The 67792-nt window shown below is 44.8% G+C and overlaps 1 pseudogene; it reads left to right on the top strand.

The window, feature by feature from the left end:
* Nucleotides 1–9326: 9326 nt before the first annotated feature.
* LOC100140332 (uncharacterized) lies at nt 9327–54895 on the top strand (annotated as a pseudogene).
* The last annotated feature ends 12897 nt before the right edge of the window (nt 54896–67792 follow it).

The raw sequence follows: 67792 nt of genomic DNA, 5'->3' as shown, positions 1-67792 counted from the left end.
TGACAAGAAGGGCACCCACATCCATGGGCAGAGGGGTTAGGAGGACATAGATGCTGCTAATATGAAATTAGAAAGCCTTAGTTCCCAACTGAGGCAGTGATACTGCAGTAAAGATTGCTTTAATTCATTATAATTGTAAATGGTATTTTCCTCTAAATATGTACATAACTTTCCAAGGCCACTGCAAAAATTAATGAATAATTTTATGAGGCAAGCAGAACCACTTGATGTAGGATTCAGTCCCTTAATAAGGTGACTCCAAATGCTTCCTTATACTGGTAATAACATGAACACTGTGTCTTTGTGAAAGCACCATATAGGTTAAACTTGTACGTCTTGCAATGCATATCTAACAGGGACAGTTCACACAGTCACCCTAATGGCCTCTGATGACTCTCACCTCCTTATGCATGTCCTTGGTGTCAAGCCTCCTCTGTTAAGCCTGGGCTTGGCCCCTGGGACATCCACAGACACGGCAAACGAGGGGTGTTTGACGAGCACTTGCGCCTCGCTCCTTGTCTTCTTGAAATGCTGTGAAGAACGTGAAAAAATCTGGTCCAACCTCCTCAAAAATGAAAGCCTAAGGCAGAGAAAGGCTTGTCATCCCAGCTATAGCAGTTCCCCAGCCAACCCACCCGCTGAATGCCGCCGTATGACTGAGCCCAGGCAAGTCTAGCCAAAATGACCCAGCCATCCGAAGATTGTGAGAAATAAATGGTGGCTGCTTTAAGCCACTGAGTGTTGGCAGCAATAGATAAACTGCTAGATGACACAGGAGGAGAAGGGGGTGACAGAGGACATGGCATCGGATGGCATCACCGACCCAATGGACATGAGTTAGCCAGCTCCGGGAGTCGGTGAAATCAGGGAAGCCTGGCGTGCTGCAGTCCATGGAGCCGCAGAGTTGGATGTGACTTAGTTACGGAGCAGCAGCAGACATATCACACGCAGCCATTTCCACAATTCCAAGGTCTTGGCAAAATTCAGCCAAGAGTCAATACTCTCACTGGTGTTTTCTGTCATGGAGCACTCAGTTGAAGTTAATATGTCTCAGCTTAACAGAGTATCACACTTCAAGTAATGCCTTCTCTCAAAGTTCTGCATTGAATGACTACTGAGCCTGGTTAAAATCCTTTTGCAGCCAACAAAACAATGAGCTGGCAAAACCAGCTTAAAAACCACTTTAAACATAGCTCCTTGGCACACAGCAGGGGTTATAGAGGTTGGGTGTTCGTATCTCCCGTTTGATTATAAACTTCTTGATGATGAGCACTTCATTCTATTTGACAGGGTTTCTCTGTAGATCATGAAACATTCAAGAAGGAAGGGAAATTAAAGATCAGCTAATCCCCTACCTCATTTTGCAGATGAAGGCACTGGGGCGCAGAGAGATTAGAGATGAGAAGAGCCTGACAAATTCTCAGGGTCCTGGAGCTAGCTTAGGGAAGAACTGAGAAGACCAAAGATCTTCAACACTGTTCACTGGACTGGATTGTTTGTTGGGTTGTTTTTCCTCTGTGACACTGGTTGCTCCCAAAAATATCCTCCCTGTGCTCAAAATAGGTTTACAACTTTCCTTTGCATTTAGGATAAAATCCAAAGCCTTCACCTGGCCCCATGAAGCCTGGTGCAGCCAGCCCTCCGGAGGCATCGTTTTGGCCCCTGCTGTCACTCGGCACGCCCTGCCCTCTCCCGTTGTCTTCCATCCTGTGTCACTCCACTCAGAGTCCAAGCCCTGAATGAAAGCCAGCTTGACCTGGCTTGGTCACATGACCTAGCTTGATCCCAGCACCAACCCAAGAAGAATGGGACTCCCATAAAGAAAGCCCCCAAAGACAATCATCATGTGTTGTCATCAAAAGAAGAGAAAGTGAACCAAAGGTGACCAAAACCAGTGGACATCCACTACATTATCTCAGGCCTCGGCTCAGCTGTTGTTTTCTCAGGAAAGCTTCTCTTACCTCCTGCATCTCTTACACTCTGTCATGACACTCCTGACATTTCACTGTGCTCATCACATTTTATGATTACATATTTGTTTGTTTGTCATGTTCTCCCCCCATGAGAGAAGGGACTGTGCTGTTTGCCCACTGCTGTATCCCTGTAACTTGACATAGAGCCTGCTGCATGATCGGCTGTCAAAATTTATTAAATGAATGAATCAGTGAATGAATAATATAGGCCTTTGACCCTTCTGACTCATTCCATATGACATTAGTTTTATAGGAATGGTGGAAAAAAAAACAAAGACAATGTGGTGGGTGTAGGTTTGTGGAAGACACACCATGCTGGGTCCTTCCGTGATCCTGTGAGGAGGACACGTATTCACACTCAGGGTTAAGGAAGAAATGATACCTTGCACATCCGAGATGGGCCGTGTTGTGCTGGACTATGCCGGTCTTTATTTTTTTAGTTGTATTTCTTTATTTTGGGCCATGCTGGGTCTTAGTTGCTATGGATGGTTTTCTCTAGTTGCATCAAGCAATGTGCGGGCTCCTTAGCACGGGGGCTCCTCTCATTTTGGGGCGTGGGCCCTGGGTGTCCGGGCCTCGGGATTTGGGGCTCACAGGCTTAGCTGTCCGCGGCATGTGGGGTCTTCCCAGACCAGGGATTGAATCCATGCCCTGTGAAATGGCAGGCGAACTCCTACCCCCTGGACCACCAGGGCAGTCCTGTGCCAGTCTTGGGGAATGAGTGCTAAAAGCCGAGAAGTAAGAAAGGGCAGGTATGGGGAAAGCAGCAGGCCTGGGTGCTCGCAGACACGAGTCCTCAAAACTAAGACTGGGCGCGCCCTGGCTGCAGCCGCTGGAGCACAGCTCAGCACCTGGTCACGAACCTGCTCCCTCGGGCCTGGCCCTGCCCAGCTGTGTCGTCTCTACAGCAGGATCCCAGGCTCATTGCTGACGGCTGCAGACCTGTGGAGAGGTTTCTGCTACTCAGAAGCAAAATGAGATCTTGTTAGAGCAATGTAAAGCTAAATGCATCCCATTTTTATATCAGTGAATATTATACTCATGATGGCTTAGGGTTTTTTTTTTTTTTAGCAAAACAGAACGTTGACAGTCTCAGTTTCCCCCTTAAATATTTTCGTAATGTTACAGGCCTATGCCATCTGAAAGCCTTGGACGTGACTGCCTTACAATATCAGAGATCTGGGTGACCCCTGCAAAGGCTCAGCAGACTCAATACACCATTAGTCGTTCAACTGCTACTGTTTGAATCACGCCTCTGCTTCCTTTTCTCTCACCTACGTGGCAGACACATTAGCAGGTTAGAATATGGAGCCTAGAGAGGCATCACTCCAGGGACTGTGTCTGTGGCTGTGGGTCGGGAAGAAACTGGGGGTGAGTCAGGACTGAGACTTTGGGCTTGGGGTTTGGTCAGTGACAGAGTATGTGTGTGTACATGTGTGTGCCCACACACATGCGTGCACGCACATAAGTGTGTGCTTGTGGCAGGGGGAGTCCTTCTTAGGTCACCAACACTGTTCACCAGAGGGAAGCTACTTGACCCTAAGAGAAGATGTTGTTTTAATCTTACAAAGGGGGTACTTCCCAGGCGGCTCAGCAGTAAAGAATCCACCGGCAATGCAGGAGCCACAAGAGATGCAGGTTCGATCCCTGGGTTGAGAAGATCCCTTGGAGGAAGGCATGGCAACTCAATCCAGTATTCTTGCCAGGATAATCCCATGGACAGAGGAGCCTGGTAGGTTAGAGTCCATGGGGTCACAAAGAGTGGGATGTGACTGAAGCGACTTAAAACCCACACATACGAAGAGGAAAACTGAGACCCAGCACGTTTGAGACCAAGCCCAGCTGAATACAGAGGTCAAACACTTACCACCTTCAACAATGCTTCCTTCTGCAGGGACTCAACTGGTGTTATAATTAAATCCAATATGAATCCCCAGAAGCTGACAATCCAGAAAGACTCTTCTGGAACTAAAAAGGGGCTGAAATTTATCTTCCCTAAGCTGCGAGAGGAAAATCTCCAACTTCTTGTGTTTTCAAGGGTAGCATAAAGTCCCAAACATTCACATTCCCACCAGGAGCAAGCCTACCCATGTCATACACTTAGCTGGAATTTGAATCCCTCAGAGAAGCCTGCTGTACAAGTATCAAGTATTACAATAAAAATGTCTTTTTTCTCACTGATAGTAATATCAGACATACATAGTTTTTTAAAATTTAAAAAAAAAAGACTTTGAGCCAAATTATACCTACTCAATTCTACAGTAAAGGAAGGCTTGCTCATTTTTATAAAGCTGTAAAATCCCATAAAAGGGAACTTTCAGGATCTCTGCTTTCATTTGCACAAAGACATTGGGCCTCCCTGGTGGCTCAGACAGTAAAGAATCTGCCTGCAAGGCAGGAGATCCGGCTGGGTCGGGGAGATCCCCTGGAAGAGGAAATGGCAACCCACTCCAGTATCTTTGCCTGGAGAATCCCCATGGACAGAGGAGCCTGGCAGGCTACATCCAGTCGCAGAGAGTCAGACGTGAGTAACTAACACACACATTGGAGCAGTAATGAAAAGTTCAACCAAGACCTTTATGCGCACTGCCTCTGATTTTTGAAGTTTAAGTCTTCAGCTAAAAAATGGAAAGGAATCCCTGCTCCACCCCACTGCCAACAACCAAAGCAAACTCTCAAGCCAGGAATGCCAGTCGATTCTCTCAACTTCATTTCTTCACAACTTTCTCCCTGCTGGCAAATGTTAAGTTTCTGTTTGAAGAGAAATGAGTTTCATTAACTTGCCTGTCTTTGTAGTCGTCTAATTCCTTTCAGGGTTTCATGGCATTTTTTAAATTTTTTACTCGGGAAAATAAGACCACAGTAACACACAACTCCCCAGAGTCCCGTTAAAGGCAGAACAGTTGAAACAGTTGGCATAGATGCAACAGAGCAGGAGCCTCTCCACTTTATATAGGTTGTATCTCACTACAGGTTTTCAATTCCAAACCGGAAAGCAATGTTTCTTAATTACCTTAACTCTCAGATTCATAACCCTTAAGATCTGCATCAGTGACACATATACCAGCTGTCCCTTTGGTCTGGCACAATTTTAACATCAAACGGTGTTTCTTGTCAACGGTGCCCTTGTCCTCAACTGAACCTCATCATTATCAGAAAACACTGACGTGGTTTCTGAAGTGTAAATCACTCAGTCATGTCCAATTCTTTGTGACCTTGTGGATTGAAGCCTTCTGTGTCCATGGAATTCTCCAGGCAAGAACACTGGAGGAGGTTGCCATTCCCTTCTTCGGGGGATCTTTCCCACCAAGGGGTTGAACCTGGGTCTCCTGCATTGCAGGTGGATTCTTTATCACCTGAGCCACCAGGGAAGCTTGTAGCCTATACTTAAATCTCTAATTACTCTGCACGTATTTCCTGAGCACTTCAAAGGTGCAGGCACTGCACTGAGTTTTGTGAATGGAGAGGCAAGCGAAAAAGACACAGTCCTTTGCCTACCTAGAAAACCTTGCAGACCAGTAGAAAAAAAAATAAACATGTAATTACAAATGATCTTAAGTGTTTTGAAGAAAAAGAACAAGGTACTATGAGAAAGTTTCATAACAGAATTTAGCTCTAAATTGAGAGGGTGGAGAGGAACTTTCTGGAAGTGACCTTAAAGCAGAGACCTGGGAGGTAAATGGGGGGTTGGGCCTGTGAGGGGCCCAGGGGCCACATGGTCCTCCTTACTCAAAGATTCTGTGTTTCTTGGATCATGACCAAGACAAGGAGTGTGACTTCTCAAAGGCTTGTTGCTTTCAGAGAGAAGTCCAGAGAGCCCCGTGTGCACACAGGCACAAACCCAGGACAGGATGCCCAGGGTCGTGCTTTGCTACTCAACCCGTATCCCCGCTCTCTCAACTCCTGACTCCCAGCAGCAGCTCGTAAAGGCTCACCTAACCATAAAGAAGGCTGAGAGCCAAAGAATTGATGGTTTCAAACTGTGGTGCTGGAAAAGACTCTTGAGAGTCCCTTGGACTGCTAAGCAATCAAACCAGTCCATCCTAAAAGAGATCAATTCTGAGTGTTCATTGGAAGGATTGATGCTGAAGCTGAAACTCCAATACTTCAGCCACCTGATGCGAAGAGCTGACTCCTTGGAAAAGACCCTGATGCTGGGAAAGACTGAAGGCAGGAGGAGAAGGGGACGACAGAGGATGAGAAGGTTGGATGGCATCACCAACTCAATGGACCTGAATTTGAGTAAGCTCTAGGAGATGGTGAAGGACAGGGAGGCCTGGTGTGCTCTAGTCCATGGGGTCGCAGAGCAACATGGGGACACGACTGAGCACCTGCACACCAAAGTGTGCATCACTTAGGCTAGCAGTCCAGATGAGTGCTGTACCTGGTTCCTGTGTGTGTGCAGCCTCCACACCTATGCTGTAAGCTCTCAGAGAGCAGGTGACTCTGCTTTATTCTCCCTGTCTGATGCTCACAATGCCTAGAAAAGAGCTGGACTCGTAGCTGCTCTTCAGAGGACACCTGCTTAATTGAATCAGGCTTCATCTCGGCATTTAGTCATATGGTAAACATCTGATATGAAAAAGGAGCCAAACTAGACAAATAAAGTATGCTTTAGAAGAGCTGAGATTAAAAGAAAATATCATGAAGAGCATAGGAATGGAAGCACTTTCTGAAGCTTCCGGAAATGTAGCTTGTAAGACTCTGTGAGGCCACAGTTCTAAGACTCAGCTGTAAGACACAAAACGGATTTGATATAACAGCAGTTTACTTGTCTGGGCGTGGGGAGGAGAGTTGGGGTGCTTTCAATGTGTGTTTATATTGAGAGTTATATCCTGATTGCAGAAATATTAAAATGTTCCCAGAAAGTATCTTATAATAATAAAATAGTACCTGTCTATGGTTTTCATGGAACTTAAAAAATTATTTTCTCTTTTTTCTGCCTCATATCCACAGCAATTTTTTTTTCTGTTCTTTTTTTTTCGTGTGTGTGTGCCTCAAATTCCTTCTGAGAAATGCTTCTTCCTCATCAGAGACAGCCTGCTGAGGTATTTGATCAAGGTATCCAGTTCTCCTCTAGCGCAGGAATGGGCTCCTAACCCAGCCGAGGACACTCAGACATTGGAATGATGATTGAGGGTCAAAAGCCTGGCCCCAGATGGAACCTACTTATTCTAGATGTGGAATGCAGATAAGACTGTCTAGAAGCTTCTGCTACAGCCATCCTCTAGAACTGCCTGGCTCCAGGCACTTTCTGTTATCTACAGCCAGGAAATGCTAAGTCATACAGTGCCCTTAACTGTTGGTGCATGTAAAACTGGCGATCTTAACCTGGGGTCCACGGGCTTGGAAATGGTCCACGGACGGGTGTCAGGAGGTCCATAGACATGATGTAATTTTTGCACATGTACTTGCACATGATGTAAATTTTGTACTAATAAATGCATTTGCAGGAGGGTGAGATGGCATACAGATAGCTTTTGTTAGATTCTCAAAGACATCCCTGGCTGAAAATATATTAGAAACTTTTGACTCCAGAATAAGGATTCTTAAGCAACATCAGTGGATGAACTTGGTTGGGGAAAAATGATAACTTTGTTTCCCCTAGCTTCCATGCATGTTCTTTTCCATTATGAATATAAGTGACAAATCACAGTAATATTAGAAATATCTGTGACTTCGCCACCAATATATTTTCATACCACTTTATAGTGTTACAGATATCTCCAAATATAATTTACACCTCTCCCTACTTTAAGATTACAGTATTATTAGACCCACACTGCTGCTGCTGCTGCTAAGTCGCTTCAGTCGTGTCCGACTCTGTGCGACCCCATGGACTGCAGCCTACCAGGCTTCTCCATCCATCGGATTCTCCATTCAAGAACACTGGAGTGGGTTAGACCCACAACTAGGTCTCCTATTCAATACGTTAATAAAGAAGCATTAAATAAAACATGATCACCAAATACTTTAATATTTTATAACAGTCTCAGTATAATTAGCTTTCCTTTGTAATCCTCTATGCTCTATTTTATCCAAATCACCATCCTGAGAGGAAGTCCAAGAGCTTCATCAGACTGCCAAGGGGTTAGTCACTGGTCATACGAAAAGGTTAATAGCCTCGCTTGGGAAAAGTTTGGTAGGACGGTAGGACTGTCTCCCGCCTTGCCTGTACTGGCTTCTACAGCGTTACCTGTGTAGCAGCCTCCCTGCAGTCCCTCTCCTTTCAACAACCTGATGTCTTGGCTACCATTCTGCAATCTCTGAATCCCTCCAAAACAGCCTGTGATCCAGAGAAACACACGAACACTTCTATGAATCATAAGACAGAAAGAAAAGCCAAAAATTAATACGAAATTTTAAAAATAGAAGGGTCTGAAATAGGTAAATCCATGGAGACAGAAAGCAGTTGAGTGGTTGGTTGCCAGGGGCTGAAAGGAGGAGGAGAGAACGGGTGACTGCTTAATGGATGCAGGGCTTCCTTCTGGGTAATGAAAACATTACAGAGCTAGGAACAGATGATGGTCGGAGAGCACAGCCCGGTGCCTGTGCTAAATGCTGTTGTATTACCCACCATAAAAGGGCTAATTTTATGTTATATGGAATTCTCTCTCAATAAAATATAAGATAAAATAATCAATAAGTACGAGGAAACTCCATTATAAAGTCACCTGGGAATTCAAGGCCCTACTTAGGGGAATAAAGAAAAAAGGTCCCAAAGTTTCAAGCTCTTTTGCCCCCTCTCCTCCCTGTCCCGCCCCCCAAGCAGCCCATGGACACTGCGACTGTAGATCACTCGTGAAATCGCTAATGTATACCCTAGGCTACACAGGAAATTCTGGTCTGCACTTATGCACATTAAAACACACCACTAAATACTCATCTGACAAGCTATATTTTAAACTTCAAACAAGGTTTTATTGTGCCTGGATGCATTTTAATATACCTACTAAATTTTCACTGGAGTGAAAAATGGCTGACAGTGATGACTGAGAAGGGAGGAGAGGGTCTCTCCCATCCTACCCACACATTCTGCTTTCGCTTTGAGAAACTAGGGATTGGCAGCCCCTACCTCCTGAGAGCTCGAGAGAGTTTTCAGGGAAGGTTTCCAGCATGATCTGATAGCCTCAAACAGGATCTGAGAGGTTACTGGAAGGCTTCCCATCCCGGTAGCTCTAGGACTTCAGCGTCTCCCACCAGGGTTCTCAGTCCTCGGTGGCCTCCGTCAGAGAAGGCTAGGATTAACCTTCCACAAGCCCCTCTCACATCCTTCATAATCCCTTTCTGCCTGGGCTTTGAAATCCTTTTCCTGTTCACCAGCTCTTCTGACTCCACACAGTCTGTGGGATAATGCCCAAGTATCTCAGGTTGAAACCGTTTACCTCAGATTGGGACTCGAACTCACAAGACCAAGACAGGAACCCAGACCAAGCCCATGGTCCTCCAACTGAGGTCACGGACCTGCTTTCAGGACCCAGTGAGGCTCAGGTTCTTACTATCTTGTGGCAGAAAGAATTCAGTGAGAGACAAAGTGAAAGGTAAGGAGTGGTTTTATTCAGAGAGAAACACACTCCACAGAATGTGTTGCAGAGGCTGTTGCAGAAGGCGAGTGCAGCCTCAGAATGTGGTGTGGTTAGTTTTCGTGTTATTGTTGTTTAGTCATTAAGTCGTGTCCGACTTTTGCGACCCCATGGGTTGTAGCCCACCAGGCTCTTCTGTCCATGGGATTTCCCAAGCAAGAATACTGGCTGCTGCTACTGCTGCTAAGTTGCTTCAGTCGTGACCGACTCTGTGCGACCCCATGGACTGCAGCCTGGAGAATACTGGAAAATACTGCAGTGGGCTGCTATTTCCTACTCCATGGGATCTTCCTGGACCAGGGATTGAACTCACTCCTCCTGGGTCTCTTGCATTGCGGGTGGATTCTTTACCACTGTGCCATATAGGGCTGGGTAATTTCATAGGTTCATGAGTGGCAAATTATTCCAACTATTTTGGGGAAGGGACGGATATGACTAGAAACTGGGCCACTGCCCACTTTTTGGTCTTTGATGGTCAGCCTTGGAACTGTCATGGCACCTCTGGTGTCAAGACATTTAGCTTGCTGATGTGTCACAACGAGTATATACTGAGGGTCAAGGTCTAGTGGAAGCTGACTTGTCTGACATTCTGGACCCATTTGATTCTAACTAGAGTACGTTGTTGGAGAAGGCAATGGCACCCTACTCTAGTACTCTTGCCTGGAAAATCCCATGGACAGAGGAGCCTGGTAGGCTGCAGTCCATGGAGTCATGAAGAGTCAGACACAACTGAGCGACTTCCCTCTCACTTTTCACTTTCATGCGTTGGAGAAGGAAATGGCAACCCACTCCAGTGTTCTTGCCTGGAGAATCCCAGGGATGGGGGAGCCCGGTGGGCTGCCGTCTATGGGGTCGCACAGAGTCAGACACGACTGAAGCGACTTAGCAGCAGCAGCAGCAGTAGTGTACGTTGTGCCCTCAGGCTTCCAAGGTTGTGCCCTGTCTCCTCTCTTCCTGTTTCGAGCCCAGAACTGTTGTTTCAGGAGGGTCCAGACAGTGCTGGTTGCTGGGTTAGGTTTCCAAACCGGTGTCTTCAGCGATGCTTGTGAACAACACGGTTTTCTCACAGTCGTTTGGAGATGCAGAGACTAGGCTTGGGTCGCACTCGTCAAGCTCTCCCCACGTCCTACCACCTCCCTTCCATCCTCCTGCTGCCATTCCTGTGCTCAGCTTCAGCCGGGCTTCCCCTCCTTGGCCCCTGACTGTGTCACAGGGGCCTCACCCAGAATGTCTCTCCCCTTTGCACCCCCTCATTCCTCAGAGTGTGGCTTCCCCTCTCCAGGAAGCTTTCTCAGCCCCTGGGGTGCTGGCCTCCTCTGAATCCACTTCTTACACCAGCACACACGGAGCATAGCAGGGGTCACCCACAGCCACGCTGGGTCTTGCCTCCCTGCCCTGCCCCACACCACGCCCAGAGCAAAATCCTCACTCAGGACAGGGCCTGTGTCTTTTTCCTCTGTCTTTACTGCATGCAGTACCTGATAGGATTGAGAGATGGATATCACTTGCTTCTCTCCATCAGCAGGAGATGGATTTTTTTTCAGACTGAAGCTTCGGGCCTGTTTCCCTGGCCCCTTTCCCTGCCCCAGGAGGACTGACAGGGCTCCGAGTTGCTCTAAGCCACCCCCCAACACAGGGGAGCCAGCTGAGCTCGGGGTTTTGTCCCCGCTGCAAGGCCTCTCCCAGATGTGGCCTGTTGCCTTTGCAGCTGGACGATGGAAAGGGCTCTTTTTCCCTTTACGTGTCCAATGGCATCGTCCCTCTCTGGCAGGGACATTGGGAGATTCACAGAAGTGAAACATGGCTGCTTATTCGGAGAAGGAGCAGGTTGGGCCCTGTGTCTCGGTGACAGCGGGCTGCCAAGGGGGTGGAATGTGTGAGGCAGGGATAGAGAGGCTCCGGGTTCAGCTGCTGGAGTTTGTCGTCTAAGGATAGACGCTCTAAGAGAAAGATAACAGGAGGATAACAGGAGGGGCTGAGCCCTGCCAAATAATAATAGAGACAAGATACTTCTCATTCTTGATGTCAAGGAGATCATTCCAACTACACATGCACAGAAAAACTCCTTGGAGGTCAAATAGTGAATGATGCCAACCCCATAAGCCTCTTTGCTGGAATCCACCTTGGCTGAGAGATGGGAACGCACACGTAAGAGGATCCTGAGGTCAGCCAAGTACAAACTCGGAACCAGACAAGGGAAGATGATCGGCCCAAGGAAATCTGGAAGAAACGCCCCATGTAAGTGATTTAAACTTCCACGAGGGCGCGACACTGAGTCTGCCTGCGTCTATACACACATACTGTGCTCTTTTTCTTCGTAACAAACACTTGACGTGTTTTACTACTTTCCGTCTTTGTGGGAGTTCATTTCTGCAAGGTCGAAAGGCCAGAGCCTGTCATTGGGCACTGGTACCTGGTGTGGTCCAGCAGTTAGGATTCAGCACTCGCACTCCCATAGCCTGACTTCAGTCTCCGGGCGAGAACCAAAATCCTGCTTCAAGACACTTGAGACCACGCAAGATCATGTGGATCATGCCGGCAAGAAGAAAGGGTTCAGTGGCATTAGGCACCCACAGGAGAGGACTGGCCTTGGGTGGGGGCTGCTGCACCCTGCAATTTCACGAGGCGGAAGACCCTATGGGGCTCCTACCACTTTCCCTCTGACCTTGTGATGGTTTCTTCTTCTTTCTTTCTGGGCTCAAATCTCCTACCATGTTCAGTTTTTTCTCTGTTTTATATTATGTGGCTTCTTCCCTTCTACGCTGTCTTGCCTTAGACGCACATGTTGGGAAGGGTAATTACGGGCGGAGTGGGTATGATGACATGTGTTTTCTGGGAAGATGGGTCCAGCTGGGAAAGGGCAAGAAAGCCCAGAATGAGTAGGCTTCACCCAGTTTCCACACAGGATTGATCGTCACGCTGGGGACACTTTGACAGGTACGGGCAGTCAGGGGTACGGTAGGAGGGGAAGGCAGCGTCTGTGCGGGAAAGGGCGTGAGACGAGGGGCAGGGGGGCAGAAGAAGCATCTGAATCGGGTCAGCCTGAGCAGTTCCCTGGGACAGGCAGCACCGGCCACGGAAACTCTGCCCTTTAAGGACAGGCTGAAGATGAGCGCTTAGAAGGGGAGCAGGTTTCGGGCGGGATCGCAGAGCGAAGGAGGAGCAGCCCGCCTACGAGCAGGCAGGAAGTCGGAATGAGTGACGTCATGCGCCCGCCCACCCCCGCCCCTGTTGGAGGGCAAAGCTCCAACCCAGCCCTTGCGGGGAGGGGCGAGGCCTGGAGGGGCGAGACGTGGGGGGGCTGGCACTAAAGAGTACAGCCGGTGCTGCGGGGGGACTAGAAGGCTGAGCAGCTTTTCCACAGAGAACTCGCTGTGAATCAGGGACACAGGAGAAGCACTGTTGTATGAGAGAAACAAGGTGTGCAGGTTTTTAAAATTATGGCAGGATACACATCACCTGCCATAAACTGATAAAATTTATCAGTTTAACTGATTTAAAGTGTACAATTCAATAGTATTCGTTACATTAACAGTGCCACGCAACCATCACTACTGTCTAGCTACAGAACATTTTCATCACCCTGAGCAGAAACCCTAGGCTTCCCATGTGGCGCTAGAGGTAAAGAACCTGCCTGCCAGTGCAGAGAGATGTAAGACACACGTGTTCGATCCCTGGGTCGGGAAGATCCCCCGGAGTAGGAAATGGCAACCCACTCCAGTGTTCTTGCCTAGAGAATCCCAGGGACAGAGGAGGCTGGCGGGCTACAGTCCCTGGGGTTGCACAGAGTCAGACATGACTGAAGTGACTTAGCACGAAACAGAAACGCCATACCCACGAATGAGTCACTGGCATTCCACCTCCCCACCAGTTCCTGGGCTGCCACTAATCCACTTCTTCTTTCTCTGGATTTGCCTGCTCTGGACATTTCATTTAAATGGAATCACACAACAGGTAACCTTTTGTGTCTAGGCTTCTTTCACTTAGCATAATGGTTTCAAGGTTCATCTGTGGAGTAGTCCGTGATGGTTAATTTCGTGTGTCAACTTGACTGGGCTATATAAGAGGTCCAGATATTTGGTGAAACATTATTTCTGGGCGTGTCTGTGAAAGTGTTTCTGGATGAGATGAACATTTGAATTGCTGAACTGAGTCATGCCCCTTTCCCTGCAGAGTATGGGTGGGCCTTATCCAATCCACTGAAGAGCTGAATAGAACAAAAAGGCTGAGCAAGGGAAATTTGCCCTCTCTCTCTCTCTCTCTGCCTGACTGATGTCAAGCAGGGAGGCTGGTCTTTGAACTTGGACTTAGACTGGAACTTACACCACTGATCGTCCAAGTTCTCCTGCCTTTGGACTTGGACTTAAAACCACACCATTTTGGTTCCACTGAGCATCGGCTTGCAGGTTGCAGATCTTGGGTCTTGTTAACCTCCATCACCGTGTGAGTTATTTCCCCATTTTGTAGGGATAACATAGCATGAATATATAACATATTAATATATTTTATATATTTATATATTTTCCCCAAACTTTTTAGTTTGGATTGGGGTATAGCCAATTAATAAAGTTGTGGTAGTTTCAGATGAACACCGAAGGGACTCAGCCATCCATACACACGTATCCATTCACTCCCAAACCCACCTCCCATCCAGGGTAGCATATAATATTGACCAGAGTTCCATGCGCTATACCATAGATCCTTGTTGGTTATTCATTTTAAATACAGCCGTGTGTACACAACCTTTTCAAAGTCACTAACTATCCCTTCCCCTTGGCAGCCGTAAGCTCATTCTCTAAGTCTGTGCGTCTGTTTCTGTTTTGTAAGTAAGTTCATTTCTATCACTTCTTTTTAGATCCTGCGTATAAGGGATGCCATACAATATTTCTCCTTCTCTGTCTGACCTAAGTATATATTGATATATTAATATATTTTATATATCTCCTACTGGTAGATGATATGTAGGTACATAGGTATACCAATATTAATATATTTAATTATATAATGTATATTTTATACATATCCTATTGGTTCCGTTTCTTTGGAGAATCCTGACTAATACATAACATGGATCAGTACTTCATTTATTTAAATGACTGACTACCATCACATTGCAAGGATATACCATGTTTTGTTTATCCACTCACCAGTGGATGGGCATTTGGGTTGTTTCCACCATGAACCAGGTTTTGAATCCTGGTTAAGTCGAGTCACTTAATCGCTCTAGGCACCTGTTTCATCACACATGATGTTTTTTATGAAGAGTAAACCGGATAAAACATGTAGAAGCCTGACATAGGGCAATCAGCAAGTTGGTTTCCTTACCCAGAATCAGAACCCAGATCGGAGTGAGTCCAAAGGCAGAGCTAGCTTGCAATGGACCTGGGTTCCTTAACTTCCCCTCAAATCAGAACCGGACCCGGAGCCAGGGCAGGGTGGACACCTCCAGGTGGAGGACAAAACAGTCTTAACTGTGAGTGTAAGAAGTCAAACCCTTCCTTGACCTCCCTCCTGCTCCCAGCAGCATCTTTGAGGACTGAAGATTCTAAATTGGGGCTCCAAATATGAGTATGGGTCTGTTTCACACCATCTCAGGCCAATAAATACTGTGAGGAAATATCTCACACTTGCACTGTTAGAAATACCACACATTTTGCCAGCATTTGAAAGATAAGGTACACACTGCCATCACACCTTATCCTAGAAATAAATACTCTTCAGGCTTATTTACAACTTTTGTTCACATTATTCCAGAGCATGCATTCACATTACATAAAACTTGAGAAAAAATAACACCCGTCATTCCCTAAATCACAGAATATCAGAAGTTTACACTTACATTCACTTTTTTTTTTTACGTGTTCTGTAACTGCAAATGCTGCTCTATAGATATCATAAAAGGCAATCTGAAAAGTTGAATTTAAATGCACTGAGCCTTGTTTGCTCCAGGTACACAGAGAAGAGCTTACCACCTACTTCACATGCACGAGTGACCAGGTCAATACCAGCCTAAGAGCTCTCAAGGCCCGTGTGACACGCCGGGGGCCGTGCACATGTCCCCTAACGGCGTGGAGCCTGCTTCCTCGCCTGGGCAGGCTATTCACTCAGCAGCACTCAGCGAGGATCACAGGGAGCCACCAGGCCAGGGTCTGGGTTACAGAAGAAAGGAAGATCTACACCTCCTGCTTTCACAGACGCAGCAAGCAGGGATTTAGCTAGCACACTCAAGGTCTTACCATGTGCCAGGGGTTGTTCTTGCATTTCATAAATGTTAACTCATAAGATCCTTCCCACATCCCTATAAGTGGATAATATTACTCATACTATTATTACCTTCATTTCACAAATGAGGAAACTAAAGCACAGGCTGGTTCAGTAACTTACCTGGCTAGTAAGAGACCACTGTGCGGGCACTATGGAAAACAGCATAGAGGTTCCTTAATAAGTGAAAAACAGAACTACCACATGATCCAGCGATTTCACTCCTGGGTATAGATTCAGAAAAAATAAAAACACTAATTCCAGAAAATTCATGCAGCATTATTTACAATAGCCAAGATATGGAAGCAACCCAAGAACCCATCAACAGATGACTGGGTTAAGAAAATGTGCTTTCTATTGTTGTTGTTGTTATTCAGTCGATAAGTTGTGTCTGACTCTTTGCAACCCCACGGACTGCAGCAAACCAGGCCTCTCTGTCCCTCACCATCTCCTGGAGTTCACCCAAATTCATGTTCGCTGAATCGGTGCTGCCATCCAACTGTTTCATCCTCTGTTGCCCTCTTCTCCTTTTGCCTTCAACCTTTCCCAGCATCAGGATCTTTTCCAATGAGTCGGCTCTTCACATCAGGTGGTCAAAATAGTGAAGATTCAGCTTCAGCATCAGTCCTTACAATGAGCATTCAGGGTTTATTTCCCTTAGGATTGACTACATATATATGTGTCTATGTATACACACATACATACATATGTATATATATACACTTTGTAAACAAAGAGAATATATATGTGTAGGAATATTACTCGGCCATATAAAAGAATGATATAATGCCATTTTCAGCAATGTGGATGGACCTAGAGAATATTATCCTTAGTGAAATAAGTCAGAGAAAGACAAATACTGTAGATATCATTTATATGTGAAATCTAAAAAATAATACAAAGGAATGTATATGCAAAACAGACTCACAAATATAGAAAACAAATGTCTGGTTACCAAAGGGGAAAGGGAAAGGCAGGGGCAAATTAGGAGCATGGGAGCAATAGATACAAACTATTATGTATAAAATAGGTAGACAATAACAGTTGATTGGATAGCACAAGGAATTATACCCCTTATCTTGTAATAACTTATAATGAAATATAATCTGGAAAAATACTGAATCACTATGCTGTGCATCTAAAAGTAACACAAAATTGTAAGAAATTAGCTAAAGCTCAATTTTAAAAAAAGAGTCCACCCTGGACTACCCACTCACCGCAGATAGTGCCATAGTGCCCCAGTGAGTATTCACATAATAGTCCTCAATGCAAATGACACAGAAACAAAGAGCTGATCTACTGATTTTACCTGAATGAGGGTAAGGAAGGCATCAGACATGACTCTGTATCTTGGCCAAAAAAATGAGTAGGGTCTCAGCCAGCAGGGACAGGGGAAAGAAACCATCAAGAGCAGAACTCTGGAGGTGGCGCACATGTGACATAGTCAGGGAATGCTAAGAAAGCCCTGGTGAAAGCAGCAAGGCCGCACAGGTGAAAATGAAGAATCGGACACAGGCCTTCTCTGAAGACCCTTCTGGTTCTCAAGCCTGTGCCCTACTTACAAACTGTATCTACGATCCTTCATTCAAGGACATGCAATGCTTGTCTATCACACTGGCCTTAAGGAAGTACATACCACCCTATCCCAGCACCCAGATTTCCTTTAATCAGTTCATATGATGTGTTGTATATTTCATCATGTGTATTTTTAACATCTGCTGTTTCCTGAGCAAACACGTAGAGCACGAACTCAGTGCCCAGAGCCTCTCCATTCCTATTGCACCGTGGGCCTCACGTCTTGCCTGCAGGCTCTGCTCTCTGCAGTCCGTGTCCTCTCTCCTACATGGCATGAATCTACCATTCTCAGTTCCTAAGCTCTTCCCACTTCCACAGCCAACCACAGCTTCCAGTGCAAAGCCTGGCCTCTTCAGCATGGTACTTAGCACTTCTCTCCACTGTCTGTGGTCTAACCTGCAACCTCGTCTCCTGCCTCTCCTCACCCCTCCATCCCCACTCCATCCTCCCCAAGGCCCGCCCACACCAAACCACCCCCATCCAAAGAGCAAACACTGCCTTCATTCCTGGCAGCCCAGATGCCTGTCACTGCTCCATCCCACAGCTCTGCTCCTAAATGCACGGCAGTGCCCGCCTGACCATCCAGTTACCTCTGAAACACTGGGGTGCATTTCCCCAAGGCTCCCCTGACCTGCTTTCTGTATGTTTACTCAGGCAACAAACGCATGCCCATCGAGCGACTATACTAAAACAAGTCATGCTAATTTATGAACATTAACGTGGTTAGGTGGTCACTACTTACAAAGAAATGTTCGGGATGTTTTTATAATGTATTACTTAATATTCTTAAGACATCATTTACCAAATACATATTGAGCTTACCAGAGGAGAATAGGGGAGGGATAAATGGGAGATCCAGACTGACATATACACACTACTGAATATAAGAAAATTAGAGATATCAAAGGAACATTTCATGCAAAGATGGGCTCGATAAAGGACAGAAATGGTATGAACCTAAGAGAAGTAGAAGATATTAAGAAGAGGTGGCAAGAATACACAGAAGAATTATACAAAAAAGATCTTCACGACCCAGATAATCACAATGGTGTGATCACTCACCTAGAGCCAGACATCCTGGAATGTGATGTCAAGTGGGCCTTAGAAAACATCACTATGAACAAAGCTAGTGGAGGTGATGGAATTCCAGTTGAGCTATTTCAAATCCTGAAAGATGATGCTGTGAAAGTGCTGCACTCAATATGCCAGCAAATTTGGAAAACAGCAGTGGCCACAGGACTGGAAAAGATCAGTTTTAATTCCAATCCCAAAGAAAGGCAATGCCAAAGAATGCTCAAACTACCGCACAATTGCACTCATTTCAGAAGCCAGCAAAGTAATGCTCAAAATCCTCCAAGCCAGGCTTCAGCAATATGTGAACCATGAACTTCCAGATGTTCAAGCTGGTTTTAGAAAAGGCAGAGGAACCAGAGATCAAATTGCCAACATCCGCTGGATCATAGAAAAAGCAAGAGAGTTCCAGAAAAACATCTATTTCTGCTTTATTGACTATGCCAAAGCCTTTGATGGTATAGATCAAATAAACTGGAAAATTCTGTAAGAGAGGGGAATACCAGACCACCTGACCTCCCTCGTGAGAAACCTATATGCAGGTCAGGAAGCAATAGTTAGAACCAGACATGAAACAACATACTGGTTCCAAATAGGAAAAGGAGTACGTCAAGGCTGTATATTGTCACCCTGCTTATTTAACTTCTATGCAGAGTACATCATGAGAAACGCTGGGCTGGAAGAAGCACAAGCTGAAATCAAGATTGCCAGGAGAAATATCAATAACCTCAGATATGCAGATGACACCACCCTTATGGCAGAAAGTGAAGAGGAACTAAATAGCCTCTTGATGAAAGTGAAAGAGGAGAGTGAAAAGTTGGCTTAAAGCTCAACATCAGAAAACGAAGATCACAGCATCCGGTCCCACCACTTCATGGGAAATAGATGGGGAAACAGTGGAAACAGTGTCAGACTTCATTTTTGGGGGCTCTAAAAATCACTACAGATGGTGACTGTAGCCATGAAATTAAAAGACGCTTACTCCTTGGAAGGAAAGTTATGACCAACCTAGATAGCATATTTAAAAGCAGAGACATTACTTTGCCAACAAAGGTCCGTCTAGTCAAGGCTATGGTTTTTCCAGTGGTCATGTATGGATGTGAGAGTTGGACTGTGAAGAAAGCTGAGCGCCAAAGAATTGATGCTTTTGAACTGTGGTGTTGGAGAAGACTCTTGAGAGTCCCTTGGACTGCAACGAGATCCAACCAGTCCATCCTAAAGGAGATCCGTCCTAGGTGTTCATTGGAAGGACTGATGCTGAAGCTGAAACTCAAATACATTGGCCACCTCATGCGAAGAGTTGATTCATTGGAAAAGACCCTGATGCTGAGAGGGATTGGGGGCAGGAATCACAGCACACCAGGTCTCCCTGACCATCACCAACTCCCAGAGTCCACCCAAACCCATGTCCTTAGAGTCAGTGATGCCATCCAACCATCTCATCCTCTGTCATCCCCTTCTCCTCCTGCCCCCAATCCCTCCCAGCATCAGGGTCTTTTCCAATGAATCAACTCTTTGTTTCCATCTTTCAGCTTCAGCATTCATCCTTCCAATGAACACCCAGCACTAATCTCCTTAGGATGGACTGGTTGGATCTCATTGCAGTCCAAGTCTTCTCCAACACCACAGTTCAAAAGCATCAATTCTTCAGCACTCAGCTTTCTTCCCAGTCCAACTCTCACATCCATACATGACCACTTGAAAAACCGTAGCCTTGACTAGATGGACTTTTATTGGCAAAGTAATGTCTCTGCTTTTGAATATGCTATCTAGGTTGCTCATAACTTTTCTTCTAAGGAGTAAGCGTCTTTTAATTTCATGGCTGCAATCACCATCTGCAGTGATTTTGGAGCCCCAAAACAATAAAGTCTGACACTGTTTCCACTGTTTCCGCATCTATTTCCCATGAAGTGATGGGACCAAATGCCATGATCTTCATTTTCTGAATGTTGAGCTTTAAGCCAATTTTTTCACTCTCCTTTTACTTTCATCAAGAGGCTCTTTAGTTCTTCACTTTCTGCCATAAGAGTGGTGTCATCTGCGTATCTGAGGTTATTGATATTTCTCCCGGCAATCTTGATTCCAGCTTGTCCTTAATCCAGCCCCGAGTTTCTCATGATGTACTGTGCATATAAGTTAAATAAGCAGGGTGACAATATACAGCCTTTTCCTGATTTATAACCAGTCTGTTGCTCCATGTCCAGTTCTAACTATTGCTTCCTGACCTGCATATAGATTTCTCAAGAAGCAGGTCAGGCAGTCTGGTATTCCCATCTCTTGAAGAATTTTCCACAGTTTGTTGTGATCCACACAGTTAAAAGCTTTGGCATAGTCAATAAATCAGAAGTAGATGATTTTTCTGGAACTCTTGTGCTTTTTTGATGATCCAATGGATGTTGGCAATTTGATCTCTGTTTCCTCTGCCTTTTCAAAATCCAGCTTGAATATCTGCAAGTGCACGGTTCATGTACTGTTGAAGCCTGGCTTGGAGAATTTTGAGCATTACTTTACTAGCATGTGAGATGAGTGCAATTGTGCAGTAGTTTGAGCATTCCTTGGCATTGCCTTTCTTTGGGATTGGAATGAAAACGGATCTATTCCAGTCCTGTGGCCACTGCTGAATTTTCCAGATTTGCTGGCATATTGAGGGCAGCACTTTTCCAGCATCATCTTTTAGGATTGAAATAGTTTAACTGGAATTCCATCACCTCCACTAGCTTTGATCATACTGATGCTTCCTAACGCCCTCTTGATTTCGCATTTCAGGATGTCTGGCCCTAGATGAGTGATCACACCATCGTGATTATCTGGGTCGTGAAGATCTTTTTTGTATAGTTCTTCTGTGTATTCTTGCCACCTCTTCTTAATCAACTATACTCCAATAAAAATTTTAAAAATTACATATTGAGCATCTCCTCTGTTCCTTGAATACACTGGGTGCTGGTGATAGAGCAGTGGGCAAAACTAGTGAGAAAACCACCATGAAGATCTTACAAAATGTTCTAGGTGGGAAAGCAGATGAACACAAGAAAAGAAATAAACATGACCTCGGGAGGCCCTAATAAGTCTTCATCAGCAGGAAACAACGAGAGGAGCTGCTTACACCATCAGAACGGCCTCTAAGATGAAGTGACATTTGCCCAGACTCCTGACTGGGTGCACAGGGGCCACTCATGAGAACTGGAATAGAGCGTCCAGGGTCCAGGGCACAGCACATGCCAAGGTCCAGATTGGGAAAGGGTTCTCTGGGTATTTGGAATAAAAAGGAGCAGAGTGGGTGTGTAAATTCGAGGGCAGGAGAGCTTGAGAAACAGCTAGGAGAGCTGTTGAAATGATTCAGTGAGAGAAAGCACGTAGAGTGCATCATGGATACTCAAAAAGTGCTATCTGTCTATCAATTGTCATCATCATACGAGTTTGTAGAGTTAGGAGATAGACCATGCAGGTCACTGCAGCCCATAGGAAATCTGAGTTTTAATCTAAAAACAACTGCAAGTCATTGATGAGGAATTTGTAGGTAAGTGACATGGTCTGATTTATTGTTTTAAAAAGATGCAGGGCTGCTCAGTGCAGAGAGATTAGAGCAGAACAAGAGTGGAAGCAGGGAGAGGAGTTAGGAGGCCTTTATAAGAATCTGGATGCAAGGTTATACAACATAAAATGTCTGAACACCCATCTCTTATTTTGATCTTTACACAATTCATAAAAATTAAACTGTATGTGCTTCTGAGTTGGCTGTCAACTTTTGACAGAAATGTTTGTATCTTCTGACATTCTTCATGTTTAAAGATGGACAGCTTTATGTTGTTCTCTCAAGAAGGCCACCGGCGTGTTTTCCAACACCAGTGACCCATTCCGAGTCTCCAGGCACCAGCTGGGGAACCCACAGGTCAATTCTGATGCTACCAACCTGGAGTTAGCGTCTGATTCCTGGTGGCTCCGTTGGTAAAGAATCTGCCTACCACACGGAAGACCCGGGTTAGATCCCTGGAGAAGGAAATGGCAACCCACTCCAGTATTCTTGCCTGGGCAATCCCACGGACAGAAGAGCCTGGCAGGCTATCATCCAGGGGATCACAAGAATTGGATGTGACTTAGCAACTAAACCACCACCACTCACAATGCAGCGAGCTCAGTTCCCCAAGGCTGCCTCACTTCAGATGTCTATCACAAGTCCTGGAGCACCTGTACTTCTGAGTGACGGGCTTTAAGGTGGGAGTTCCCACCACCCCCTAGTCGGTTTGATACTTTGCTAAAATGGCTCATAGAACTCCTAAGACACTTCACTTACGATTATCAATTTAATATAAAAGCTAGAACTCAGAAAGAGTCCAAAAGATGCCTCCCTATAGCTCGAGGTGTTTGCTCACTGAACCAGAAGCTTTCCAAACCCTGTTGTTTAGGGCTTTTTTTCCTGGAGTTTTCATCACGTAGGCCTGATGGGTTAGTAACTCAATCTTTAGCCCCTCTCCCTCCCCAGAGGCTGGGGAATGAGGCTGAAATTTCTAGACTTCTAATCAAGATTTGGTCTTTCTGGCAACACGCCCCCATCCTGAAGCTGTCCAGGGGCCCATCAAGAGTACTTCATTAAAACAAAGAACATTCCTTGCATCCTTATCACTCAGGAAATTCCAAAAGATTTAGGAGCTCTGTGTCCGGAACTGGAAATAAAGGCCACGTAGATATTTCTGATTATGCTACACCCATCATTGGACTAATCTAAGTATTTTACCTGAGAATAACACTCTTGCTCATTGAATCTAAGATAAAATGTCTTAATAGTCTGTAAATAACTGCTCAGATCTGCTAGCATGGCATGTGTCATGCCAGGCAGTCTTGGTTATTCTGTAAAATCATCAACATCCCTAGATGTTACCCTCATAGGACTGTTAGCTGCTCCCAAAGAACAGACCTGGTGATCTTTTTGTCTTTCTCTTGGCAAATACTTAGCACAGTTCCTAGTACATAATAGGTCCTCAATAAATGTTTCCCAAATGCACCAATGAATATTATGTGTTATGGACTGAATGCCTGAGTCCCCTTCCCAATTTGTATGTAAGAAAAATATTGTATGACATCCCTTGTATGTGGAATCTAAAAAGAAATGATACAAATGAACTTATCTACAACATAGAAAGAGACTCACAGACTTAGAGGATGAACTTATGGTTTCCAGGGGAAGGGATAGTTATGGAGTTTAGGATGGACATGTACACACTTCTGTATTTAAAATGAGTAACCAATAAGGACCTACTGAATAGCACAGGAAACTGTGCTCAACATCATGTGGCAGCCTGGATGGGAGCAGGGTCTGGGGGAGAATGGATACATGTCTATGTACAGCTGAGTCCCTTCCCTTTTTACCTGAAACTATCACAACATTGTGACAGTTATACCCCAATGCAAAATAAAAAGTGTTAAAATAAAGAACTCCTCACCCTGCATGTGATAGGATGAGGAGGTAGGGTCCTTGGGAGACGATGAAGTCGTGATCAGGTCTCACCCCTCATGGACGGGATCCGTGCCCCAAAAGAAGGGAGAAAGGTCTCTCTCTGCCTGCACCCACCAAGGAAGAGAGCCCTCAAGAAGGATCTGACCAGGCTGGCACCCTGATCTCCAGCCTCCAACCTGAGAAATAAATGCCTATTATTTAAACCACCCAGCCTGTGGTATTTGTTACAGAAATCCAAGATGAAAGAGACATTATGAGAGCACCTTGGTAAGAAATGGTCCCTTCCCTCAAGGAGCTTGTAGTACATTCAGGAAGGAAAAAAGAGACCTGAACCCTTATATAATAATTCTTTTTGTGACCCTCACTCAAGACAGGTGCTGATATGTGGTCAGAGCTCTTAGACCCAGAATTAACTTGGGTGCTGTGCACGCGCTGTGTGCCCCTTGGTGAATTGCTCCAGCTCTCTGAGCTTTCCTGTCGCTTTCTGCAAAGGGCAGCTGGGAGAAGTAGATAATCTACACAAAGTGCTTAGATCAGTGCCTGGAACACAGAAAATGCTATCAATTTAAACCCCAAAGAGGGGATAATTTTTGTGCTGAGTAGCACAGATGTCAAGGCTAAAGTGTTTATTTGGGTTAATAAGAAACAAGGTTGATAATGAGATGATGGAAATCATGTGTGACTTGGCATCCTGTGAACCCCACAGGCGTAACCCCAACCCACACAGAGGTCTCCGGTCGTCAAAAGAGCAACTGGCGTTGGCAGCCCCTCCAGGTGGCTGGGACCTTGGCTGGGCCCTCCGCGGGTCCCTGCTGCGAAGCGTCCGCCAGGGAACGGTCCAGGCACGGCTGTGACTGAACCGTCTCCAAGAAGTCAGTCATTCCGCTTTTGGCTGGAGGGAGGTTTGGGTGGCCACGACTGCCAAGTTTAGCTGGATGCTGGCCACGTGCTGTCAGTGAGGCTGTGGGAAAATGTGACCTCTTGCTTCATTCTGTTCTGCACGGGCGCGTCTCCAGAGCTTGCTTTCTCTCTGGCATGGAGCTGGTGCAGAGCGATGGAACAGCGGCTGCTCCTCAGGAAAACTGACTCACCAGCCTGGGCTCCACGCAGGTGACCGATGACGAGGAGGTGCCTCCTGCCCATCTGATCTCTCTTCTAGACCCTAGCTGGAACATGCTGCCCTCCCAGAACTCCCCCCTAGCTGTCATGGCAATACAGAGAATTGAAAACACCTCAGCAAGACTCAGAGCCAAAGGGACAGGCTCCTCCCTCACTCTCACCCCAACTCCTTCCAATTATTGCCATCAGAGGTATGTCACACTTCAGGGAACACACATGGAGAAGCCGAGAAGCCCTGCAGAAAACAAAGGAGAGACGCCAAAACACTCAACTTATCAAATTCTTCAACTGCACTGAAAATGGTACCTGACACATTTCCAGAGCAGGACAGTTTACACGAAATTGGATATGATTATAGGGCAACAAGCCCATCTTCTAAAGCTTTTCTTTCTGCCCCAAAATCTAATTCAATGACACAGTCTACTACTCTTCCTTTGAATCATCTTTCACTTCTTTTCTCTACTTTTATATCATTTAAATGGAAATGTATCCTATATCTTATGTTTATTATGTGCTAAGTTGCTTCAGTCATGCCCAGCTCTTTGCAATCCTGTGGACTGAAGCCCACCAGGCTCCTCTGTCCATAGGATTCTCCAGGCAAGAATACTGGAGTGGGTGGTCATTCCCATTACCAGGGGATCTTCCCAGCCCAGAGAGCAAACCCATGTCTCTTCCATTTCCTGCTTTGGCAGGTAGGTTATTTACCCCTAGTGCCACATGGGAAGCCCCTATGTTTATTAGAGGAAGGCGAAAGATCATGGTGATGAAGTCTGTTTGGGCTGGAATCTCAGCCTCACGATTTACTAACCAGTGACTGGATCAAGTCCCCTAATCTCTCTGCTGCATTGTCTGTAAAAATGGGGCTTTTATGAGGCACAAATTAGATCATGCATTTAAATTCCTTAATTGGAGCACCTAACATAGAAAGCCCTCAGTGAGTATTTATCAATAATACTCTTCTTCCTAAAGCTTTTGGGCAGTCATTCAGATCATCCCCTCTTTTCCTTCTTTAGCTCCACTGACTACTAGCGTAACAGGTATTTAGTTCATTCATTTATCATGCTTTTTAATGGATGAGTCATGTACTTTGATTTATGGTCATAATATTAAATAGCAGCAGTTAAATTTATTTAGTGTTTCCCATGTTCTGGGCTTTATGCTCAGCTATTTACACGTATCATCTCATTTAATCTTCATAGTGAATGGCTTCCAAAGGCCGGACACGGACTAGTGCTGGCATGGGACTAAAGTTGTCATCAGTCTAAAAATAAAGCCGTTGGAAAACACTGTTTTTTTAAGCTATGTTCACTTAAAGAAATTAACTTTTCCTACTCCTTTGGTGTTAAAATACTCTTATCGTGAGGATAGATGATAGTTTATTTTTTGAAATATTCCTATCTGAAAAAAATAAAAGATTGGCAACCATGCATGAGTCACTAGACTATTTTTGGCCCATTGAATCCAACAGTCTAAAACCTGTTCCTCACAACTCTAATGGGTAGATATTATTCCTATTTTACAAAGCAGAAGCCAAGGCTCAGAGAGGTTATGGGACTGCCCGAGGTCACACAGCTAGCAAAAGGCAGAGCCCAGCATCCTAGCTCTAAGTCCTTAGTAATATCAGCTTACTGAGCCCCTACTGCATGCAGGACACACACCTCATTTTAGTCTCATAGCTACTCTGTGAGGAGGTGTGATTCCCCATTTTACAGAATAATGAAATTTGGGGACTTTAAGAATTTGCCAAGGTCGTAGAGTCTGAAAATACGAGAACGGGGTTGGAGCACAGAATTCTCTGATTCCAGTTCCTGTTCTCTTGGCACCTACAGTGTGCCAGACACCCTGAAGTGCGGCCTGTCACAAAGTCACAGAGAGCTGAAAGACGCGCTCTGGCCTCAGGGGCTCACAGTCTCCACAAGGACATGCTCCACAGCCATCATGGTGCCCTGAGAAGCACTGGGAAGGTGAGTCTGTGATACTTGGAGAGCACAAAGAGGGGGAACTTATTTTAAGGCCCCTGGAAACATTTCTGACAATATTGGGGCATCTTACTATATTGTATTTTAAAGAAGAGTTGACAGGATATTTTTTTTTCATTACAAGCATCTTTCTTGTATTATTGGATTGGCCAATAAGTTAGGAAAACCCCAAACGAAATTTGTGGCCAACCCAATATAATATGCTGCTCTGATTAGTCATTTGGTGTGAATTTTCTGGGATCCCATAGGCTAACCATTTTATTTTGAAAGTCAGAAAAAATTTCCTTTAATAATAAAAAAAAACCACCAAACACTTTAGATCCTTCAGCCCCTGTCATATCCTAAAATGACGAAACATTTCTCCTGTACCTTTAACGGTGCCAGTTTGGAACTTTGGGAAAAGACTAGAAAGAACTCGATTCTGTTCCCCTTCGCTAGCCCCAGAGCTACATTTTGAGTTTTATTTAATAGTTTGTAAATAATGAAACAGGAAATACAAACAGTAACTGAAGGTTAAATTATACCAGGTCAAAAGAGAAGTATAAAAGCTAAATTTCACTCTAAGCCCCAAAGACGTAGCAGGTAAAATGTCTTCGGGCCAAATCCTTTGCTCCAAACTGCACTGCAGAGGCTGAGTCAGATGCTCTGGGCCCAAGGAACTCCCTCTGACGTCACTGCACACTTGGCGACAGGCTGTTAAAGCTACAGGGGGGCAGACGGTGGCCCTGACGGCAAAGCTGTTCCCTTGGACTTTGCCATTGAGGGTTAATGTATCACCATGCTTTCAAAAGTGTGGGCAGCCAGCTGGCTTCTGACAGGGTTTCGGGAATTGCTAAATCCCAACCTTTGAAGAGAAATATATTTTCTGACCTAACAGGGTAAATGCCTCCACAACGTACAGTGTCCTTGAATCTTGTTCTTTCAAAGTTAAAGATTCTTTGACCCAAGACTTAGAAGCTAGGCTTGCATCATCCTATTTTACTTTATTTTATCCATTTCCAGGAATCTATTCATAATGCTCTTTAACAAATATTTGTTGAAGGACTTGCTATGGCACATGGAAAAGCCAACAGAGACAAGCATGTCTAAGTTGCATGAAGCTGAGAGTCTAATTAAAAGCCAGACATTAAATCAATCAAGTCAGTTACACTAGTGAACGTGTGCTACTGAATCCACAGACTCAGGAGTGAAATGACATCTTCAGGGGACCTGGCCTAGAATGAGGAGTTAGGAGTGGAGAGGGTGAGGAAGAGGTTTCCAAGCAAAGGCCAGGGAGCAGGGGTCCCGAGAGAACGGAGAGCAGGCAGCTGATGGGAGGGGAGCTGAGAGCCGGGCGGGATCAGACCAAGCGGGGCCATCAGGGCTCTGTGGTTTGTCTGGTCCTCGTCTTAAGTTCATATCTGATCAGACAGGCCTCTTGGCAAGATACCCTGGCAGATGTGCGGAGAAGAGGAGGAGGGAGATGGTCAGATTGTGATGTAAGAAGACCAGTTAGGAGACTCTAGTGGCGGTCCAGCCAAGGCCTGAAGACGCCTTGGCCGGGAAGATGGTAAAGAGGGTGGAGAGGAGAAAGAGGTATTTAAGTTAAATGTGACGGGGCTGAAGACGGTTGGATATAAGCCTGAGGGAGAAGGAATCTTAATTAAGGATGGTGCCTGGGCGTCTAGTTTTTGGAACTGGGTAGATGCTGGTGCCGTTTAGTGAGATGGGAACCCTATAGAGGGCCAGATGCTTCAGTGGAAGGTCATTCCATCTCAGCCACAGGGGGTCTATGGTATCTTGGTGAGGATGGCTGTCTGAGCACCGAACTGGAGACAGGCAGGCCAGAGCTGGAGGTAGAAACTTGGGCGTCACCAGGCATTCGTGGACATCTAAGACGTGAATGGAATCCTCCAAGCCAGGAGAGAAAAGGGCTTGGGTGTGTCTTCAGGGATTTGACCATGCAGCTTGGAAAAAGCAGATGAGTGTAAAAAGGCCTCAGGTGGTTTTGCCGGGAAATACTTCTCCCACTGGTATGAGCCCCATCCAAGGCCTTTTATTCATAATTTTGTATTCTTTTAAAGAAAGACCCCTACATTGAAACTGTTTCTGTCTCCACAAAATCTGGTTGCACCTCTGGCATTCTTAGAGGTAGGAGGAAATTCAGGAAAACAAACAATACATAAAATCAGCAGAAGATAGTGTCTTGTGCAGGAAGACTGGCTCCAAGCATGCGAGGCTGCTGAGAGGTTAAGTGAGGTGATGGCCACGCAGGGAGGAGGCAGGCCGCGAGGCAGAGGAGAGGCCCTGGGCAGGCTTCCAGCTTTGGGACCGGGTGGGTGGTGTGCACAGGTAGGAATTCAGAAAGAGGAGCAGGACTGGTTCAGCCCTCTCTCAAGGCCACAGAGAACTTCCTTTCCATCATGGAAATCAAATGTCAAGATCCCTGTGGGCCTCAACCTCTTTTCTTGAAAGCAACACTTTTCCTTCAAATATCCTCATTACTTTCTTCCGAACAAGCTCCACATCCAGAAACTGAAGCCTGCCTCCCTGTGTGGTCCAAGCAGCCCCAAGAAGCATACTCCATTACCAAGCCTCCTCATTCCATACTTCATCTCAGTGATTCCCAGCTGGGGCTTCCTTTCACAGCCTTGCCTGCTTGTCAACTAAAAAACATCCCATTTTCTGCTCATGTTTTGCTTCTAAGCCACATCTCCCCCCTTATATTTGTGCCATTGGATTTCTTTTACCCCAACGTAGCATCTTCCATTTGTCTTCATTAAATTTCAAATCTGTAGATTCAGTCCATCTCCATAGTTTATGAAAGATGCTTTCCAGTCCTGATTCTTCATGTAATGTGTCTGCAGAGATATCTGTCCTGTACTGTGACATGGTCTCCAGTACAGCAGACAACAGTAGGCAAGCTAATGATGTCTCGTATTGTTGCAGGCAAACTAAGAGAATCATGACTGCACAGCATAAATCTGTTCTCTGCTTACAATGGGTTACACCTCATTTAACATTTATGCAGGCATATATTTTTACCTCACTTAAATTAGAGTTGCATGTAGCAACATGGATAAATCAAAATATCATGTTGAGACAAAACAAAAGAACAACTTACAGAATAATATGTGCAATATTATATTATTTGTATAAAGTTTAAATATGTAAAAACACCATGCACTGTTTGTGAATTCACTCATACATGGTATGCTGCTGCTGCTGCTAAGTCACTTCAGTCGTGTCCAACTCTGTGCAACCCCATAGATGGCAGCCCACTAGGCTCCTCTGTCCCTGGGATTCTCCAGGCAAGGATACTGGAGTGGGTTGCCATTTCCTTCTCCAATGCATGAAAGTGAAAAGTGAAAGTGAAGTCACTCAGTCATGCCCAACTCTTAGCGACCCTATGGACTGCAGCCTACTAGGCTCCTCCGTCCATGGGATTTTCCAGGCAAGAGTACTGGAGTGGGTTGCCATATAAAAATATACAAATAAACAATAAATACAAAATTTAAGAGAGTGAGCACCTTTGAGAGTGAGGAAAGGGAAAGGCATTGGGAAGAGGTCCTATGAGACTTTAACTGTATCTACAAAAGTCATGTTTAATTTTTTAAAACCTCTGAAGCAAATAGAGCAAAAATGCTATGATTTGTCAAGAATGGGTACCTGGGAGTTTATTATTCGCTATACACTTTGTAAGGTGCTTAGAATATTTCAAAACTTTAAAAAAGTCCCAATCAAGTGGAGAAATGAAAAGCAATATAAAACAGGCATTGACAAAAGATTACAGGAGGACAGGAGAAGAAAAAATTAATTCTAACAGGAGTTTTTATGATGCTAACTTCATCATCAAAAAAAATATGGCCAATGTATGTGTCTGGTTCTTCTAATTCAAACAATATTTATTAAGCACCATCATGTTAGTTATCAGAGGCACAGATATGGCTATGGCATCAAATCATACAGTCTTAGCAAAAGGTAAAATCAGATCCTTTCCTCATACCATACACACAAAAAAATTCCAATGGATTAAAAACTTAAATTTTGATAATTTAGGGAAGAATATTAAAGAATAAACGTGTGACTTCAAGAAAAACATTTCTTAAAACACACACTGAAAAATAAATATAAGTGAGAACTTGATCATTAAATCATTGTAAAATTAAGAATTTCTGTTCATAAGCTTCATAGACTCAGAGAAAATATTTGTGCATTTATAGTAAAAACACATTTGTTGCACTTGCAGTAAAAATCTGATATATTTAATGAATGTGCCAAAAGGTAAAAAGATAATAAGCCCAATAAAAAATGAAAAATGAAGAGAACATTTATAAGTAAAAAAAAAAAAATCATACAGTCTAAAAAGGGAACAGTCTTCATAGACAGTGAAATGATAACTGGGCAATGTTACATTAGGGGTAAGCAAAAGGTACTGAGACACATATATCTGCCTGTAGATGGAGGAAAGCTTCACAGAGTGTGAATCTCTAAGAAATAGAAATCAATAAGGAGAAAGAGTGCATGCATACTCAGTTGTGACTATTTGTGATCCCAAGAGCCATGGCCCGCCAGGCTCCTCTGTCCATGGAATTTTCTAGGCAAGAATACTGGAGTGGGTTGCCATTTCCTACTCCAGGGGATCTTCCCAACCCAGGGATGGAAACTGAGACTCCTGTGTCTCCTGCATTGGCAGGTGGACTCTCTACCACTGAGCCACCTGGGAAGCCCAAGAAGAGAGAGAAGGAAGGGCAAACAGGCGACAGGCATAGAAGGTATAAAGAAACAGAGTTGTGAAAGCTCCCAGGGACCAACAATGAGCCTGGAGGGAGGCCAGGCCGTGAGAGGCTGGGTGCAGCCACTCGGCATGCCCTGCAGAGCTGAGTGCCTGCCTGCGCCCAGCCAGTGAGCATCTATGAGAGGAAGAAGGGAGGGAGGAAGCGGAAACGTGCGTCTCAGCCTGTCAACAGAGTGTAGCCAACGGAAGCGATTTCATCAGGGAGTGGCAGCATGTGAATAGGAACAGTGAGGAGGAAAACACTGGCTGGAGTTGAGGGGTGAGGCATTGAGGAAAGACTGGAGGCTCTCACCTCAGCACAGGGACTCTAAGGACCTGAACTAAGACCCAGGGACAGAGGGTGAGAGGAGAGACTCATCTGGGGGAAATGTTTGAAGTCAAAGCAGGAGATTTGAATAACTGATTAGTTGGAGGAGGTGACAAAAAGGAATAGAAGGAAGAGGTTGAACACTCCTTGAAAAGTTCTTATTGGCTGGTTAAATTAACTCTACAAAGTTACGCTTTACATAAGTTAAAATGTGTCAATTTTGATATATGATTTTCATAAGTTTTGACAAATATATACATCCATGTAACCACAGCCAAGACATGAAATATTTTCATCATCCCAAAGGTTCTCTTATGCTCTCAGTCAGTAAGCAGTTCCCCTACCTTGCCCAGATAGCCACTGATATATTTACTTTCTGTCCTCATAAATTAGTTTTTTTCTTTTCTAGAATTCCATGTAGGTAGAATCTTGCAGCACGCACTGTTTTTGAATGTGCCTTCTTTCACTCAGCATAATAGTTTTGAAAGTCATATAGGATACTGTCTGTATCAGTGGTTTGTGCCTTCATTTCACTGAATATTATTCTGTTGTTTCCTGTACTCTGTTTTATTTGTTCAGTCACTCGCTGATGGATGTTTGTGTTGGTTTCAATTTGAAGCTGCTACAAACAAAGCTGTTTCTTTGTATGAAATATGTTTTTAATTTCTTATCAAGGAAATAGCTTGGAGTGAATTGCCAGATTACAGAGTAAATGTAAAAGCAACTTTATAAAAAACTGCCAAACAGTTCTCCAAAGTGGTTGCACCATTTTGCATTTCCACCAGCAATACATGTCGCTCCATGTCCTTGCCAATACTTATGTTTCCTTTTAATTTTAGACATTCTTGTGCACAGAGTCTGATATGACTGAAGGGACTTAGCAAGTACTCATGTGGGTATATAATGGTATTTTACAGTGGTTTTAATTTTCATCTATCTGATGACTGATGATGTTAAGCGATGTTTTCATGCGCTTGTCCATTTGTATGTATTCTTTTTAAAGCATCTGTTCTGGGGGCTTTCCTAGTGGTCCAGTGGTTAAGAATCTACCTTGCAGTGCCACGGACGCTGGTTCGATTCCTGGCCCAGGAGGATTTCATATGTTGTGCAGCAACTAAGCCTATGGCTGCAACTATTGCGCTTGTGCTCTAGAACCGGCGAGCTGCCACTGCTGAGCACATGCACTGCAGCTACTGAGGCCTGCGTGCCTCCAGCCTGCGCTCCACAGCAGGAGCAGCCATGCAACTAGAGAAAGCCCACGTGCAGCAACAAAGACCCACAACAGCCAGAAAATAAATAAATAAACAATTTTAAGGTAAAAAATATAAAGCACCTGTTCTGTCTTTTGATTATGCGTTAGTTATATACCTTGAGAGACTGGGCAAGTAGAGAAGGCATTAACTAAGATAAGGGAGCAGTAGAGAAAGAGCTGGACAGAGCACTCTCAAGCCTGCGAGAGAGTGATCCCAAAACAGGGTGAATTTCAAGAAGTAAATGCTCATTTAACATTAAGTATCACCAAGAGTTCAAGTAAAAAAAGATTGAAAAATGAATGGTTGGTTTTCAGCCATGGTTTTGAAACTGTGGATGACAACCTGTCAAAAGCCAGTTTAGTGGAGCTTCACCAGTACTTCTTTTAATGAAATAGATTGGAAAAGTACATTGCTGGTACTGAGCTTAAGTAGAGTTTCATGAAACTCATTTTGTTATGTATGTGATTAGCTAATGGGTAAGACATAACTTTTGCTTTGGATTATGGTGGAAGAATCTTGAAAGAGGGAGAGCACAGAAGTTCTTCCCAATGTTATCCAGGTACAGGGTACAAGGCTGAGGATATAAACTCATCTGGGTCTGGGTTTAAGCCCTGGTGTCTTCCTCTTTGTTAGATATTTGTATAATCTTGACTATTATGGAAACTCAAATTTTCCCTTTCCTTAAGTGTAGAATGGAGAAGGAAATGGCAACCCACTCCAGTATTCTTGCTTGGGAAATCCCATGGACAGAGGAGCCTGTGGGCTACAGTCCATGGGGTCAAAAAGAGTCAGACCCAACTGAGTGACTAACACAACACACTTTAAGTATAGTTTCAGAATAAGGATAGTTAGAAAAAAGAAAGTTAAGTTGCTCAGTTGTGTCTGACTCTTTTTGACCCCATGGACTGTAGCCTGCCAGGCTCCTCAGTCCACGGAATTTTCCAGGCAAGGGTATTGGAGTGGGTTTCCATTTCCTTCTCCAGGAATAAAAACAATATTTACCCCAAGTGCTGGTGACAGAGTTGCCTTTGTGCACGCTGGGGAGACCAGTGCCTCTCCCTCAGGGCAGACACAGCCACCAGACTCTGGGCTGGTTTTCACTTCCCAGCCCCTGTGCTGGGCTGTCTGGTGTAAGGCTAACCTGCACAAGCTTTTGTCCCATGAGGATTAGGTGGGGTTATACCCATAAACCTCTGTGTACAATACCCAGAACAGGGCAAGCTCTCCATCACCATTGGCTGTAGTCAATACTAGCTGTTATTCTGGTTAAAGCCAAAGCCAGATCCCACTAGGTTAAGGAAGTGGAGATAATACATAGGGGCTAGCCTTAAAAGGTTTGGTTGGTGAACAGGGAATGTAGCCAATATTTTATAAACAGAAAGTAAACATTAAAAATTGTATAAAATTTTTAAATTTTTAAAAAGAAAAAAAAGGTTGGTTGATGGAAACAACCCAGTGTTCATCAACTACAGAACAAAGTGTGATGCAGTGGAATTCTATTCAGTCATAAAAAAGAGTGAGGTATTAACACATGCCACAAAGTGGACGCACCTAGCTAAGCAAAGGCAGCTCTTTGGAAAAGGTCACAGACTGAATAATAAATATTCAGAACAGGCAAACCCATAGCGATAACAAGCAGGTTAGTGGTTGCCAGGGGGCGGTGGGAAGAGGGAATGGGGACAAACTACTTAAAGGTGGAGGGGGTTCCTTTTGGGGAGATGAAAGTCTCCTGGACCTGGGTAGTGGTGCTGTTTGCCCAGTATTATGGATGAAGTAAGTGCCATTAACCTGAACACTTTAAAATGGTCAAAATGTTACATTTATTATGTATTTTACCGTAATTTTTTAAAGCGTAATTCAACTTAAGGATGCTTCTCGGTTCTTTCATAACACATCCCCAAGCTATTTCTAAAAAAGAGGGGGGAAAAAATCAGTTTGATTGGGAGCACAACGAGAAAGATTAGCTCAAGAAGGAAATTTCTGTGCAACTCTAAAAGCTTCTTATGAGCTATGTTACCTGCTAAGTGGTCCTCGGTGCCAACTCAGGACAATCTCCCTGTTGAAAGGACCCTCAAACAGCGAGGGAGGCACGGATGGCGCCTTCCTGCCCTCATTAAATGTGGAGCATACATTGTGGCTCTTCCTCAGGGAGAGGGGCGGGATTGGGAGATAATTAACAGTGATCCCCTGTGACTGCCTCTCTGGCTGTGGCCTCAGGAGCTCAGAAGCTAAATAGCTCTTTATTATAAACTGATTTCTCAGTGAATGAGGCTATTGGTATTAATAATTAGAGCTAATTTACCATTATGTACATTATCGAGTGGTGCAATACTGTGTATAATTTGGAGCACATGATGATTTTTTTAATGCTTTGCATTGTGTTCCAGGTATTTAGGGGCTTACCTTGTGGCTCAGCTGGTAAAGAATCCGCCTTCAACGCAGGAGACTTGGGTTCGATCCCTGGGTTGAGAAAGTCCCTTGGAGAGGGGAACGGCTACCCACTCCAGTGTTCTGGCCTGGAGAATTCCATGGACTGTATAGTCCGTGGGGTCGCAAAGAGTCAGACATGACTAAGTGACTTTCACGTCACTTCACTTCCAGGACTTTGACTCCCCTCTAAGACATTTCCTTCTTTTAAAGTTAACTCATTTACTTTTGGCTGCACTGAGTCTTTGTTGCTGTGCACAGGCTTTCTCTAGCTGTGGTGAGCAGGGGCTGCTCTTGAGTAGCAGGGCGTGGGCTCCTCACTGTGGGATCTGCTGTTGTTGCAGAACGTGGGCTCTAGGGAGCGCAGGCTTCAGCAGTTGCAGTGTGCGTGCTCAGCAGTTGCGGCCCCCATGCTCTAGAGCATGGGCCTCGGAGTTGTGGCTCTCAGTCTTAGTTGCCCTGCGTCATGTGGGGTCTTCCCAGGCCAGCGACTGAACCCATGTCCCCTGCATTGGCAGACGGATTCTTAACCACTGGACTGCCAAGGAAGTCCAATACATTTCCTTTTCTGATTCTGTCTGATGAGGCATAATTTGAAAATCACTTTACATTCCCAGAGGCGGGCCATGCATACATCTTTCCTCTGGCTTCTTTCCTCCCCCAGACATGCATGGTATGGCCCATTCTAAGAAATTTTAGCCTTAGGCTAAAACCAGTGGGATTTTTTTTTTTAATTCTGTAAATAAAATTATTGAGAGTGGGATATATTGGATGATTATGACAGTAATTAATATGTCTCTGACTAATCTGCCATAAAACATTTTGGCAGTACCTACTAGTCAATATTTAATTCTCCTTGTTAAGTTATTCATTCAATATTTGAGGCCAAGTAGCAGGTACAGGAGATGCAGAAATAAATAAGATGTGATTATTGTTCTCCAGGAACCACTGGTATAGAAGAGGAGACAGGCATAGAAAGAAATATATGCCCACAAATTTAGTAAGTATAAGGAAAAAGCAATCAACTCAACCTGGGGTGAGGCCTTTGGTGAAAATACACATGAGCACTATCTAAAAATATTGCCTCCCTGTAGCCCAAAGATCGGAGAAGGCAATGGCACCCCACTCCAGTACTCTTGCCTGGAAAATCCCATGGATGGAGGAGCCTGGTAGGCTGCAGTCCATGGGGTCGTGAAGAGTCGGACACGCCTGAGCCACTTCACTTTCACTTTTCACTTTCATGCATTGGAGGAGGAAATGGCAACCCACTCCAGTATTCTTGCCTGGAGAATCCAGCGGAGCCTGGTGAGCTGCCGTCTATGGAGTTGCACAGAGTTGGACACGACTGAAGCGACTTAGCAGCAGCAGCCCAAAGATATGATCCCGCTTTCATTTATGTAGATCCAACCCAATCTGGGATTAAAATTCACCTGTCTTCAGTGAGCTGAGACTGTCTTCTTTAAACTATTGCTGATAGTTTGTTTTTTCATTTATTTTTAGTCTTATTGCATTAATAGTGTTGCTTTTGTTGACACAGTCCAGCTTCTCTCCATCAGCCTAAAAGAATGACAGGCAATAAAAAGCTTAACTGTTTTCCTGGCAAATGTCTCAGGCCTGAAGTTTATAAAAAAGAGCTTTTGGCCAGCTGCGGGAAGACGGATGATCACATCCAGACCCCGGTTGTGAGTCATGTGTGTTCCCACCCCAGGCTCTTGAAAACTCTTTAATCAATAGATGTTAATGAGGCCTTCCTGGGGTCGGGCTACAGCACAAGGGGATGAAAACAAGAAGCAGGTGTTCTTGTTCTCTATCCAACTGGGGCCAGAGGTGAGCTGGTTCCTTTTTAACTTTTTATTTTGTATTGGAGTATAGCTGATTAACAAAGTTGTGATAGTTTCAGGTGGACCCCAAAGGGCCTCGACCACACACACGTTTGTATCCATTCTCCCCCAAACTCCCCTCCCATCTAGGCTGCCACATAACATGGAGCAGAGTTCCTTGTGCTATATGGTAGGATAACTTGTGATTATCCATTTTAAATGTAGAAGAGTTACATGTCAACCCAAAACTTCCTGTCTCGTCCCCCTATTCTCCCCGCCAAGGCCCAAGCAACCATAAGTTCCTTCTCCAAGTCTGTGAGTCTCTTCCTGTTTGTAAATATGTTCGTTTGTATCATGTCTTTTTGATTCCGCATGTAAGGGGTGTTATATAATGTTTCTCCTCTCTCTGACTTACTTCTCTCAGCATGACAGTCTCTAGGTCCCGCTGTTTCCTTAATTGGGGTGAGGACAGGGGTGGGTCGGTGGGTGGGGCAATAGGTGTAGCTTAGGGGGTCTACGGACCCCCTGCCCCAGTGGTGTGTGCAGGGAGCATGCGCAGTAGCCCGCTTTTGCTCCCTGCACCTCAGGAACGGCCATTGGTTTGTGGCCTTTGGTATCCTATTCTCCTAATTGCCCCAACTGTGCATGCATGCAGTTATTTTTAGGTCCTCACAGTTTCTTTGTGTTTGCTTACTGGAGGAGACTTTGTCCGGGTGCAAACACTCTTACCTTGGCAGCGGTCCCAGGTCCCACCCTGTGTCACCCGCAGACTCCTGATCCGCGCGGGGCTTTTGACGAGGTGGGTGGTGGGTGACGCTTGCTCTCGGCTGACAAGCTGCCGCCCTCCGTCCCTGACCTGTCTCCGGGTCGTGCAGTCCGGGGACAATAGGTTCAGGGCACTGTTAACACTTTGGTGACCAAGACATTAGTAGGATGATAAGTGAGCATAAATTTCACCTCTCCCAGGCCTCCGTGAAGATATCATGGTGGATAGCATTACAGATTTTATTGCCTCTGGCTGGGGCGAAGTCTCTTCAACATTGTCCAAGTGAAAGGATACAGAAGACAAGGTGATTCTGTGGTTGGAATGGACCTTAAGGTCTTCTCAATTTAGCTCAATTGTTCAGTCATTGATTCATGCATCAGTATTTAACGAGGGCCTACTGTATGCTAGGCACTGTGTGTGGTGCTAGGTTGATCTATGGAATTTACAGTCCAGCAGGGGAGAAAGACCAGAGAAGGCAATGGCACCCCACTCCAGTACTCTTGCCTGGAAAATCCCACGGATGGAGGAGCCTGGTAGGCTACAGTCCATGGGGTCGCTAAGAGTCAGCACAACTGAGCAACTTCACTTTCACTTTTCACTTTCATGCATTGGAGAAGGAAATGGCAACCCACTCCAGTGCTCTTGCCTGGAGAATCCCAGGGACAGGGAAGCCTGGTGGGCTGCCGTCTATGGGGTCATACAGAGTCGGACACGACTGAAGTGACACAGCAGCAGCAGGGGAGAAAGACAGGAAATGAGGAAACAGATAAATAAATCAATACAAGACCTCAAATCAGTGTAGGAGGACAGGGTGGCAGGCACCTTAGATAGGGTGGTAGCAGCAGTTAGGGCAGGAGATTAAGGCCAGATGTCACCAAAGTAGGATTGGGAGCTCCGGCTGGAGAAGTGGAGAGACTAGTTTCGATATTCCACCCTGGTGCTACAAGAAGTCTCAAAAAGGAAGCTGAGGGACTTACCTGCTAGTCCCTTTCCAGGCAGTCCAGTGGCTACTTGTTTGCAGTCCCAATGCAGGGACCCAGGTTCAATCCCTGGTCAAGGAACTAGATTCTCATACCAAAGTTAAAGATCCCATGGGCCGAAACCAAGACCCAGTGCAACCAAATAAACAAATAATAAATATTTTTTAAGTAAAGAAGCTGAGCCTGGAGAGAGGTATGACCTAGCTTTCATCAGTCATAGAATTTTAGAGATTATCTAGCTGTCAGGGGCCAAATTTTTCCCCCTACCCAAATTTGTATGTTGAGCCCCTAGACACCAGAAAAAAGACCTTGTGAACAAATAGCAAGAAGCTGCCATTTGCAAGCCAGAGGAGGAGGTTTCTGGAGAAGCCAAGCCTGTCAATCAATCATCTTGGACTTCCACCCTGCAGAACTGCAAAAAAACTAATGTCTGTTGCTTAAGCCACCTAGTCTGTGGTCTTTTGTTATGGCAGCCCTCCCAAACTAATACACTAGCCCAAGGGTTATTCATATCAGGTGTTTATTAATAAACATAACTTTGGGTCCTGTGCTCCATTCCACGTAAAAATAAAAAATAAAAGTTTACGTGGGGAATCGGATGTATGTGTGTGCTCAGTCACGTCCAACTCTGTCCGACCCCATGGACTGTACCCACCAGGCTCCTCTGTCCATGGCATTTCCCAGGCAAGAGTACTGGAGTGGGCTGCCATTTCTTCCTCCAGGGGGTCTTCTTGACCGAGGGATCAAACCTGATCTTCTGCATTGGCAGGCAGATTGTTTACCACTGCGCCACGTAGGAAGTCAGGGAAGGGGCTAGAAAGCTGGAATTTAAGCAAGCACCCTCTCAAAAATAAATAAATAATCCAATAATTGTCAAAATTTTCATCTGCACTGAAATTTGAAAAGTGCTACAATTAAGATCAACCTGTTCGTTTGATCCCAGGAGGCAGGCAGGTTGGGGAGCAGGACCTGCCAGCAAGGTCTCCTGATACTGAGCTCACTGCCCTGTGCTCTGCCCCGGCCGGGCCTGGGAAGTGCGCTGCTGGGAGTCAAATCCCAGACTCAGCAGAGGCCGCCGAGCATTGCTCACCAGGCAGTTGGCAGGAGCGGCTCCAACCGTCTGTCCCCTGGAGCTGAGACTGAGAGCTTGTGGGTGCGGGTAATGAGATCAACAGAAAGCAGCGTGCGGGTCCTTATCTCAGAGCCACGCCCTGTGCTAACACTGCAGTCACATGGACGCTTAGTAATTCTGGAATGAGGTTCCATTGTAGCTTCTCAACATTTCTGGCTATAGCTAAAATCTATTCCTTTTTTCCTCTTGGCAAAGAAAAATAACTGACTACTATAACAAAAGGCACTGACTGGTAAAGTTCTGCTTTTTCCCCTTGAACAAATAGCCATCTTTAACCTTTCAGCAGCAGAGAAGGCAATGGCACCCCACTCCAGTACTCTTGCCTGGAAAATCCCATGGACGGAGGAGCCTGGTAGGCTGCAGTCCATGGGGTCGTTAAGAGTCGGACACGACTGAGCAACTTCACTTTTACTTTTCACTTTCCTGCATTGGAGAGGGAAATGGCAACCCACTCCAGTGTTCTTGCCTGGAGAACCCCAGGGACGGAAGAGCCTGGTGGGTTGCCGTCTATGGGGTCACACAGAGTCGGATACGACTGAAGTGACTTAGCAGCAACCTTTCAGCAGAGCTCATTTTTTACAAGAATCTTTTATCAATTTGTTTGTTTTTATAGTCTTTCAAATGCTTCCCATACTTGGGGAACCCAAACTAGCCAAAATAAAAATGTAATCCATGACAACTGAATAATTATGTTGATAATGAAGAAACAATTCTCCTTTTTATTCCTCCTTTCTTCTAGGCCATGTTTGTGGTTAAAAAAAAAATCTATAAGAACAAAAAAGAACCCATGCATTTACTCACAGAAGGTCCATCATGCAAAATGTTAACTTGTGAGAAATAAATGCTTCAGTCTTAACACATAATTACCAGCTTGCACTGCCCTGGTCTCTCATGGCTTTATGCAGTTTTTTAGGTGCCATGTTCATTTCGTACTTTCTGATCGCCTTGTCTTTTACCTCAATCTTGTTTTGATCACTTTTCATTATAAAGCACTTTTTCTTTCTTTTAAATAATGAGAAAGTTGTTGTCATGGGAAACCAGAGTTCTGCTATTTACTTAGCTGGAGCAGGGGCTCCCAGGCAGGAAGGGAGGGGTCTTTGGGGATGGGAGTAGATCCCAGGCATCAGTCAAGGTGCCATTCACATATCCAGTCACTCGACCTTCTCCCCAGCCCCAGTCCATGTCATACAGAAGGAAACTCAGCAAGACTAAGTGACTCTTCAATGCACAGGAAATGGTGTTGCTGGGATTCCAACTGTGTGACTTCAAAGTCCCAGGTGGCGCTAGTGGTAAAGAACCTGCCTATCAGTGCAGGATGTGGGTTCCATCCCTGGGTTAGGAAGAGCTCCTGGAGGAGGGCATGGCAATCCACCCTAGGACTCTTGCCTGGAGAATCCTGTGGACAGAGGAGCCTGGTGGGCTACAGTCCACGGGGTCACAAAGAGTCAGACTGAACCACTAACACTTTCACTTTTCATCTACATGAGGACAGCTATCAGGAGAGAAAACAAATGGAAGCAGAAAATCATGCATCAAACCAGTTTTGCTGCATTGTTGTTTAGGTGGCTAATCTGGGGGTTGGGTCAAAACTGGAAGAGAAGGATCTGAATGCCAGACCCTGTGAACTTTGGTGTTTGCTTTCCAGAGACTAGGAGTTTCTGCAGCTGGTGAGACCTGTGGGCAATTACTGCTGGTCGGTGGTGGGTGTGATGCAATAGGCCAGGGGGAGGGGCTCCTAAGGAGCTGGTTCCTGAGTTTCATCCCTCAGGCTTATGAAAACACGTCCTCAGCCACCCAAGGGACGACTGGCCCTGTTGTGTGGTGTCCAGTAGGGGTCAGCAGAGAGGACCAGCAGGACAGCAGGCAAGCTCTGTGTGTGTGTGTAGTGTGTGTGTGTGTGTGTGTGTGTGTATGTGCGTGCATGTGTGTGTGCGTGCGCGTGTGCGTCAGGACTCGGTCGCTCAGTCGTGTCTGACTCTTTTGTGACCTCATGGACTGTAGCCCACCAGGCTCCTCTGTCCATGGGATTCTCCAGGCAAGAATACTGGAGTGGGTTGCCATTTCCTCCTCAAGAGAATCTTTCCGACCCAGGGACCAAACCTGTGTCTCGTGCACTGGAAAGCAAATTCTTTACCACTGAGCCACCAGGGAAGCCCTAGGCAAGATTGAGGACACTCAAAAAAATGAGAGAAAATGTGGTTGGGCTGGCTGCCAGTAAGATAGAGGTTACAAACCAGAGCTCTGGAGCCTGATAGAGTGAATCCCAAACAGCTCTAGCACCTAAATAACCATATTTAGGTTCTCTCCCCTCTACTTTCCTCCTCTATAAAAGTAGTATAAGAATGATGTCTACTTACACCCTGGTTAAAACGATTTACTGAGATAAATATACTTCAGGTATTTAGAAAAGTGCCTGGTATTCCATAAATACTCAATAAATATTAGTTGTAAGTAACTGAGAGTTTCTCAATACATAAAATTCTCAGAGTCTTTGGGCAGCTGTTATTAGCCCTCTTTGATAGCTGGCAAAGTAATCCTCAAAATTCTTCAAGCTAGGCTTCAACAGTATGTGAACCATAAACTTCCAGATGTTCAAGCTGGATTTAGAAAAGGTAGAGGAACCAGAGATCAAATTGCCAATATCTGTCGGATGATAGAAAAAGCAACAGAGTTCCAAAAAAGCATCTACTTCTGCTTTATTGACTATGCCAAAGCCTTTGACTGTGTGGATCACAACAAACTGTGGAAAATTCTTCAAGAGACTGAAATACCAGACCACCTCACCTGCCTCCTGAGAAATCTGTATGCAGGTCAAGAAGCAACAGTTACAACTGGACACAGGACAAGACTTGTTCCAAATAGGGAAAGGAGTATGTTAAGGCTGTGTATTGTCACCCTGCTTATTTAACTTACATGCAGAGTACATCATGCTAAATGCCAGGTTGGATGAAGCACAAGCTGGAATCAAGATTGCTGGGAAAAATATCAATAACCTCAGATATGCAGATGACACCACCCTTATGGCAAAAAGTGAAGAGAAACTAAAGAGCCTCTTGATGAAGGTGAAAAGGAGAGTGAAAAGGCTGACTTAAAACTCAACATTCAAAAAGCTAAGATCATGGCATCTGGTCCCATCACTTCATGGCAAATAGATGGGGAAACATAGAAACAGTGAGAGACTTTATTTTCTTGGGCTCCAAAATCACTGCCAATAGTGACTGCAGCCATGAAATTAAAAGACGCTTACTCCTTGGAAGAAAAGCTATGACAAACCTAGAAGCATATTAAAAAGCAGAGATATTATTTTGCCAACAAAGGTCCGTCTAGTCAAAGCTATGGTTTTCCCAGTAGTCATTTATGGATGTGAGAGTTGAACCATAAAGAAGGCTGAGCACCAAAGAATTGATGCTTTTGAATTGTGGTGTTGGGGAAGATTCTTCAGAGTCCCTTGGACAGCAAGGAGATCAAACCAATCAATCCTAATGAAAATGAACCCTGAATATTCATATGAAGGACTGATACTGAAGCTGAAACTCCAATACTTTGGCCACCTGATGCAAAGAACCGACTCATTGGAAAAGACTCTGATGCTGGCAAAGACTGAGGGCAGAAGGAGAAGGGGATGACAGAAGACAAGATAGTTGGATGGCATCACCAACTCAATGGACATGAGTTTGAGTAAACTCGGGAGTTGGCGATGGACAGGGAAGTGTGCTGCAGTCCATGGGATCGCAAGGAGTCAGACACGGCTGAGCGACTGAACTGAGCTGAATGTACATAATGTCAACACTGTACATAGAGTGAACCTGTTGACTCAGAAAGTAAAGAATCTGTCCGCAATGCAGAAGACCAAAGTTCAATCACTGGGTCAAGAAGATCCCCTAGAGAAGGGAATGGCTACCCACTCCAGTACTCTTGCCTGAAGAATTCCACAGACAATGGAGCCTGGTGGGCTGCAGTCCATGGGGTCACAAAAAAGTCAGACCCGACTGAGCGACTGAACAACAACACAGCTGAAGAAACAGAGATTTAGAAAATTACATAACTTGCCCAAGGTCACTGAGGTGTAGACTGAGGAGTGCAGATTTGATGTCTCCAAGGCCCTCTTTTCACCTACATTTATAATCAACAAGAAATCTCACAGCCCAGGAAAATCAGCTCCACCAGGGCAGGGGGTTGAGTGGTGAAGAAGACAGAGAAACGGAAAGCGATGAGCATAACACAGGGATGAAACCAGGGATTTCAACCACTAGAAGCCCAAATTAAAGGCTAATTAACAGAAGGCAAGTTCAGTGGCTTAGATGAAACCAATGCAAAAGGGTTGACTGGAGAGTATGCTGTGCAGATGATAACCAGTACCTTGGTCCAGAAAGAAAGCCCTTCAAGCCTCCAGCTTACTAATGCCTTCATCCAGATGGGATGTGGTCCCCAGGGATTCTGTCTCTGGGCCCCAGTACCCTCACCCCTTTAATAAGGAACTGAAAGGATCAGAATATGACACCCTAAGATGTGCCACTTTGGCATAGAGATTATTTCTGAGTTAAACAAGTTAAGAAGTGGCAAATTCAGAAACAGCTCTTTGCCCTCGCCCTACCTGCCTGAAAGCTGACTAAAAAGTTTCCTTTGCAAACATTTTCTCTTTCCTGTCTTCCACATCAGGAGAACAGCCAGGAGACAGAAAGCCCCAAGATGGGTCTGCACAAACGAGTCTTGCTAAAACAGCACCCATCTTCCATTAGTTTTCCCCAGCTTCCCTGGTGGCGCAGCTGGTAAAGAATCCGCCTGCAATGTAGGAGACCTGGGTTCGACTCCGGAAGATCCCCTGGGGAAGGGAAAGGCTGCCCACTCCAGTATTCTGGCATGGAGAATTCCACGGACTGTATAGTCCGTGGGGTCACAAAGAGTCGGACACTACTGAGTGACTTTCACTTTCAAATATTTATCTTTCCACGATTTATTGCCTTGTCTTGTCGTTTTTCTGTAAATATATTGCCCTTTGATACAATAGTATATAAGCCCCCAGGTTTAACTGCCTTGTTGAGTCTTAACTTTTCTGTGAAGTTCTCTGTGCACGTAAAAAATAAAGTATTACCATCAAATAAAATTTGTGTGTGACTTTTCTCCTCTTAATCTGTCCTTTCTAAAATGCTCTTTAATTGTGGTGAAAGTCACATAATACAAAGCATACTATTTTAACCATATTTGACTGTACAGTTCAGTGGCACTAAGTACATTCTCATTGTTATGCAACTCTCACCTTCATTCATCTGCTGAATTTTTCATTTTTCTAAACAGAAACTCTGTCCCCACTAAACACCAAGCCCCCTTCCCCCACTGCCACTCCCAACCCCTGAAACCCTGGCACCTACCAATGTCCTTTCTGACTCTATGAATTTGACTGTAAGTGGAATCAAACAGTATTTGTCTGCACCTGGTATTTACTGAAATGCATTTTTCAGTTCAGTTGCTCAGTTATGTCCAACTCTTTGTGACCCCATGGACTGCAGCACTCCAGGCCTCCCTGTCCATCACCAACTCCCAGAATTGCTCAAATTCATGTCCATTGAGTCAGTGATGCCATACAACCATCTCATCCTCTGTCGAACCCTTCTCCTCCTGCCTTCAATCTTTCCCAGCATCAGGGGCTTTTCCAATGAGTCAGTTCTTCACATCAGGTGGCCAAAGTATTGGAGTTTCAGCTTTAGCGCCAGTCCTTCCAATGAACACTCAGGACTGATTTCCTTTAGGATTGATTGGTTGGATCTCCTTGCAGTCCAACAGACTCTCAAGAGTCTTCTCCAACACCACAGTTCAAAAGCATCAATTCTTCAGTGCTCAGCTTTCCTTATGGTTCAACTCTCATATCCATACATGACTACCAGAAAAACCATAGCTTTGACTAGACAGACCTTTGTTGGTAAAGTAATGTCTCTGCTTTTTAATATGCTCTCTAGGTTGGTCATAGCACTTCTTCCAAGGAGCAACTGTCTTTTAATTTCAAGGCTGCACTCACCATCTGCAGTGATTTTGGAGCCCCTAAAATAAAGTCTCTCACTGTTTCCACTGTTTCCCCATCTATTTCCCATGAAGTGATGGGCCCAGATACCATAATCTTAGTTTTCTGAATGTTAATTTTTAAGCAAACGTTTTCACTCTCCTCTTTCACTTTCATCAAGAGGCTCTTTAGTTCTTCACTTTCTGCCATAAGGGTGGTGTCATCTGCATATCTGAGGTCATTGATATTTCTCCCAGCAATCTTGACTCCAGTTTGTGCTTCATCCAGCCCAGCATTTTGCATGATGTACTCTGCATGTAAGTTAAATAAGCAGAGTGACAATACATAATCTTGATGTATTCCTTTCCTGATTTGGAACCAGTCTGATTTTCCACGTCCAGTTGTAACTGTTGCTTCTTGACCTGCATACAGATTTCTCAGGAGGCAGGTGAGGTGGTCTGGTATTCCAATCTCTTGAAGATCTTCATTTCCCACAGTTTGTTGTGATCCACACAGTCAAAGGCTTTGGCATAGCCAATAAAGCAGAAGTAGATGTTTTTCTGGAACTCTCTTGCTTTTTCAGTGATCCAGTGGATGTTGTCAATTTGATCTCTTGTTCCTTTGTCTTTCCTAAATTCAGCTTGAACATCTGGAAGTTCATGGTTCACGTACTGTTGAAGCCTGACTTGGAGGATTTTGAGCATTAATTTGCTGGCTTGTGAAATGAGTGCAATTGTGTGGTAGTTTGAACATTCTTTGGCATTGCCTTTCTTTGGATTGGAGTGAAAACTGACCTTTTCCAGTCCTGTGGCCACTGCTGACTTTTCCAAATTTGCTGGCATATCGAGTGCAACACTTTCACAGAGTCATCTTTTAGGATTTGAAATAGCTCAACCGGAATTCCATCACCTCCACTAGCTTTGTTTGTAGTGATGCTTCCTAAGGCCCACTTGACTTCACATTCCAGGATGTCTGGCTCTAGGTGAGTGATCACACCATCGTGATTATCTGGGTCCTGAAGATCTTTTTTGTATATGGCAAGTTTGTATTCTTGCCACCTCTTCTTAATATCGTCTGCTTCTGTTAGGTCCATACCATTTCTGTCCTTTATTGAGCCCATCTTTGCATGAAATGTTCCCTTGGTATCTCTAATTTTCTTGAAGAGATCTCTAGTCTTTCCCATTCTATTGTTTTCCTCTATTTCTTTGCATTGATCACTGAGGAAGGCTTTCTTATCTCTCCTTGCTATTCTTTGGAACTCTGCATTGAATTGGGTATATCTTTCCTTTTCTCCTTTGCCTTTAGCTTCTCTTCTTTTCTCAGCTATTTGTAAGGTCTCCTCAGACTACCATTTTACTTTTTTGCATTTCTTTTTCTTGGGCATAGTCTTGATCAATGCCTCCTGTAGAATGTCATGGATCTCCATACACAGTTTTTCAGGCACTCTGTCTATCAGATCTAATCCCTTGAATCTATTTCTCACTTCTACCTTATAATTGTAAGGGATTTGATTTAGGTCATACTAATGATCTAGTGGTTTTCCCTACTTCCTTCCATTTCAGTCTGAATTTGGCAATAAGTTCATGATCTGAGCCACAGTCAGTTCCCAGTCTTGTTTTGGCTTACTGTATAGAGCTTCTCCATCTTTGGCTGCAAAGAATATAATCAATCTGATTTCGGTATTGACCACAAGAGTCTTCTCTTGTGTTGTTGGAAAGGGTGTTTGCTATGACCAGTGCATTCTCTTGGCAGAACTCTGTTAGCATTTGACCTGCTTCATTTTGTACTCCAAGGCCAAATTTGCTTGTTACTCCAGGTATCTCTTGACTTACTACTTTTGCATTCCAGTCCCATATAATGAAAAGGACATATTTTCGGCATGTTAGTTCTAGAAGGTCTTATAGGTCTTCATAGAACCATACTGGTTGGAGCATAGACTTGGATTACTGTGACATTGAATAGTTTGCCTTGGAAGAGAATAGGCATTCTCTTGTTTTTGAGATTGCATCCAAGTACTGCATTTCAGACATTTGTTTACTATGATGGCTACTCCATTTCTTCTAAGAGATTCCTGCCCATGTAGTAGATATAATGGTCATATATAATATAATGGTCTAAGTTATATAATATTATAATTATAATATTAATATTATATAATATGTAGTTTACATAATATTATATTATGTATTATATAATATGTAATTTATATATTATATATAATATATAATACAATATATATAAATATATAATATATATTATATATATTATAATTATAATATTATATTATGTATTAATTATATATTATATATTATTTAATATATATTATATAATATTATATATTATATATTATTAATAATATATATTATATAATATTATAATTATAATATATAATATAATGGTCTGAGTTAAATTCACCCATTCCAGTTTATTTTAGTTCACTGATTCCTAAAATGTCTATGTTCACTCTTGCCACCTCCTGTTTGACCATTTCCAGTTTGCCTTGATTCATGGACCTAACATTCCAGGTTTCTGTGCAATATTGCTCTTTACAGCATCCAACCTTGGTTTTATATATATATATATATATATAATATGTAATATTAATATATAATATATTCTATATAATATATATTTATATATTATATATAATATATTGCTTCCATCACCAGTCACATCCACAACTGGGTGTTGTTTTTGCTTTGTCTCCATCTCTTCATTCTTTCTGGACTTATTTCTCCATTGATCTCCAGTAGCATATTGGGCACCTACCGACCTGGGGAGTTCATCTTTCAGTGTCCTATCTTTTTGCCTTTTCATACTGTTCATGGGGTTCTCAAGGCAGGAATACTGAAGTGGTTTGCTATTCCCTTCTCCAGTGAACCACATTTTGTCAGAACTCGTTTTGTCAGAAATGCACTTTTAAGGTGAATTTAATATATGTCCGACAAACAGATTGTACCATCTTTTTTCCCCCCTCTGCTATACAATAAGTTCTCATTAGTTACTTATTTTATGCATGTGCTAAGTCACTTCAGTCAAGTCTGGCTCTTTGTGACCCTATGGACTAATACCCACCAGGCTCTTCTGGCCATGGAATTTTCCAGGCAAGAATACTAGAGTGAGTTGCCATGTCCTCCTCCAGGGGATCTTCCTGACCCAGGGCTCAAACCCACATCTCTTAAATCTCTTGCATTGACAGGCAGGTTCTTTACCACTAGTACCATCTGGGAAGCCCATTTGATACGTAGTATATATATATATATCAATCCTAGTCTCCCAATTTATCCCCAACCTGTTTTCCCCACTTGTGCATTAATCTGTCTTTTGTCAGCTTAATCCTCAGGTTCCAGACACATATAAGAGGGTAGAGAAGGAGGTTTCTTTAAATATCCTACAGTTCAAAGTCTTTTATTCTACAATCTGAAAAAGTTTAAAAGCAGATATCCTGGGGAAGGCAACACTTTGACTTACAGACCATACTCTTAGACTATAGATATATTTATCTTATATATTAGTGCAACACCAGTACCTAGCTTGACACTTAAAAGAATGGATAGATATTCATTTGTAAGTAAATTAACAAGTAATGATAGGACTTCCCTGGTGGCTCAGATGGTAAAGCGTCTGCCTACAATGTGGGAGACCCGTGTTCGATCCCTGGGTTGGGAAGATCCTCTGGAGAAGGAAATGGCCACCCAATCCAGTACTCTTGCTGGGACAATCCCACGGACAGAGGAGCCTGGTAGGCTACAGTCCATGGGGTCACAAAGAGTCCGACACGACTGAGCAACTAAACTAAACTTTAAACAACTAATGAAATAAACAAACAAATTAATATCAAAATATTTTCTGGGCTTCCCTGGTGGCTTTGGGGGTGAAGAATCCACCTGCCAATATAGGAGACACAGGTTCAATCCCTGATCCAGGAAGATCCCACATGCCTCGGAGCAACTAAGCCCAAGCGGCCAAACTCCTGAGCCTGTGCTCCAGAGCCGGGGAGCCACAACTACTGAAGCCCTTGTGCCCTGGAAAGTGCAAGTTGCAACTACAGCAGCCTGTGCACCTGCAGCCCGCGTTCCACAGCAAGAGAAGCCACTGCAGTGAGAAGCCCGCATGCTGCAACTGGAGAAAAGCTCGTGCAGCAGTGAGAAACAGCACAGCCTAAAATAAGTCAAAAAAATTATTCTTAGTATTTTCTAAGATGTTTTAATACCAGCAGATAGTAAGTGCTCAATAAATAAATGAGGAAATTAATAATGAAGATAAATGAGGAAATTAAAAGATGTTACAAGAAAGGCAAGTCATGAAAGCAAAGAGAATCAAGTGAGCCCATTTCACAGTTTTATTGAATCAGTTTTGTGACACTTACTTTGGCTGTGTGTGGAAGATTTGATGTCTCTGGCTTCCAGTTGTTTAGGAAAAGAAGATACTCCAAGAAGAAAATAGCAGGACGGTTGGGAGCGGAGGCTGCGCCCTGCACAGACAGAGGACAGGAGACCACACTTTCTCATCCTCAGTCAGGAGACCTCCCTGCGACACTGGAGGTCAGACAGGAAGGGGGCGCGCGGCGCCCGGCAGACGGGCACAGGCGCGGAGGCCTCAGAGAGGCGACCCGCGGCGGGCGCTCTGCCGGAGCCGTGCAGCGAAGCTGCGCGGTCCTTCCGATGGAACGTCTGGGGATACTGCTCTCTCCCACGTGTTGTTGAGAGTTTGGGCGGTAACGAGATGGCGGACAGGGTCAAACCTTTCCGCAGGACCTTACCAGGGGAATCAAAGACGCCATCTGGGGAATCTGTGTCCTCTCAAAGCTGAATGCTCGAATTCAGCAAAAGAGAGAAGGCTTCGGAGAAGGGCAAGAGGTGTCCTGGCTCAGAGGAGAGCCCAGAGCTAGAGGGGAAGCAGTGGGGGTGAGCCACGGGGCTGTTAGCAGAGATTTTCGGTGCTGCGCTTGGAAGGGTGGTCTGTGTCTGGTTCCGGCTCCTCTTGTTTTATCCAGTGTTTATTCCTGTCCTCAGTCAGTAACGGCCCAGACTGGTGATCTGGGTGATCCAGATTGGTGATCTGTCACTACCCGGGGATGTCTGCTGGTGACTGCGATTCTTCCTCACGTCAGTTTTCAGTGCTGTCTGGATGCTCCCCGTCTCTGTGCTCAGCAAAGTCCTCGGTGCGATTTGCTTTCAGGACATAGCTGACCTGGCACTAGAGCTATCTGTGAGGAGGCCTCCCCCGTTCCCTGGCGTTGCTGACACGCTCTTCAACCTCTTGCTTGAGGCCCTCTTCCTCCTTCAGGAATCGAAATGCGCCCACGGCTGTCAGGCATAGAAAGGAACTGGCCTTGCCACTTTGGATTGGTTTGCCTGGCTTTCCTCACAAGGCGATCCTCCTGCGTTCTCAGTGGATCCTCTTCTCTCTCCTCTTTCCTCTATTCATTATCAGCGCCAGTGAAGCAAAGACCCCGGCAAAGCATAGCTTTTCCAGGTGCGCCTCTTCTCCTTGGTGGTTTTCTTAAGCAATAGCCTCTTCCACAAGCTGGTCTACCTGCGAGCGGCCCTAAGGAACTCCACTTCTGCTGCGGAAAAACTCCCCCTCTCCGCACCAGCTCCTGTCAAACTGAAGGCTGCTGCAGGCCGCGGAGGGGTCGCCCGCCACTCAGAGGGGCCGGCTGGGCTGGAAGCCGCTGGCTCCCCTCCACCCCTCCCAGGGGAGGCAGGGCCCGCCTGTCAAGAGCCCTGTCCGCAGTCCCTTCTCTCTGAGGAATCCGGATTTTTGTCTCTGGTGCATGTAAGGCAGAATCTTCCTGACACCAGTATGGATTTTAAACACCAGTGAGTCTGAAAAGACCGCAGGTTTTTCTACAGCTCTTTTCTAGCGTTTGCCAGCCCCATGCCTGGACTGACCTGAATCCCCTTTCTCCCTGCACCTTTTCCCCTCCCACTTCCTCTGCCTGCCCCCCACCCACCTTCTTGCTGCCCTTGGATGAATGGACCTTTGTAATTCTAGCTGTTGTATTTTGTGGACCTATTATTATTATTTTTCTGTGAAGCACATATGTTGGATGCGGGAGGGACGGAGGCTCCCCTGCTCCTGGTCACTCCCTTTACAGGCATCTACATTTAAATTTCCCCCAAAGATAGGGAGGTGCCAATTTCCAACAAGTGCCACTGCAGCACAGAATCAGAGAAGCTGAACTTTTAAACTCTGGCTGTCTGAACTTGACTGCTGGCCACTGCTGGGTCTGTCTGGTGTTTCAAAGGAATATTGGGTGCTGCAAATAGGAACTGAAGACATAAACTTATTAAACCCATTAAACCTGTAAAAAAAAAGTGTGGGGGAGGGGGCATCACCTCATGGAAGTGCAGCTAACTACCCACAGGCCTCTTCGCTATACCCCATGTTGGCTAAGAGATGCATTTGCACACATGGGAGGAGCCTGAGACATACCAAATATGGACTCAGAACCAGGCAAATCAAAATGACTGGCCAAAGGAAACCTGGAAAAAATGCCCCATTTAAGTGATTTAAAGTACCACAAGGGCACAACTATCTCTGTCTGAGTCAGCCTGTGTGTCTACCCACACGTACTATACTCTTTTTCCTCCTCATAAATACTGTACTTGTTTCACTACTTTTTGTCTTTGTAGGAATTCTTTTTCTGCAAAGATGAAGTGCCAGGCCTTGTCACTGACCACCGATCTAGGGGCTAGGATTTGGAGCTCTCACTGCCATGACCCGCCCTCAGTCTCTGGCTGGGAATCAAAATTCTGTTTCAAGTCACTGCTGACCAAGGCTGCCAGAGATCAAAAAGACAGCGATCACAAAGAAGTGGTACACTTGATTAGGATTATTTAAAAGTAATACAAATGTTGGCGTATGTGTGTGTCTCTCCAAATATTTTTGGAACTAATTGGTAAGGGATAGTTTTAATAGAGTGCGTAGATTGAATAACCCTACAATATTTTAAGGCTAAATAAATGTCTGAGATATTAGCTGAACACAACTGTACGCATAAACGAAACCCAACTTTGAAAGAGAGTTTTCAAGCAGAGTAAGCTTTGCCTTAGAACATGGTTCAGACTGGTTTTCTGTATCTCTTGGGTTGGTACATTATTTTGGTGCAGCCAAAGAGTTTACCCTGAGCTGAGAAGTAGCTTGATGCTCTGAAACAGGCCTCCTCCTCCTGTTTTAGTGTTTTCTTCCTTTTCTTTCTTTGTTTCTCCTCTGTTCCTTTTCCCTTTTATTCTTTTAAATCTATAACATTGCCCCAAATGGTTTTTCTCTGTTTATGTACACAAGATCTGTACTAATGACAGAAATTCATTTACTTACAATTAAACTTTCCCCAAAAGAAATGCTTTGGGCTGTGATTTGGCTCTTATGGCTCCCTCATAGCTCTTCATTTCCCTTTCATCCAGGAAACATTTCCCCAGGTCGCATTTGGATCCTAAAGGTTGCTAGATCTGTGTAGTTTAAGATCAATCAGAACCCGCCTTCCTTCAGGGATCTGAGACTCTTTTGCCACCAGGAAACATGGGCGCAGAGGCCCTGCTTCTCCCGTGCTTTCTGGGTCAGGGCACGCTGAACAAAGCCACACCGAAAATTTGCAGAGGGGAGGAAACCACTGTTTGAAAGTTTTAGAAACCTTGTGGTTTTTGGAAGCCCTGAGCCAATGGAAACTCCTGGCTGTTTTATCTGAGGATGTTTGCTGATGACAGCGCAAGCAGGACGCAGGGACCTGGGGAAAAGCAGCCACACCAGCCACCTCTGCCCAGGACCTCAAGTTACTTCCTCTTCCTGGGTCTAGGAACACAGTCACCCTCCCTGAAGATGTCCGCATCCTAATCCCCAGGATGTGTGCTCCCTTCCTAGGGCAAAAAGGCCTTTACAGATGGGGTTTAATTGAGGATCCTCACAGGAAGGAGGCAGGGGAGGCTCAGAGGCAGAGAAGGAGTTGTCACGACAGAAGCAGAGGCTGCAGGGATGTGCTTCCAAGAGGAGGAAGAGGCCACAAGCGGAGAAACGCCTTGAGGGGCTGGAAAGGCGGGGAACAGATCCTCCCCTGCAGCCTATGGGAGGAGCATAGCGCTGCCCACCCCTTGGTGTTAGCCCAGGGAGACTCATTTTGGACTTCTGAGCTCCAGAACTTGAAGATGATCGACTTGTGTTGCTTAAAGCCACCAGCTTTGAGGAACTCTGTTTGTTCATCCGTTCTTTCAACTGTTCCAGCAGCACTGGGGACGGAGGCAGTGAAGCGGTGACAGGAGGAGGAAAAGCAGAGAGGTTAAGACCCTTGGGCCTCCCGCCTATCGCCCATCCGCCCCGGATTTCAGGTGCTCCCTTCCAGCCTCCAGGTGGGGGCGATGTCACTTGCGGCAGAGAGAGGCAGAGGGCTGTGCTCAGCGTCCGCCAGCCAGCGGATTCCACATAGAGGATTGTGGCGTCGACAGCCCAGGCAGCGTGATTGTAGGACTAGTAGAGCTGGTCAGCCAGTCTGCCCAGGACAGACGTGATCAACAAAGATGTCCTCTACGGCGGGACAGGGAGAGAGGAGGGGATAGCTTTGAGGTGAATCTACCTGCTGCCCATTCTAGGCGCCCAGGCCACTCCAGGCAGCAGTCACATGCAGTGTCAGGCTGGCCCGTGGCCAGCACTGCAAAAGAGGAAAGGCCTGGTTCCTCTGCTGTGTGGTCAGCATTGCCCAGTGCAGCTTGCGGGGTAGGGGGGTCTCAACTCAGCCTCACAGTGGAATTGCTGGGGAACCTCAAAGGCCCCACACCCAGCCCCCAGCCCCAGGGATTCCCCGTCACCAAGGCTGGGGGGGCCTCTGGCACCAGAAATTTTTTCTGAGTTCCCAGATGGTTCTCGAGTAGGACAACTTGGGGAGGCCCCCATCAGAGCCTTCCTAGAGCGTGTGCGTCAGTCTCTATCCCAGGACTGTGAGGGGAAGCAGGGGAGCCAGCCCCCCGAGAACCCGGACCAGGCAGAGCCAAACAAGCCGTGCCAGCTTCAAGCAGGCAGTAGACTGCAAGGCTTGGGTCACCTTCTCCAAACCAGGGAGGGTTCTCCAACCCCACAAACAGGCAGACTGAGGCACTTAGAGTAAGCTGCCACCTGCCCTCTTTCATACAGCGTTCTCAGGTGCTTGAGTAGCAAATCCCACGCCCTCAGACCCCCAGTCCTGAAGCCCTGCCTGCACCCAGTGAGGCGGGCTGGTTGAGGCTCTTCCCTAAGCTCCAGCCCTCAGGGCCAGGCCCCGCCCCATCTTCCATTTCCCTGCCTTTAAACTCCTCAGCTCACAGCCTGCCATACCTTCCCCCGCCTCTCTGTCTCCCCAGGAATCCCCTCAAGTTCCCACCAGTGATCACTGCCCCCTCTTTCCTCTTGGCCAGCTATGATCCTGTCTTCCCCTGGTTTCTGAACCCCACTCCAGCTCTCCCACCCTGCCTGGGACCTTCTGGGTGTTCCGGTACACTTTACCCCTCTATGAGGATGGGGACCCCTGATGCCACCCCAAGGGGCTCATTCCCCTGGTGTTTCCTGAGAAAGCAGCAAGATCGAGGCCCTGTGCTGGGAAGGAGACTCTCACCCCAGCGGGAGGCCAGGGGGAACCCAACAAAAGAGGTTCTTGTTTGGCCAAGGGACATAGGATACACAGAGAGCCCCCGACCCCTTACCTGGGGATTCAGGGGAGTCCTCAAGAGGAGATGGGGGTTTGCACCGGAAGCATGTCCCAATCCAAGAGGAGAGATGTCTAAACAGGAGGAAGGTGCAGGGCCACGCTTGATCAGGCCAAGGCCCTGGAGGGGTGGGGGAGCGTCCAAGCACATGGGTCAGAGCGGCGACCCGGAGAGCAGGGAAGACGGGAGGGCAGTGGGCAGGGCACGGCTCAGCCACCGGGCACTGGTCAGCCCCTCTCAGGGAACAGGCTGGAGAAATGAGGCAGTTCTGTTGTAGCAGAAGATACTATACGTAATCTGCATGTCCAACAGGGAATCCGTTAAACAACTCATCACCCAGCTATATGTGGCCATAAAGAAAAAAATCAACTGGAAATCAGACCACCTGAAAACACAGTACTTCCTTAATGTCTTAATATAGACATATCTCAGCCACATCAAATTTTGTTGAATGGATAAAAATTATGAGTAAGTAAATGACTGAGGAAAAGAATGAAATAAAAGAAAAACTAGTGTTTTTCTATCTCTGTCATAAATATCCCTTATCAATAAAATTTACAGTGGAGGAGGGATAAATTGGGAGTTTAGGATTAACATATACACGTTACTGTATATAAAATAAACAAGGACCTACTGTATAGCACTGAGAACTATTCTCAATATCTTGTGATAACCTATAATGGAAATGAATGTAAAGTAGAATATATAAATGTGGAACTGAGTCACTTTGCTGTACACTTAAAGCTAACACAACATTGTAAATCGACTATATTTCAATAAAATTTAAAAAAAAATAAAATTTAAATGCATTAGAAACTATACTCCAAAATATTTTGATATTTTGGATATCTTTCCCACCTTAACATGAGTTCAGTGGACATAAACCCTTCTTTGCTTGATGACTCAGAGTCATATTTCTCTGTGCTATAATACAGAAATACATGTAGGGATTATTGAAGCACTTCACCCTCTATGTCAGAGACCCTGGAGTGGCAGATGTTGAGTTTGGACATCTGCTAGACATAGTGGGCTATAGCTGCTCCTTCTATTAGAATTACAGGTGATACTACCAGCACCTTAATGGAACAGGTTGCTGCTAATCTTTAATTGGCTAAGAAACCAGAAACCACTCATTGAAGTGAGTTAAAATTGTGTCCAATATAAGAATAGAGAAAAATAGTACAGATGAACCTATTTGCAAAGCAGAAATAGAGACACAGATGTGTACAACAATTGTATGGACACCAAGAAGGGAAAGGGGGTGGGATAAATCGGGAGATTGGGATCGATGTATATACACTGCCGTGTATAAAATAGCTAGTGAGAACCTATATAGTGCAGGGGATAGAAAAGGAAGGCACAAGACTGTTTGTAGGACATACATTAAATTAACCCTAAAAATGCATTCCAATATACGTTGCTCAGTCACTTCAGTCACGTCCAGCTCTTTGCAACCCATGAACTGTAGCCCCCCAGGCTCCTCTGACCATGGGATTCTCCAAGCAAGAATATTGGAGTGGTTACCATGCCCTTCTCCAGGGAATCTTCCCAACACAGGGATCGAACCTGCGGCTCCTGTGGCTCCTGCATAGAGGGCAAATTCTTCACCACTGAGCCACCAGGGAAGCACAATATGCAGACAAATACTGTTTGAGTCCACTTGCATGAGGTACCTAAAGAGTCAAACTGAGAGTCAGAAAGTACACTGGTAGAGGCCCAGGGCTGGGTGGGTGGGAGGGGTGGGGAGGGAAAATAGGAAGTTAATGTTTAAGGGAGACAGAGTTTCAGTTTAGGAAGGTGATGAAAATTCAGGAGATGGATGATGATAAAAATTGTACAACAATGTCAATGTACTTAGTGCCATGGAACCGTACAGTTAAATATGGCTAAATAGTATGTTTCATATTATGTAAATTTTACTACAATAAAAAACTTAGAAAAAGAATATATTGATTCTGAGTGAAGAATCATGAAGCTGGACTCTTATGAAAAGCGTGTGAGCTTAAGTCTGCTGATTTGAGTCTATCTGTTTTACTCGCTCTGTATTTGATTTTGCTTCAGGGTTTTTTTGTTACTGTTTTTGTCTTGAGGGACACTGGTTTTGGGTTTTTTTTCCTTCTTTGTCTTTATTCTAGGTCATCTGCTTTTTTCAGTGAGTCAAGGCTGCCACTTAATTGCCTCCTGATTACTCTCTGTCCCAGGGCCTAATCTCAAGCTTTTCTGTGTCTTTTCAGGGAGCATATTTTGATATTAGATGATTAGAATACTAGATTACAAGAATCTCTTTTCCCAGGTGGGTGTCCTGACTGGAACCCACAGTGATTTGCAATTAGCATAGTGACCATGCATGCAGTATGTCGAGATTTCTAAATCCTGGATTCTAACACAAAATCACCTAATTCATGGTCTGGAGCACAGCATACATTCAAAAAAACCAATTCACCTCCCTTGAGATCATGTTCTAATCACTATGCTCAGAGCTTATATGACACTGTGGCCTATAACTTGGTGATAACTTGCTGTTTTCTTTTTCTCCTTCCTGAGTTAAAAATAAAATGGCTAAAAACATACATACAAATGTGCACACACATACACACACACAAATAAATCCTCCTTGTGATCCCTGGGTTGGGAAGATCCTCTGGAGAAGGAAATGGCAACCCACTCCAGTACTCTTGCCTGGAAAATCCCATGGACAAAGGAGCGTAGTAGGCTACAGTCCATGGGGTCGCAAAGAGTCGGACACGACTGAGCGACTTCACTTCACTTCAATTCACTTCACTTCACTTGAGGTCCCACTAAATTTTAATTCATGGAACAGAGACATGACTAAAGCTTATTCCTAAAAGTTTACTTACTAGAATAAACAAAGTTTCAGGAAGAATACTGAGAGTAAAAAGCATGCTTAAAGACAGCCCTTGAGAAGCATCAACATATTGCACACACAGTCACTAGGCTAACTACAAATCGTTGTCAGCTCGTCAGGACACCCACATGGGAAAATGTGGACCAAGTCTGAGCTATTATTGAGTGATTATTTGCATTTAGGAGTATAAAAAGTGAATTTCTTTGAAAACATTCCATAAATCAGACAATTCTTCTCCCTAGCTGGTCTCAATAAGCCAGGCTTGGCAGAGCGGCCTACAGAAAGGGATTGAACCAGAGCGATGGTGAGTGCACACTTTCTTCATCGTTCCCTTTCATCTTACAAAAGGAAATGAATTCTAGTCTTTTGATTTGCCTCATGTACTTTGACAGCATGGATGTCCAGCTGCTCTTCCAAAGATGCTGAGCCCCAGTCAGACCTCTAATACAGCCATTAGTTCTTCCCCCTACTCCCAAGCATGGCATCCTCCCCAGATAATGATCCTTATACAAATAAGACAGTCTGTATTTTAAGAATCTCTTATGTAGTTCAATCGACATAATGGGTATACTGCAGGGGAGATGCATTTTAAAGTATTATTACCAGGAGAGTATTTCACAAATCCCTAAGTCATAAGGATAGATACAGCAATTTAGAAAGAGTTGAGCACAAAGTCTTTATGTGTGCATTTCATAAAGTGGAATGGACTTCATGAATTTCAATGTGGCAGGATCTTCACTCTGCTGTCCTGGCATTACCAAACAAGATGCTTGTTATAAAAAAGAAATATGTGTGACTGGTGAGGACATTGTGTTATTAATGCCCGTGTTCTGCTCTCTGTAAAATCCTTCATTGGAAGTTGTCACCTGCGCTAAAAGATATGCACAAACTTTCTTACCTAAATTATCTTGCTGAAGACAGCCAGAAGATGCTAACTCCACAAATCTCCAAATAAAAAGGCACTTTAACAAACCCCCATGTCCTTAGATTTAATGTAGGAATAAAATGCCAGAATTCTGACATCTATGGATGATTCTTCTCTAGTGAGTTGCAAGATATTTCTATTTGTTAATTGCTCCATGAAGTTAGTTTTAATAAGCAAAAGCTGTGTTAAAAAGCCAAGAGACTTATATTTTTAATTTGTGAAAGTATGATTGGCTTATGAGGTGCTGTTTGTAATAAAATGCATGGAGCTAATTACTCTCAGGATATTAGGGAGGACATCTACAGAAGAGGTCAGGATTACCTCCGCTGGGGGCAGGGGAGGGGGTGTATCTGTGAAAGAAGTCCATGTGTCTTCCTTCTGACAGCAACCCCTCCTTCTGCTGAGCTCTTGGTTCCACCTTTCCAGGCCCTTTCAGGGTATTGTCCTTTGTAACACTGCCAGACTCTCTTTTTTTCTATCGGCTCCTCCCTTTCTGCACACAATCCTGCTCAAATCTGCCCTCACCTGAGAACCCTCCATGGTTCTCCATGTGGACAGACGGCTCCACTAGCTTACTCCTGCAGCCATTACTTTTTTAACCTGCTGCTCATTTCCTCAGGGCTTCCCTGGTGGCTCAGTGGTAAAGAACCTACCTGCAATGCAGGAGATCTGGGTCTGATCCCTGGGTTGGGAAGATCCCCTGGAGACAGGAATGGCTCCCTACTCCAGTGTTCCGGCCTGGGAAACCCCACAGACAGAGGAGCCTGGGGGGCTACACAGTCCATCAGGTCACCAAGAGTCAGACACAACTAAGTGACTAACACTTCCTTTCTTCATGTCCAAAGAACTGTGTTCACCTCTGCCTCTCCTTGGAAATTACACTATGCAAAAACTCAAATGGGCTTTTAATCCCAAATTTAACAGCAGGTGTGCTGTGTCCTCAATCTCCTAGTGTCTCTGGATCTACCGTATGGCTGGTGTTTCTGAGGAAAGAGGACCCCTCGGACTAAGGATGTGCAGAAAACCTCCTTCAAGATCAAAATGGGAAGAGGGGTGCCATCCCATAGTAAGTGATGCTAACTACCCGCAGGCCTTTTCAGTAGAATCCATTTTGGCTAAGAGATACATGTGCACACATAGGAGGATCCTGAGACATAGCAAATATGGACTCAGAACCAGGCAAATCAAAATGATTGGCTATAGGAAACTCAAACGAAATGCCCCATAAAAGTGATTCAAACTAACACGAGGGCCCAACTCTCTCTCTCTCTCTGAGTTCGCCTGTGTGGCTATCAACATGTACTGTGCTCTTTTTTTTCCTCCTAATAAGACACTTTACTTGTTTCACTACTTTCCCTTTTCGTGGGAATTCTTTGTTTGCAAAGCTGAAGAGCAGGACCTTGTCACTGACCACTGGTCTCAGTTCAGTTTATGCACTCAGTCGTGTCTGACTCTTTGCAACTCCATGGACTGCAGCACACAAGGCCGCAGCACAAGGCTTCCTGTCCATCAGCAACTCCCAGAGCTGACTCAAACTCATGTCCCTCGAGTCCAACCATCTCATCCTCTGCCATCCCCTTCTCCTCCTGCTTTCAATCTTTCCCAGTATCAGGGGCTTTTCCAATGAATCAGTTCTTCTAATCAGTTGACCAAAATATTGGAGCTTCAGCTTCAGCATCAGTCTTTCCAATGAGTACTCAGGACTGATTTCCTTTAGGATGGACTGGTTGGATCTCCTTGAAGTCCAGGGGACTCTCAAGACTCTTCTCCAACAACACAGTTCAAAAGCATCAATTCTTCAGCACTCAGCCTTCTTCACGGTCCAACTCTCACATCCATACATGGCTACTGGAAAAACTAGCTTTGACTAGATGGACCTTTGTTGGCAAAGTAATTTCTCTGCTTTGTAATTTGCTGTCTATGTTGGTCATAGCTTTTCTTTCAAAGAGCAAGCATCTTTTAATTTCATGGCTGCAGTCACCATCTGCAGTGATTTTGGAGCGCAAGAAAATAAAGTCTGTCATTGCTTCCATGTTTCCCCATCTACTTGCCATGAAGTGATGGGACCAGATGCCATGATCTTAGTTTTCTGAATGTTGAGTTTTAAGCAAACTTTTTCACTTTCCTCTTTCATCAAGAGGCTCTTTAGTTTTTCTTCACTTCCTGCCATAAGGGTGGTGTCATCTGCATATCTGAGGTTATTGAAATTTCTCCTAAAAATCTTGATTCCAGCTTGTGCTTCTTCCAGCCCAGCATTCTGCATGATGTACTCTGCATATAAGTTAAATAAGTAGGGTGACAACATACAGCCTTGACATACTCCTTTCCCAATTTGGAACCAGTCCACTTTTCCACATCCAGTTCTAACTGTTGCCTCTTGACCTGCATACAGATTTCTTAGGAGGCAGGTCAGATGGTCTGGTATTTCCATCTCTTTGAGAATCTTCCACAGTTTGTTGTGATCCACATAGTCAAAGTCTTTGGCGTAGTCAATAAATCAGAAGTAGATGTTTTTCTGGAACTCTGTTACTTTTTTGATAATCCAATAGATGTTGGCAGTTTGATCTCTGGTTCCTCTGCCTTTTTGAAATCCAGCTTGAACATCTGGAAATTCATGGTTCATGTACTGTTGAAGCCTGGCTTGGAAGATTTTGTGCATTACTTTGCTGGTGTGTGAGATGAGTGCAATTGTGGGGTAGTCTGAACATTCTTTGGCATTGCCTTTCTTTGGGATTGGAATGAAAACTGATCTTTTCCAGTCCTGTGGCCACTTTTGAGTTTTCCAAATTTGCTGGCATATTGAGTGCAGCACTTTCACAGCATCATCTTTTAGGATTTGAAATAGCTCAACTGGAATTCCATCACCTCCACTAGCTTTGTTCATAATGATGCTTCCTAAGGCCCATTTGGCTTTGCACTCCAAGATGTCTGGCTCTGAGTGATCATACTATCGTGGTTATCTGGGTCATTAAGATCTTTTTTCAGTGTCCAAGGCAAGGCAAATTAGGTTTGAATCAACATCAGACTTAATCAGCCCTGGTAAGTCCCATGTCACAGCACATCTGGAGTCCCAGTTGGGAAAAGGTCCCAGGTAGCACATCCACTGCATGGGTGAGACTTCAAAGATTACAACCACTGGTCTAGGGCCTAGAATCTGGTGCTGTCACTACTGCAACCCAACCTCAGCCTCTTCCAGGAAGCAAAGCCCTGTTTCAAGCCGCTTCAACCAAGGCCACCCAAGATCATTTCCTCCTTGAGACTCTACTTCATCTGGCCCTTATTGCCATCTGTGATCTTGGTTCCCAGTTTCTTTCTATCTCAGAATGATCTTTATGTCCCTTTGGTCTCAGAGTCTCCCTAGATGTGGGTAAAAGCCTGGATTTAGTCCTCTCTTCTTTCTCCACTCTCTAGAATCCACCTATTCTCATGCCTTCCACAAATCCTTGTTGTTGCTGTTGTTGCTCAGTCACTCAGTTGTGTCTGATTCTTTGTGGCCCCGTGGACTGCAGCATTCTAGGCTTCCCTGTCCTTCACTATCTCCCAGAGTTTGCTCAAACTCATGTCCATTGAGTCAGTGATCCCATCCAACCATCTTGTCCTCTGTCGCCCCCATCTCCTCCTGCCCTCAATCTTTCCCAGCATCAGAGTCTTTTCCAGTGAGTCAACTCTTTGCATCAGGTGGCCAAAGTATTGGAGTTTCATCTGCAGCATCAGTCCTTCCAATGAATATTCAGGGTTAATTTCCTTTAGGACTAACTGGTTTGATCTCCTTGGTGCATGACCATCAAATCTTTCTCTCTGTGCTTCTGCCCAAGAACTAGTGAAGTGTTTCCAGCTGCTTGTTAGAAAGCTCTCCCTGCATGTCCTTCCAGGATCTCTCATTCATCTAAAACTAGATTTGCTGGCTTTCCTTCAGACCAGCTCTTTCTTCAAAATTTCTTTTCTCTTTCTCTTAAAGATACCCAGCAGCCTAGACAAGACACATTTTGATCCTCTTCTGCTTGGCCCCTTCATCCAGCCAGTCACCAACCCCTGTCCTTGTCTGCCTTCTTGAGGCATTTCCCAAGTCCTCTGCTTATCCCTACTGTTACCAATTGTGGCTAATTTAGTTAGGCTACTGCTAAGTCGCTTCAGTCATGTCTGACTCTGTGCGACCCCATAGACGGCAGCCCACGAGGCTCCCCCATCCCTGGGATTCTCCAGGCAAGAACACTGGAGTGGGTTGCCATTTCCTTCTCCAATGCATGAAAGTGAAAAGTGAAAGTGAAGTCGCTTAGTCGTGTCTGACTTTTAGCGACCCCATGGACTACAGCCCACCAGGCCCTCCGTCCATGGGATTTTCCAGGCAAGAGTACTGGAGCGGGGTGCCACTGCCTTAGTTAGGCTAGAACTTAGTATTTTCCCTATATGGTTTCAGGTTGACTCATTGGAAAAGACCCTGATGCTAGCAGGGATTGCGGGCAGGAGGAGAAGGGGACGACAGAGGATGAGATGACTGGATGGCATCACCGACTTGATGCACGTGAGTTTGGGTGAACTCCGGGAGCTGGTGATGGACAGGGAGGCCTGGCATGCTGTGGTTCATGGGGTCGCAAAGAGTCAGACACGACTGAGCGACTGAACTGAAGACTTGATCAAGAGAAGAATGTGGTGGCTATGAGAAGATTCTTGGATTTCCAGCTACAGGGAGTGCAACTGACTGGTGTCAGATGCTGGATTCTAAAATCCATCACCATGTAAGCACCCAGGCTTCACTTCCCATGGGCCACCCTCAAACAGTGACTGAGTGTGGCAGGGATACTAAAGCAGCTCATATCTATGACAGGGAAGTTTCCTCTGATGGACATGCCTCTGATTTTGCTTAAGGAATCCCATGGTTTTGCCAAAGTCTCTTAGAACTATGCTGATCCATCCAACCATCATTTCTCCCTTCTCTCTTTCATCCAGGACCAGATATGCTTCATGGTCTGATGGCTCTTTCGCCTCCCTCCTACCCTGACTCTCCAGTTTCCTGCAGAGATGGTTCTCTTAAAAGTCTCTTGCATCATTAACTCCATTCTGGCTTCTACTTCCCAGGGGACATAGAGTAATTCAAAGAATCTGTGCAAGTCTTGGAAGGTGGAGTGAATTCGCAGCCATTGCTCTCTGAAGGTCATCATGATGAGAAGTAGAGACAGATAGATGCAGAGGAAGATGGGTGTTCTAGCTTATCTGGACTGTCTTGCTCTCGCCTACTAGATGATTAGCTTTCATTCCCAATTGTTGGCTCTGATGACTAACAGTAGCCCAGGCTCACTACCAAATACATGGCTGCAGACCAGAGAAAGAGTAGCTATGCAGAAGTGACAACTTCCCACAGAGTTGTCTGCCACCTCTCCTTTGAGGTCCCGCCCTGGAGGCTATACACACCTATCCTCCAAGCTGAAGCTCCAACTTTCCACCCATGCCAGTGCTTCAGGTGGACTAGTTAGTGACTTATCCTGAATGTTCCAACTCCCCTTGTTGGACCCTTACTTCCATGGCTTCTCTCATGATGGTTAAGGTCTTTATCTACAACAAATCCTTATTCCATATACTCAGAGTAGCTCTGCTTTCCAGATTAAACCTTGACTGACCCACCAGCCCACCAGTGCCTTTATTGTCAAGACTAAAACCACTGCAAGAGTGGCCTAACTCTCTCTCTCCCATCAATGCATCTTGACCATTGCTGCTAGACTCATCTTTATCATGACACTCTAAGGATGAATGGTATCTCTCTATTGCCTACAAAATAAATCTGAACCACCACCAGGATCCTCTCCACAGGCTAACTTTACATGTTTTTGTTCCTCAATCCCCCTTCATGAATTTTTTCTTCTGCCAAATTGACCTACTCACTTCCCCCAGATACTTCTTGATTTTACTCATTCTGCTTCTTCTTTGGCAACATGTCCTATCTTCTGTTTCTCTGATCCATTTCTGATCCATTTATTGAAATCCAATACATCCTAGAGAAGCCATTTCTAACCCAACCACCTCTTCAAATGCTCAGTAGGATATGATTGCTGTTTTTACTGAGCAATTTCCTAAAATTAGGGCCTTCTCTTGACATTTCTCTCCTATCATATGTGCCAGAAATTCTAATAAGGAATTTCATTTTTAATAGACCACAGTCACCACTAAAAATGAAATAAGTATCATATACAGTTTAAATGTACTTTTAAATCAAATAAAATGTATTTTTATATGAAGTTTTATAACCCTGTTTTATGCAATGAATTGCATCCTTATTCAATGCTGCAGACTCAGCTAACTACAGCCAGACAGGTCATCAGGACCAGTGTGGTCAGGCTTGTGGGACTGGGGATGAAGAGACATCCTGCCCAGTTAGGAGATTGCCTAAATACAGAGGGATACAGAAAATAAATGAATATATTGACGATGATGATGGGGGAAGGGAGACTGGGGTAAACCCATGGTGATTGGTTGGAATGGGAAATATTGGTCTGAACTTGCAATTTTTTTCTTTGTCTTTTGTCAAACCTCAACTTGAATCAGCCATAGGTATACATATATCCCCTCCCTTTTGAAGCTTCCTCCCCTCTCCCTCCCCATCCCACCCCTCTAGGTTGATACAGAGCCCTTATTTGAGTTTCCTGAGCCATACAGCAAATTCCCGTTGGCTATCTATTTTACACGTGGTAATGTAAGTTTCCATGTTACTTTCCGTATATCTCACCCTTGCTTCCCCTCTCCCCATGTCCATAAGTCTGTTCTCCATGTTTATCCTTTGCTGTCCTGTAAATAAATTCCTCAGTACCATTTTTCTAGATTCCGTATATATGCATTAGAATACAATATTTATCTTTCTCTTTCTGACTCACTTCACTCTGTATAATAGGTTCTAGGTTCATCCACTTCATTAGAACTGACTCAAATGTGTTCCTTTTATGGCTGAGTAATATTCCATTGTGTATATGTACCACAACTTCATTATCCATTCATCTGTTGATGGACACCTAGGTTGCTTCCATGTTCGAGCTATTGTAAATAGTGCTGCAATGAACAATGGGATACATGTGTCTTTTTCAATTTTGGTTTCCTCAGGGTATATTCCCAGAAGTGGATTTACTGGGTCATATGGTATTTTTAACCTAGCTTTTTAAGGAATATCCATACCATCTTCCAGAGTGGCTGTATCAATTTAATCCCCACCAACAGTGCAAGAGCCTTCCCTTTTCTCCACACCCTCTCTGGTATTTATTGTTTGTAGACTTTTTGATGATGGCCATTCTGACCTGTGCGAGGTGATATCTCATTGTAGTTTTGATTTGCATTTCTCTAATAATGAGCGATGTTGAGCATCCTTTCATGTGTTTGTTAGCCATCTTTGGAGAAATGTCTGTTTAGATCTTTTCTCCATTTTTTGATGGGTTGTTTGTTTTTCTGGTGTTGAGTTGTACATTTTGTATATTATACAAATGAGCTGGTTGTGTGTTTTGGAGATTAATCCTTTGTCAGTTGTTTCATTTGCTATTTTTTTCTCCCATTCTTAGAGTTGGCTTTTCACCTTGCCTAACCCTTATGGCAGAAAGTGAAGAGGAACTAAAAAGCCTCTTGATGAAAGTGAAAGTGGAAAGTGAAAAAATTGGCTGAAAGCTCAACATTCAGAAAATGAAGATCATGGCATCTGGTCCCATCACTTCATGGGAAATAGATGGGGAAACAGTGGAAACAGTGTCAGACTTTATTTTGGGGGGCTCCAAAATCACTGCAGATGGTGACTGCAGCCATGAAATTAAAAGACACTTACTCCTTGGAAGAAAAGTTATGACCAACCTAGATAGCATATTGAAAAGCGGAGACATTATTTTGCCA

The sequence above is a fragment of the Bos taurus genome, chromosome 29 (genome assembly GCF_002263795.3).
Source record: "Bos taurus isolate L1 Dominette 01449 registration number 42190680 breed Hereford chromosome 29, ARS-UCD2.0, whole genome shotgun sequence".
NCBI classification, from domain to species: Eukaryota; Metazoa; Chordata; class Mammalia; order Artiodactyla; family Bovidae; genus Bos; species Bos taurus.
This window is presented reverse-complemented; position numbering and strand designations above follow the sequence as displayed.